This window comes from Echiichthys vipera (genome assembly GCF_963691815.1).
Source record: "Echiichthys vipera genome assembly, chromosome: X".
Lineage (NCBI taxonomy): Eukaryota > Metazoa > Chordata > Actinopteri > Perciformes > Trachinidae > Echiichthys > Echiichthys vipera.
In genome coordinates, this window is record NC_139825.1 from 44,257,118 (window position 1) to 44,327,664 (window position 70,547).

At 42.8% G+C, this 70,547-nt stretch overlaps 6 protein-coding genes across 6 annotated transcripts; 4 read left to right on the top strand and 2 right to left on the bottom strand.

The window, feature by feature from the left end:
- Nucleotides 1-2,968: 2,968 nt before the first annotated feature.
- On the top strand, nt 2,969-12,034 carry c1qa (complement component 1, q subcomponent, A chain). The gene is made up of 7 exons (XM_083939056.1): nt 2,969-3,475; nt 4,275-4,448; nt 7,002-7,169; nt 9,044-9,123; nt 9,442-9,558; nt 9,696-9,776; nt 11,583-12,034. The coding sequence occupies exons 2-7, from the start codon at nt 4,286-4,288 to the stop codon at nt 11,733-11,735; spliced, it is 762 nt and encodes a 253-aa protein (XP_083795182.1). The 5' UTR covers nt 2,969-3,475; nt 4,275-4,285; the 3' UTR covers nt 11,736-12,034.
- A 4,453-nt stretch (nt 12,035-16,487) lies between these two features.
- c1qc (complement component 1, q subcomponent, C chain) lies at nt 16,488-23,567 on the top strand. Its single transcript, XM_083939057.1, has 7 exons — nt 16,488-16,610; nt 18,901-19,016; nt 19,095-19,157; nt 19,592-19,745; nt 20,157-20,297; nt 21,504-21,630; nt 22,861-23,567. Exons 2-7 carry the CDS (start codon nt 18,911-18,913, stop codon nt 22,993-22,995), a joined length of 726 nt encoding a protein of 241 aa, XP_083795183.1. The 5' UTR covers nt 16,488-16,610; nt 18,901-18,910; the 3' UTR covers nt 22,996-23,567.
- A 4,740-nt stretch (nt 23,568-28,307) lies between these two features.
- Nucleotides 28,308-35,254, top strand: c1qb (complement component 1, q subcomponent, B chain). Its single transcript, XM_083939058.1, has 5 exons — nt 28,308-28,397; nt 29,635-29,794; nt 30,634-30,865; nt 32,476-32,593; nt 33,906-35,254. Exons 1-5 carry the CDS (start codon nt 28,395-28,397, stop codon nt 34,113-34,115), a joined length of 723 nt encoding a protein of 240 aa, XP_083795184.1. The 5' UTR covers nt 28,308-28,394; the 3' UTR covers nt 34,116-35,254.
- A 2,072-nt stretch (nt 35,255-37,326) lies between these two features.
- LOC310965892 (protein SPMIP1) lies at nt 37,327-42,377 on the bottom strand (the record flags this gene model as incomplete). Its single annotated transcript, XM_083939641.1, has 4 exons — nt 37,327-37,445; nt 40,886-40,988; nt 41,151-41,322; nt 42,202-42,377. The coding sequence occupies 4 exons, from the start codon at nt 42,375-42,377 to the stop codon at nt 37,327-37,329; spliced, it is 570 nt and encodes a 189-aa protein (XP_083795767.1).
- A 13,749-nt stretch (nt 42,378-56,126) lies between these two features.
- Nucleotides 56,127-61,323, bottom strand: tma7 (translation machinery associated 7 homolog). Its single transcript, XM_083939059.1, has 4 exons — nt 61,197-61,323; nt 60,842-60,897; nt 58,397-58,484; nt 56,127-56,594 (listed from the first exon to the last, which is right to left on the bottom strand). Exons 1-4 carry the CDS (start codon nt 61,210-61,212, stop codon nt 56,560-56,562), a joined length of 195 nt encoding a protein of 64 aa, XP_083795185.1. The 5' UTR covers nt 61,213-61,323; the 3' UTR covers nt 56,127-56,559.
- Nucleotides 61,324-61,401: 78 nt separating this feature from the next.
- Nucleotides 61,402-68,738, top strand: ccdc51 (coiled-coil domain containing 51; the record flags this gene model as incomplete). Its single annotated transcript, XM_083939053.1, has 7 exons — nt 61,402-61,468; nt 63,494-63,580; nt 63,692-63,902; nt 64,026-64,163; nt 65,426-65,590; nt 66,328-66,534; nt 68,160-68,738. The coding sequence occupies exons 2-7, from the start codon at nt 63,576-63,578 to the stop codon at nt 68,736-68,738; spliced, it is 1,305 nt and encodes a 434-aa protein (XP_083795179.1). The 5' UTR covers nt 61,402-61,468; nt 63,494-63,575.
- Between the last annotated feature and the right edge of the window lie 1,809 nt (nt 68,739-70,547).

Below are 70,547 nucleotides of genomic sequence, written 5' to 3' on the forward strand. Positions count from 1 at the left end.
TTCTCAATTATGCAAGAGAGGAGCTGCGGGCTCTGCACACAAAGGGATGAGCGGGGATACGACACCCCCTCCCGACAGAGCTGAGGAGGAGACCCAGGGGCTGCAAGGAAGAAGCTAAAGGCCGAGCGAGCGGAGAATCGGAGGCGCTACAAGCCATCGATTTCCTCCGTAATCATGGGGAATGTGAACTCGCTGCTGAACAAGATAGGGTGAGAAGTTCAGCATCCGTGAGGAACTCGGAGTAGAGCCGCTGCTCCTTTGCGTTGAAAGGAGCCAGTTGAGGTGGTTCAGGATCATCTAGTAAGGATGAACCCTGGGCGCCTCCCTAGGGAGGTGTTCCAGGCACGTCCAGCTGGGAGGAGGCCTCGGGGAAGACCCAGGACCAGGTGGAGAGATTAGATCTCCACACTGGCCTGGGAACGCCTCAGGATCCCCCAGTTAGAGCTGGTTAATGTGGCCCAGGAAAGGGAAGTTTGGGGTCCCCTGCTAAAGCTGCTGCCCCCGCGACCCGACCCCGGATAAGAGGCTGAAGATGAGTGATTATTGTTGTATGGCTTTTTGTATCTCAGTCATTATCAACTTGTTTTTATTGACTGAATGATTGACTGTTTATTTTAATAATAATAATAATAATAATAATAATACAAGAACAATGATCGTACCAATGCAGACAGAAAACAACCCACAAAAATAATTCAAGCAAAGAATACACAAAACATGATCATTCATTAATTTAATTTAGAATAGAATAGACTTTATTGATCCCACAGCGGGGAAATTCACGTGAGCAGTAGCTTACAACACAGACACAGACAACACAGACCCTTAGTTTACATAAGGTAAACAAAGATAATTAAAAATAAAATAGAAGATAAAAATAAAAAATAAGAATAGAACATAAATAAATGAGTTGGATGAAGTGCAACTTATTGAATTATTACTGGTATTAACATATTTTCACCTTTTAAAGATGTTATTATTATATTTTGTGTGTTTCTGTTTATATCAGTGTTATAAACACACATAAGCACTTTGATCTGCATTTCATGTAATGAAAGCTGCTATAAAACAATGTTTAATACTATTATAAAGTATCAGAAAATGGATTTACTATAATAATAATAATAATAATAATAATATTAATAATATCAAGATCAACACTCAGTGATCAGCAGAGTTGAGTCTGTGTGCAGTTAATATTTACAGATTGTACATTTTATCACTTTTTGCTGTTGTTGTTGCATCACATGACCACATAAGGGCGCCACAAGCTCTCTTATTTATCAGAGACAGTTTCACCTGTTGCTACTTTATCTGCAGTTAAGGATTTAAATTCATCACAGTGAAATGTTCCAGTGTGTCTGCTTCAGTTTCAAATTCAGCCCTTAAAGGCCGCATATTTAATTCTGCCATGAGGATAAGGTGTGTTTGGCAGCAGCTCAGTCCATAGGTGACTTGGCTGGCAGCCGTCGGGTCGCTGGTTGAAGTCCCTGTGTGGACCATGTATGGAGCGTGGACTGGTGGCTGGAGAGGTGCCAGTTCATCTCCTGGTGCTGTTGAGCAAGGCACCTAACCCCCAACTGCTCGGGGCGCTGGTCACTGGCAGCCCCCTCGCTCTAACATCTCTCCTTAATTGCATGTATATAGGTCCTGTGTGTGCATGTGTGTATTTCGGGCCTGTGTGTCTGTTCATGTGTGTGTATTTTGTGCATGTGTGTGTAACATGATTAATAATAAGAGTGAAATAATTCAATTTCCCCGTTGCGGGATAAATAAAGTAATTCTTCTTCTTCTTCTTCTTCTTCTTCATCAGTAATGTTTGACGACCGTAGGCTTCAACTATGATTATAACATAAATCTAAGTAATATTCAGACTTCTTAAATCAAACTCTTTTTTTCACATTAGAGACAACAGCTGACTGAGTATCTGTTCTGTGAGTATAACTTTATCTTATATTTATCTTTAATATTCTATGTATGCGTCTGTAAGTTACTCTGTATTTTGACTGCTTTTTGCACGTGTGGTTAAATTCTGAACTGAAAGAATAGAATAGGAAAATATAGAAGAATAAATTATAACAATTGCGTAGACATTTCATTGTTTACTTTCATTTTGGAATGAGTCCTTACCCCAAGTGAAGGAGTTCAAGTACCTTGGGATCATGTTCACGAGTGAGGGGACGATGGAGCGTGAGTTTGGCCGGAGGATCGGAGCAGCGGGGGCGGTGTTGCAGTCGCTCTACCGCACCGTTGTGACGAAAAGAGAGCTGAGGAAGGCAAAGCTCTGGATCTACCGGTCAATCTTCGTTCCTACCCTCACCTGTGGTCATGAAAGCTGGGTCAGGACCCAAAGAACCAGGTCGCAGGTACAAGCGGCCGAAATGTGTTTTCTCAGGAGGGGGTCTGGAGTCTCCCTTAGAGGAGGGGGAGAAGTTCAGCATCCGTGAGGAACTCGGAGTAGAGCCGCTGCTCCTTTGCGTTGAAAGGAGCCAGTTGAGGTGGTTCAGGATCATCTAGTAAGGATGAACCCTGGGCGCCTCCCTAGGGAGGTGTTCCAGGCACGTCCAGCTGGGAGGAGGCCTCGGGGAAGACCCAGGACCAGGTGGAGACATTAGATCTCCACACTGGCCTGGGAACGCCTCAGGATCCCCCAGTTAGAGCTGGTTAATGTGGCCCGGGAAAGGGAAGTTTGGGGTCCCCTGCTGTTACCATGGAAACAACTTAAGATGCTTTAATTAACAATTAAAATATCTGAAATTTCTTTCTTTGTGAAACTTAAACCAGCAACTTTGGACATTCGAAGATCACGAGTTTCATTTCCTCTTGGATTGTGTGTGTGTGTGTGTGTGTGTGTGTGTGTGTGTGTGTGTGTGTGTGAGAGAGAGAGAGAGAGAGAGAGGAGAGGGAGAGAGAGAGAGACAGACAGACAGAGAAAGAGAGAGCGAGACAGAGAGAGAGGGAGAGAGAGAGTAGAGAGAGAGAGTAGAGAGAGAGGGAGAGAGAGAGAGACAGAGAGAGAGACAGACAGACAGACAGAGAGAGAGAGAGAGAGAGACAGACAGACAGACAGAGAGAGAGAGAGAGACAGACAGAGAGAGAGAGAGACAGACAGACAGACAGACAGAGAGAGAGAGAGAGAGAGAGAGAGACAGACAGACAGACAGAGAGAGAGAGAGAGACAGACAGAGAGAGAGAGAGACAGACAGACAGACAGACAGAGAGAGAGAGAGAGAGAGAGAGAGACAGACAGACAGAGAGAGAGACAGACAGACAGACAGACAGAGAGAGAGAGACAGAGAAACAGACAGAGAGACAGACAGAGAGAGAGAGAGAGAGAGAGAGAGAGAGAGAGAGACAGAGAGAGAGAGAGAGAGGGGGGGTCTAATAACAAGTCTTGATCATTTCACCAAATGAGGAAATCTTGTCTTTCCATCGCAGCTCCAAATCTCCGCTGGTGAGACAGAAAACTTGACTGGTGAGTAAAATGATATTTCCCAACATTATATATTTTATATATATATATATATATATATATATATATATATATATATATATATATATATATATATATATATATATATATATATATATATATTTATGTATATTTATGTCTATATTTATGTTCAATGAACAGATGTCCCAACAGTAGTCATCATCAAATCAGCATCGCATATCTAGAAATTAGATTAACAGATAAATTGGGGGCGGCAGCAGCTCAGTCCATAGGTGACTTGGCTGGGAACTGGAGGGTTGCCGGTTCGAGTTCCTGTGTGGAGCGTGGACTGGTGGCTGGAGAGGTGCCAGTTCATCTCTTGGGCACTGTCGAGGTGCTGTTGAGCAAGGCACCGAACTCCCAACAGCTCGGGGCGCTGGTCATTGGCAGCCCCCTCGCTCTAACATCTCTCCTTTAGTTGCATGTATATAGCTCCTGTGTGTGTGTGTGTGTGTGTGTGTGTGTGTGTGTGTGGCTGAAATCAGTGAATATAAAATCTAATGTAAAACTATAAAGATTTGATTCTCGTTGATATTAAAAGGCCTTAATGTGTTTATATTTAAATATATTGAGTTTACAAATACTGGAATCTATGTAGAAAATACATTTTTTATATTTTTAATATTGTGTTTTTGCTTAAAACCGAAATTCCCAGAACAAGAATAGATGTAATAATTTAACTTCTTGTAAGTTTTTCCTCATAATCTCTCTCTTGTGTTTTATCTTCCATCCTCACCACCATCGACTTCTTCTTCTAAACATTTATTCACGTTAAATCCAGTGCTTTTAACCATGGGAAGTTATTATGGGCTGGCGGTTCTGGTGGGCATGGCGATGCTCCTGGTGACCGGCGAATGTGACGTGAGCTGTACAGGGACGGACGGGCGGGCGGGCGAGTTGGGAGCTCCAGGCCGAGATGGATATCCGGGATTGAAGGGAGAGAAAGGAGAGCCAGGTAAAAGACATATTTATGGTTTGTTTGTTTGTTTGTTTGTTTGACCGTTTAGAACAACAGGGACAACGTGATGATTCATGATTCTCTCTTTGTAGTTAAAGCTGTAATCAATATTTTAATGAAAACATTTTAAGTGCATTGAATAACTGTAACGGGGCGTTCACATGAAAAGCTTTTTGCGCTGGGCTCGCTGCAAGGTTGGGCGCAGAGACCCATTAAAGCAGGGGTGTCAAACTCAGGCCCGTGGGCCAAATCTGGCCCGTGGTGTAATTATATTTGGCCCGCAAGATCATATCCAGGTTCTGTGAGAGCTGGTCCTCGAGTATAAAGCACATACACGTCTACTTTTCTGTTCACAAACATGAGCATCCATGCTACCAGTCTCTGCAGACACACTGAATCCACCCCTCCCCAAAAACGACCCAAAGAAAGATGGAGGACAGGATCTTTCAGCAGCGGTGGGAGGCAGATTATCTGTCTTTTTTTTCTTTTTTAGTAAAGAAAGACCACAAAAAAGTGAAGAAACGACTAAAAACAGATGAAAACTCCACAAAAAGATGACAAAACGACTAAAAACAGATGAAAACTCCCCAAAAACATGAAGAAACAACTAAAAACAGACACAAAACACCACAAAAAAGTGAAGAAACGACTAAAAACAGACACAAAACACCACAAAAACGTGACAAAATCACAAAAAACAGATGAAAACACCACAAAAAAGTGAAGAAACTACTAAAAACAGACGCAAAACACCACAAAAACATGACAAAAAGACTAAAAACAGATGAAAACTCCACAAAAGTGTGACAAAATGACTAAAAACAGACGCAAAACACCACAAAAACGTGACAAAAAGACTAAAAACAGATGAAAACTCCACAAAAACGACCCAAAGAAAGATGGAGGACAGGATCTTTCAGCAGATGATCTGTGTCTGAAGGTAAAGAGCTGTTTGTCACCGAGGCTGTGACCAAAGAATCAAACAGAAGAAACACCACGACAAGAACAAGGAGCTGCACTGGAAAGGTTCAACATTACACATCTGGAGAGAAGGAACACATGCACATTTGCAGTCTTTTTTTTTTTTTGTTGTATATATTGAGTTTGGGTCCGCAACTTTGTCCCAGTTTTTAAATATGGCCCAATGAGAATTTGAGTTTGACACCGTTGCATTAAAGGCTAAATTAACGTTTAAAACCACCGTCCTCTTCAACTGCCTATTCACCAACCTGGTGTCACTGCTCCTTAACCTCCAAGCATTACGTTTTCTTCCCAGATTATGATACAACTTTAATATACTCGGACACAAAAAGACTACGTTTTTCCTCCATCTTTCTGGCTTGATGCCGTTCTCTGCTTGCTTATGAAACGTAAACGTCACACTCAAAGCTTCTATTTCATTGGTTGCGCTTTTGAAAGGTCAGCGTAAGCTCCAGCCTGGAGGAGGCCTCGGGGAAGACCCAGGACCAGGTGGAGAGATTATATCTCCACACTGGCCTGGGAACGCCTCAGGATCCCCCAGTTAGAGCTGGTTAATGTGGCCCGGGAAAGGGAAGTTTGGGGTCCCCTGCTAAAGCTGCTGCCCCCACGACCCGACCCCGAATAAGCAGTTGAACATGAGATGAGATGAGATGAGATGAGATGAGATGAGATGAGTGCTGCTACCTTGGGTACTGCAGCTTCTTCCATAGGAAATGAATGGAACGGCCGGCACAAAATATTTTTTACCGCCCATCATGTGTAGGGGCCTTAAAGTGAAATTCTGGTGTAAAATCATCCCAGGGTCTTTTTAGGCAATTGGGTCATCAAATAAGCCATCGGAACATTTTTTTTTTTCGTGTATGAACTGTTAACGTGGATTTTCCGGAGAGTCGCTAACAGCCTGCCTTGGCTAACATGGATAAGCTTGGGGCGACGAATTGGACGCATTAAAACGTCTTTTTTAACCACTAATGCTGCTCAAAATAACACCAAACCTCTGCAGCAGCATGAGAAGAGTCCCTACACAGAAAACAAAGCACCAACAATGTGGTTTGAACCCAGAGTTTATTAAAAGAGTGTTTTGAAAGACTTACCAACTGGCCCCTGTACCAGCTGCTCCATTCAAGTCGATTACCAAATGCAATCCAAAAGGAAGGAGCCGATTGATGATTTGATCCAGCAAAACACGTAAACGTTGTGGTTTGTGGCCGACACGGTAATCCCTCTGCCTAAGCGTCTCGATAGCGTCTCAATGTCCAGATTCAAAACAATAAACCACTGGTTTATCAGAGCACGGTCATCGTACCGCAATGGCAGCCTATGAAATGTTTCTGGGTTGTAAGCTTTCATTTTTGTTTCGACTTCCTCCTCTCTTCCATAACTACTACGGCCAATAGAGGTCGCCGCAGTAAACGTAAATATGGGTCGTATAAAACTGGTGTGTACAATGAATTACGACCTGAATCTGCAGCTCCCCTCGACTTGTTTTAAATATGTCAGTGTATCCACAACTTGTTTCTGCTGCCCCCAAGTTGTTGCAGGTTCAGTCATCCGTCTGTTTGTCTCCAGCTGCGACGGTCAAGGGTCCGGTGGATGCAAGCGTCCTGCTGAGAATGAAGGGGCAGCCTGGGGATCGAGGCGAACAAGGAACCATGGGTCCTAAAGGTTACAGCGGACATCTGGGAGCACCGGGTCAGCCTGGTCCCCCCGGCCCCGAGGGAAAGAGCACTGGCCGCGGTAACAGTATACAGTATATCAGGGTTAACTCATATACACTAAAGCAGTGGTTCCCAACCTGGGGGTCCCGACCCCCCAAGGGGGGCGTCAAAGATCCAGGGGGGGTCGCGAAGCCCTCTTGATTTTAAGGGGTTTAATAATTTTAATGTCATTAAAATGTTAAATAAATGAGTGGGCTAAGCATTTAATTCATATATGTGACAAAATAAACTAAATCCAAGAGCCACATTAAACATTTATTCGTGTATTTCAAATTTTAGATAAATGAACAAGTTACAGGCCGATATCACGAGGAACAGAGCACGTGTGACTTGAACGCATCACGTGCAGCAGTCGTTGCTGGGCGGAGCTAAGGGAGAGATGGCGAAGCATCAGGAAGAGGAGACTGAGGAAAATATCAAAAAGAAAAAGAGCGGCGACCAAGAAAGTTATATTGAGTTTGGCTTCATAGAAGCAATGGATCAAATTAGAGCAGAATGTATATTTTTAATTTTATAATATTTCATTTTATTTATTCTATTTCAATATGTTATTATATACAATATACATATATTATTATATATTACAATATATGTTACCTGCTTAAATGAATTTGCAAAAAAAGAGCTTGTTCTTTTAAAAGTTAAGTTTATAAAGTGAGTAAGTTTGTAAAGTTTATAAAGTATTTCATGTAAAAGAAGTTATGATGTTCCTTATTTTATGTATATTTTCATGAAACACGAGTTAAAATAACTCGTGTTTAAATAAATGAAACACGAGTTAGCTGACATCATCTTCCACTTCACATTGTTGCACTTAATAGGTAGTATCTTCATGTGTGACTGCACTTATTGTACGTCTTTGGATAACCGCTAAATGAATGACGTTTATTGTAATCTGGCAATTGAGGTATGTTTTACTGACCTCTACTGAAGTCATTCGACTACTGTTGCGGCCAGTTTTCAACCTAAGTTTTAAACCGGTCACCTTACAGGGGATCGCTTGCTGGACTCGCACGTCGGTGTTCAATTATACTCAGAGTCTTGCTTCTTCGTTTAAGATGATTTATTTTCCTTATATTCATAGAACATTTCATTTGACTTGGTGAGTGTGAGCGTGAGTGTGAGCGTGAGCGTGAGGTCTAAAGCAGTGTCGATTCCCCCTGTTCCACCCCGTCAATGCCCCATTTCCTGGCTCTTAACCTGGCCTGGCGACCCCACCCACTCTCTGTCAGCTGCCTCTAATTACGCCATGCTTTGGATTAATACAACGTAAATCTAATATTTAAATAAATAAGAATAAAACATAAACATCCCTTAAATCAAATAGGAATTCATTAATGTAATAAGAGATTTTAAACTAACATAAAATATGGCTACATCCACACTACTCCTGATTCTAAGATGGCGTTTTTAAACAAAAACAATCCTTAATCATCGATGTATAAGTTGAAAATACAGAAAACACCTCAGAGGAAAAACAGCAACGGTGAAAATTAAGACTTCAAGTGGAGTTCAAGACTTAATTTCTGCTCGTCCAGACTCAAACGCATCCCCGGAGCGTCAAACTAAACCGCGATTAATTGCGTTTCCAAACGTCTCCATTGTAGGGGCTTGGAAATACCGGTGTAGTGAGGACACGGGGCGTAAACGAAGCAAAAGATGTGTGTTTTTAAATTAAAGAATACAGTAGAAGTGTGGATGAAACCTCAGGAGAACTGACAACAGCCAAAGTACTTAACCTCTCTGATGTACTTCATTAAATATATGTCTACCCCCGCTGTGTTTGTGTTTGTGTGTGTGTGTGTGTGTGTGTGTGTGTGTGTGTGTGTGTGTGTGTGTGTGTGTGTGTGTGTGTGTGTGTGTGTGTGTGTGTGTGTGTGTGGTTTCCTCCAGGAGAACAGCACGCCGCTCAGCAGGCTGGTTCAGCGTTCTCAGCCATCAGGACTGATAGCAGTTATCCTCGCGTTGGACAGGTTCAGCTGTTTTATCTTTTAAAAGCTGCAAAATATCAACAATTAAAAGACATTTTTGATTTGTTTGTTTCTTTATTAGTTTCATTCATACTTCCTGTTTGTTTGTTTGTTCCTTTCTCTTTGTTTCTTTGTTCCATCCTTTCGTTCGTTCTTTGATGACTGTTGTACTAAAAGACATTTTTGTCTGGTGTGTGTGTGTGTGTGTGTGTGTGTGTGTGTGTCTGTGTGTGTGTGTGTGTGTGTGTGTGTGTGTGTGTGTGTGTGTGTGTGTGTGTGTGTGTGTGTGTGTGTGTGTGTGTGTGTGTGTGTGTGTGTCAGAAAGTAAGCTTCCAGAGTACTGTGGTCAACACACGTGAGGACTTTGACAAAGCCACGGGTCAGTTCACCTGCAGAGTACCTGGTGTTTATTACTTCACCTTCAACTCTGTTGCCAAGGTAACACGCTGCCCTCTTTTCTACTGTTGCATGTCTTCAAATGAGCATAAATGTTGACTGTTAAGTAAACTTTGTCACGCGTGTTTAAGACATCAGCTCCATTATCAAACAGGAACGTTGTTCTGTGTGTTTCTCAGGTCAGCATGTGTCTGTATATCGCCAGTGAAGCTCTGACAGACAAGCTGGGATTCTGTGATTACAACAAGAACACTGATCAGGTCAGTTTCTGTGCTACGCAGCCCGAGAGAGGGAAAATTAAGTCATTTATTCAAACGGCAAACTTGTCTTTGATGTTGTCATCACAAGAACAACGACAGAAATGTAACAAGTGTCCCAAATTTTTAGACTCAAGTGAAAACTCCTCTATGTAGTTCCCCATAGTTCTAAGATTTTGGTATTTCTACTTTTACCTAAAGTTACTACAAGGAACATTCATTTGTGCGGATATTGGCGAGCCAAAAATGCTTCCATGCTCACCACTAGCTAGTGTCATAAAGATCTGCAACTGCCCGAGTCCCTTTAGAAATCCTCTCATTTTACTGCAGCAAGGTACGACAGTCTGCTAAGCTCGGTCCTGGTTCTGGTTCTGGTTCTTCCGTGCCTCCCTTCTCTCCAGGGGGCGCAGCAATAGAGCCCAGGCCTCCAGCCGTGTGCTGTCCACCATGGCTAGCCATAGCACCTACTGTGCATCCTTCAGTTATCATTTTTTTTAGTTTGACAAGTTAAAGATGCAGAAGAAAGATGGAAAGAATACAAAAAAGAAGAAAAAAAGCGTGATTAAGACAGTAAAGGTAGAACTTCATAAAGTTTAAAGAACAGAGTGTTAGGGCGCACTCACACCGTCCGTCTGTACCGTGCCCCGGGCTTTAGGGTACTTGTACCGCCCTCCAGGCCATTTGTACTCACACTACCTGGGCCTCGGAGAATGCTTCTTGCTGTCCATACGTCATCTCGCCGTAACACGCCATACGCATTGATGACGTCATCGCGAGGCGTCGCTTTGTTTCCAGATCTTTCCATAGACCTCAGAGTTTTTGTGCGTCTTGTCGACTGTTTTTGAATCTTTTCATCGACCAAATCTGCAGTAAACACTCCACCTCCGCATCACACCAACGTGAACCTTTCACCGCCATTGTTTAAAATGTCCGTGCATGGTCCGTCTTTTTTTTTTTCTATGTCTGAACAGGCGCACATAAATGACGTCAGAACCGTCGCAGGCCTTGTGCTCGTACACGTGCGCACGCTCGTGCTCGTACATGTGCAAACGCGCTCTACAAAAGCCCACCTCTCTCAAACGGGCTGTGGACGGCCAGCTGGCCGCAGTTATGCGCGGAGCGGGTGCACTCACACTGGTCAAACGCACTAGGCTTTAGCTGAAAAACCTGTTTTGGCCCGGTGAGGAAGGACAGTGTGAGTGCACCCAAATAATCTTGCTCCATTAGGAGGAACAACATTTCACTGCAGCACAGCTCATCCTGCTCCTAATGTGTCCTCAAAGACCCACACTGCACAGAGTTTCATGTAGCTTTGTCACAGTTCCAACATCCACTGGAGCAGTTATGAGACACACTGGGCGCACTCACACTGACCGCAGCTTGGCGCAGCTAGAACTAGGCTTCACCCGCAAAACCTGTTTTGGCCCGGTGCGGAAGGACAGTGTGAGTGCGCCCTTAAAGGAGGAAATCTGCCACCTTTCAAAGGAACACAGAGACTATTGCACCGCCCGCCACTATCTGTAATTGATTGGGAAATGGCCGAGGTGACCACCAGTCGCTTCCCACCCAAGTCGATATACAAGTCATCCTGGAATACGTGGAACATCATGGATGACCATTGCCTTCTCTAAAAGAAACTATAAAGAAATCTTCCCACTGATGGTCTTATTTTCAGGTCATGTAGAGGCATCAGTATTAAATTGATAAGCAAAATCTCCTTGTACAGTAGTAACTGAGTAAATGATCTTTTCCACCACTGCTGAGTTCTGTCATGAAGCCTTTAGCGTGATTGGCTGCGTTGTGTTTCAGGTGCTGTCCGGCGGCGTGGTCTTGCAGCTGACAGTCGGACAGAGGGTTTGGCTCGAGTCCTTTAGGGATCGGCAGACGCCAGCAGATATAGCAGACAACGGCGAGAAAAAGATCATCTTCAACGGCTTCCTGCTTTCCTCAAATCCAGAATGAAGTTCAGTCAAACGCTCAGTGATTCGATGAGTCTGATAACTGAGACTGCACCCTAAAAAATAAAGTTCACATTAGTTTTCACAAGCTCTTTTCAGAGGGAAGTTTATCACAGTAGAGACTCTTTCTTTTCCTTTATATCGACTCATGTAAACCTTCTTTGGATGTTGACTCTGTCGGTACATGCTACTAAAACAAAAATAAAGTGCGTTATGCAGTGTGGTTATGTGTGGAAAGTTTATCATAACTGAAATTGTTTAAAAGCCTTGACTTTAACCACCTTTTAAAACTGCAGCTGCTTCACAATGTTAAATAAAACGGTCGTATACTGTATGTTGTTTTGGGAGTCTTTGGCAAACAACCTGTTGTGTTGTTTAGGTACGAGGATGTGTTGGTCAGGTCAGCAGACCAACAGAGCTACGCTAGCAATCATGTCATGACTTTTCCCCAACCACTTTATGAAAGGACATCTTTGTCCCCATTTCTCACCACTTTGTCTTTTTCTAAGTGTAATTTGTTAGTAATGTTCTGAAAAATAGTGTTTGACAATGATGACAATTGACAATCTATTGAAGAGCAGTGATGTGAGTCACGTTACTCATGCTCCATTGTCACAGGACGAGCAGCAGTGTGACAGATGGAGGGAGAAGATGTCAATTTAGCTTAACCCTCCTGTTGCCCTCAGATTTGACTAACACCATTTATTCTTGGGGTTAATTTGACCGTAGCATTTTAAACATATGGAAAATGATCATCATCAATGTGTGACTCAAGTTAAGTCGGGTACTTTATGTTTTTATTTAACAAAATGAAAAATATCACTGATGTTAAACTGCATGGAGGGATTTCTGTGTGTGTGTTTTAAAGTAAGTCTGTTATTTTAAGTATTTTGTGTTATTTGTAACATCTGGAATGAAAGTAACGTCCGTTATCAAGGACAGCAGCGTGAATTTGACCTCATATAATATTTGAATTGTAAAATAAACAATAATAATAATGATTAAATCACCCAGATGATCAAACTGACCCAAAGGAACACCGATGCCACAAGTACAAACATATATAATCATGACAATTTTAGGTTTTTATGAGTTGTCCCCATAAAATTAGGAAAAGTCATGAATATAAAGCAAAAAAACAAAGAAATACGTCGTTATTTAGAGATGTTAAACATTAAATGGGGTCAAATTGACCCTGAGGAGAACAGGAGGGTTAAACATGCTAAAGAAAAATCAAAAGGATAGAAGGACGTGCTGCTTCTGAAAAACATTATGAGTAACTCGACCAAAGTATGGCTTATAATGTTAGATTACTGTTTCAACAATGTTTTAGTGAGACACAACAGCAATATGTTCATTCATTCATTCATCTTTAACCGCTTGTCCCTATTGGGGTCGCGGGAGGGTGGAGCCGATCCCAGCTGACATCGGGCGTGAGGCGGGGTCCACCCTGGACAGGACGCCAGTCTATCACAGGGCACATAGAGACAAACAGAGACAGACAACCATTCACACCTACGGGTGATTTAGAGTCATCAATGAACCGAACACCTGCACGTCTTTGGGTCATGGGAGGAAACCGGGTAGTGATATGTTGAATTATTTTATCATGAGTTAGACGTACGTTAGTTGTTGTCACCAAGTGGTTGCTTGGGGCAGTCATTTGTTTTATTTTTTTATGTGAAAAATGTGTCCAAAGCACTTTTCATAACAAAGTCACAGCGATTATGTTCTTCCATTTGCTTACATGGATGCATGAGCTATGGCGCCCTGTGAGTGCATGGATGATGTTTGAGGTACAGCCCCGTTCATTCCTGCTCAGTGGCACATGAAGCCAAAAAAAACGTTAAATTTCCACACCTAAAAATACCCGAATGATCAACTCTACTTCAGCGTTGCGTGGCCTACAGAGCGGGCACATTAGAGCCTTTGGAAAAGGTCAAAACTCCAGCTACATGTGAAGTGTAAAATTACTTTATTGTTAGACCGATCTTAGACCAACGCGCTTGTGGCTTTTATCAGGGTCTTAGAATAATGAGGTGTTGCTGGATTTTGACCTTTGATGTGAAGTTGCGGCAGAAATCCTGCAGCATCTCAAATCCCTACAGCACGAGAGACTTCCACTGGCCGTGCCGAATACTTCTAACTTGAATGGGGATTGAATGATTTAATCATACGGCTCTTCTACTCTTATAAATGTTCTCCGGCCAAATGCATCAAATTCTAATACTGATGTGAGTCATATGGCACTGTGCCGCTCACATACTGTAAATAAAACTCATGTGACCCCCTCTAAAGGTTAAGGGACGTGAAACTCTTTCCTTTTTACACACTTCTTCTTTTCTGTAAACTTTTGGCACATCCTCAGTTGACCTCCTCTTGGTCACCACCAGCAAAGGGGTGACGATCTACATCTTTGTTATTGTCATCATATCCAAGAAAAAGATCAAAACCAACAATTGATCATTTAAGTCCTTCTCTACTCTGTCTGCGGCTCTCAGCTCCACGTCCACTGCTGAGGATGTTAATCTTTGTAAAAGGGTCACAAATATAAAAAACTAAAACTTGTTTGTCACTGTAGTATTTAATCAAATGTCATTTAGAAAGGAAGATATGGTGCATAGGGTAACACGGTGGTGTGGTCAGCACTGTCGCCTCACAGCCAGAGGGTTCCTGGTTCGAATACTGTCTGGGGCCCTTCTCTGTGGAGTTTGCATGTTGTCCCCGTGTCTGCGTGGGTTTTCTCTGGGTTCTCCGGTTTCCTCCCACAGTCCAAAGACGTGCAGGTGTTCGGTTCATTGATGACTCTAAAATCACCCGTAGGTGTGAATGGTTGTCTGTCTCTGTTTGTCTCTATGTGTCCTGTGATAGACTGGCGTCCTGTCCAGGGTGGACCCCGCCTCACACCCGATGTTAGCTAGGATCGGCTCCAGCCCCCCGCGACCCCGACCCCTGGATAAGCGGTTGAAGATGAATGAATGAATGGTGATGAATGAACAAGTCACCCAGTGCAACAGTGCGTCTCATTAATGGGTTTTTAACAGGTATTAACAACCATGGAGCTCTGTGGCACAGAGAAAGAAGAGATATCAGACTCTGGATACACATGAGCATTTCCTAAATTAGTGTCCCGTACCTGTGGCAGGCAGATCAACACGGAGTTTAACCTTAAACTAAAGATCTCCGTTTTCAACCTATGGTTAACATCGTGAAGTGGTTGCAGTTTGGTTTGGTTTAGGCAACATAACTACTTGGGTAGTTTCAGGAAATGGTCACGGTTTGGGTTGAGTTCACTTATGTTAAAATAAATCAACGTTGACTTTTGGTGGGGCAGGCGGTGGCCGAGTGGTTAGAGGAGTCGCCCCATGTAAAGAGACTGAAGGTCCTCGAGGCAGCAGCCGTGGCTTCTTCCCTTTGCTGCATGTCTCCCCCCCTCTCTCTCACCCTATTTCCTGTCTGTCCTATCTAATAAAGGCTTGAAAAACTGCCCAAAAAAAATCTCTTAAAAAAAACAAAAAACATTGACTTTTGCTTTAACACAATCAGCTTCCGCCTGAATGAAAGTCCTGTGTTTGTTTGACACATCCATCCACCCTGACCGTCTCCTTACACTGACTTTCTCGCTCTTATGTCACCTGACTGCCTCCTTTGCCCCCGTAATAATTACTAATGCAACTAGAAGTTGCCGCCAGTAAGAACAATAAATATGGGTTGTTATCATAGACACGTGTACATAATGACGGACGGCTTGAGGGCTACTCAAAAGTGAAGCCAAAGCATCTGGATCTCCCCGGGGTGGCTGGCTGCAGTATAGATCATAGTCCCGGATACATTGGCTTCACTTTTGTGAAGTTGGAGGAATTGGAACCGCATCGTCCGTCATTCATGGTTGTAATGGTTGGTTATCACAAGATGGTAAATGTACTTATAAAGATCCTTTCTAGTCTTCTGACTACTCAAGGCGCTTTCACAGTGTTTGTCACATTCACCCATTTAACAGACATTCACACTGATGGCAGTGGACATCTACAGACCATCTAATGTAACCATTCACACCAAATTCACACACCCAGTGTCTTGCCCAAGAACACTTCAACATGTGGACCGGGGGAGGTGGGGATCGAACCGCCAATCTCTCGAATGGAGGACGAATGGCTCAGTGGAAAAGTGGGCCACAGTCGCCTTCTTTAATTCTTTAATTAGACTAAATAAGTAAACATACCCTACATGGCCAAATGTATATGGACCCCTGTCCAAGTGTACATGTTTCCTTTAGCCATAAAAAAATGGCTTTGCACACAACTTTGTTCATATAGAGAATTTTATCCCCCAGTTTGGTGTGGAAGAAGTGGCCTGGCCTTGCACAAAGCCCTGACCTCGACCCCACCCAACACCTTTGGGAGGAACTGGACTTCATCACCCAACATCACTGATGCTCTTGAATGCTCTGTGGCTGAATGGAAGCAAATCCCTGCAGCCGCAATCTTTTCTAAAACCTTCAAACCTGCAGAGCGGAGGAGATTAGGTGGAGGGAACTAATGGTAAAAACATCCTCCACTGTTCAAGTTTAGATTATTACCAATGGTATCCGTCAGAATCCAACATGTCCAGATGTCCACATACTTTTGACTACGTAGAAAACTAATGTACAACGCAGAAAAGGTTAAACACAAATGTTTAATTCTCTCTCTCTCTCTCTCTCTCTCTCTCTCTCTCTCTCTCTCTCTCTCTCTCTCTCTCTTCACTCAAAATTGCAGAACTACAGTAGCGTCTGAAGCTGCTGAATCTTTGGTTTCGTGTCGGCTGCTGCAGGACTCGGAGCTTCACTTCAGTTTGCTTTCAGGTTTCACTTTTCAGGTTCGTCCGTCTCTTCTCTCAGGTTAGTTCCACGTCTGTGTGTTGACATTATTACATTAAAGTCAATGTGATTGTGTATTTTTTTTATATTATGTATTATATTATATTATATTTTTATATTTTATATAATATTTGATCATAATCAGACCTTTATTTTGTTGAACTGAAGCTGTTTCCTGTCAGCATAGTTGCTCAGAAGCACTGTGGTAGATTTTAATGCTGTTTTACTAGAGATCGAACCAGCAAACACTTACATCTCTCCTCTTCTTCTCCACTTCCTCCTTCCTTTCCTCTTTCTCTCTCATCTTCTCCCCTCTCTTCTTTCCTTTACCTTCTCTCTGTTTCCTTCTTTTCTTATCCCATCTCATTTAACTTGTACAATCTTTCCGTTTCATGTCTCCATCTTCTTCCACTCCTCTCTTCTCCTCTCTTTTGATCTCTTCTTTCCTCCACTCCTCCCTTCTTGTTCTCTCTTCCCATTTCTTCTCCTCTTTTCTCATCTTTTCACCCCTTCCCTTTCTCTCTTCTCGTATCGTATCTCATCGTATCTCATCGTATCTCATCGTATTGTCGTATCGTATCTCATCGTATCTCATCGTATCTCATCGTATTGTCGTATCGTATCTCATCGTATCGTACCCTCATATCGTATCGTATCGTATCACATTGTATCTTTGTATCATATCTCAACGTATCACATCGTACCATATCTCATCCTATCGCATCATCGTATCGTTTTTTCATCATATCATTGTCATCACATCGTATCTCATCGTACCGTTTCAGCGTATCGCATCATCGTATCTCATCGTATTTCATCTCATCGTATCGTATCTCATCTTATCGTATCTCCTTGTATCATATCTCATCGTATCATATCCTCATATCATGTCTCATCGTATCTCCTTGTATCATATCTCATCCTATCGCATCAGCGTATTGCATCAGCGTATCGCATCAGCGTATCGTATCGTACCATATCTTATTGTATCACATCGTATCTCATCGTATCGTATCTCATCGTATCGTATCTCATCGTATTGTATCTCATCATATCATATCTCATAGCATCATATCTCATCGTATCGTATCTCATCGTATCATATCTCATCGTACCGTATCTCATCGTATCGTATCTCATCGTATCGTATCTCATCGTATCGTATCTCATCGTATCGTATCTCATCGTATCGTTTCTCATCGTATCGTATCTCATCGTATCGTATCTCATCGTATCGTATCTCATCGTATCGTATCTCATCGTATCATATCTCATCGTACCGTATCTCATCGTATCGTATCTCATCGTATCGTATCTCATCATATCATATCTCATAGCATCATATCTCATCGTATCGTATCTCATCGTATCGTATCTCATCGTATCGTATCTCATCGTATCGTATCTCATCGTATCGTATCTCATCGTATCATATCTCATTGTACCGTATCTCATCGTATCGTATCTCATCATATCGTATCTCATCATATCGTATCGTATCTCATCGTATCGTATCTCATCATATCGTATCGTATCTCATCATATCGTATCTCATCGTATCATATCTCATCGTATCGTATCTCATCGTATCGTATCTCATCATATCGTATGTCATCGTATCATATCTCATCATATCGTATGTCATCGTATCATATCTCATCATATCGTATCGTATCTCATCGTATCATATCTCATCGTATCGTATCTCATCGTATCATATCTCATCGTATCGTATCATATCTCATCGTATCATATCTCATCGTATCGTATCATATCTCATCGTATCATATCTCATCGTATCGTATCATATCTCATCGTATCATATCTCATCGTATCGTATCTCATCGTACCGTATCTCATCGTATCGTATCTCATCGTATCGTATCTCATCATATCGTATCTCATCGTATCGTATCATCGTATCATATCTCATCGTATCGTATCTCATCGTATCATCGTATCATATCTCATCGTATCGTATCTCATCGTATCATCGTATCGTATCTCATCGTATCATATCTCATCGTATCATATCTCATCGTATCGTATCTCATCGTATCATCGTATCATATCTCATCGTATCGTATCTCATCGTATCATCGTATCGTATCTCATCGTATCATATCTCATCGTATCATATCTCATCGTATCGTATCTCATCGTATCATATCATCCTATCGTATCACACGTATCTTATCATACCGTATCAGCGTATGGCATCAGCGTATCGATGAGCGTATCGCATCTCATTGAATCATATCATCCTATCGTATCTCATCGTACTCTCCTTTTCTCCTCCTCTCCCTGTCAGGTTGGACATCATGCTCCAATGTCATTTTCTGGTAATCGGTGCCCTACTCTCACTGGCCACACACCTACTGGCTGCCATGGAGTCCTGCCCAGCAACAGGGATACCCGGGATGCCAGGTAAGTGCATGAGTGCTTGTGTATATTAAGTATTTTAATTTATTTATCTTGTTTGTTTATCTGTATTTCCATCCTCAGGTATTCCTGGGCTGCCTGGCAGAGACGGCCGTGACGGAGTAAGAGGACAGAAAGGAGAGCCAGGTAACCGACACACACCTCAAACAGTCGTTTCATTTTAGTCTTGTTTCATCTTGTCTCATGCTTATTTTTTATTTTATCACTTTTCTTTCCTTTTTGATTTTCTGACGTTTGAGCTGCTGTACGTGAATTTCCCAAGTGGGGGTACAATAAAGTTTACCACATCAAGTCTTATCGTTGAATATCTCCTCGTATCGTATCTAATTGTATCTTTTCTCATCGTATCTCATGTTATCTTGTCTTATAAGATAAGATAAGCTCCATCCTTATCTTATATAAGGATGGAGCAACCATACTGATCCATCTAAAGTTTCCTCTTTGGACACAGCACAACTTTCCCAAAATGTTGATCTATTCCTTTAAACGGTCTGAGACAGCAGGAGGTCAGTGTGGCTTCTTATTATGTACAATGACCGGCATGTTGTTGCTGTTCACAGGAGCAGAGTCGCGCAGCAGCCTCGGCCCTCAGAAGGGAGAGAAGGGGGATCCGGGCCAGATGGGGTTTCCTGGTAAACGCGGACTGAGCGGGGACCCCGGGGAACCAGGGACCCCAGGGAAAAGTGGACCTCCAGGAGAACCAGGAGAACAAGGGTAATGATATAGATGTTATACTGAGGACTGCAGAGATGTTCATGTGGAATTATTTTGTTATGCTCGTTAAAATGTTTGGTATCCATTGACACTGACCACAGCCGACATAATTAACAGCTGTCCTTAAAGTCTGCAGTGTTTAAATCATCCAAATCAGGACTAATGACTGGACAAATGGGGCAACTGCTCCACGGCTTCACACCCTCAAGGGGCAGAATAATAAGTTAATGATAATTAACAACAAGTTAATTATATGAACAATATTAAATGGAAGAGACAACTCCTAACCTGATCTTGCAGACTTGTCTTGCACAGTAGCCCTATTTCAAAATCTAATTTAATACCTTTAATATTCCACTTGATATAGCGCGGTGCACATATTTTAATATCTTGACACTTCTGTGGCTGCAGGGTAGCGGGAGTCCAGCAGCAGGCGGCCTTCAGTGTGGCCAGAGGAACTGATGAATACCCGGATAAAGTCAGCGTCATTCGGTTCACAAAAGTCATCACCAACATCAACAATGACTACAACACCGAGACGGGACACTTCAGGTGCTGTTTTCTTACCATATCTCACAGAATTTCTATAGAATCAATTTTTTTTTCAGGTCAGACTAAATTTTTTTCGGATGAGGTCATTGTAATGTAAACAAAAAGAGTCTTCACTCATGCTGGCTGCACTGTGAGGCTGTACTGAGGCACAGTGGTGCTTTGAGCTAAGTGCTGATGCCAGCTTGGCAACATGCTCACGATGACAATTCTGATATTTAGCACATATGGCTGGAGTCTCCCTTAGAGAGAGGGGGAGAAGTTCAGCATCCGTGAGGAACTCGGAGTAGAGCCGCTGCTCCATTGTGTTGAAAGGAGCCAGTTGAGGTGGTTCAGGATCATCTAGTAAGGATGAACCCTGGGCGCCTCCCTAGGGAGGTGTTCCAGGCACGTCCAGCTGGGAGGAGGCCTCGGGGAAGACCCAGGACCAGGTGGAGAGATTAGATCTCCACCCTGGCCTGGGAACGCCTCAGGATCCCCCAGTTAGAGCTGGTTAATGTGGCCCGGGAAAGGGAAGTTTGGGGTCCCCTGATAAAGCTGCTGCCCCCGCGACCCGACCCCGGATAAGAGGCTGAATATGAGATGAGATGAGATGAGTTTAGTTTACTGTGTTAGCATGCTAACATTGGGTTAGTTATTAAGTCAAGTAAAGTAGAAAGGTATTACGTTAGAGTAGTTGTGTGCACATCCATAAAACCTCAGTGGGATAAGTGCTAGATAGAAAAATCTAATACAGCGCCCTTGCGTTGTTTCAACCAACAGGTCTTCCTCAGGCAAATATCCCCAAAATTAGGCAATTAAAATTCATCTTGAGGGAACAATGATCGTCTGAACCAAATTAATTCAATAGTTGTCATAAAAAAACACAAATGCGAACTTGACAGCAGCGCTACAGGAAACATCAAGGGGTCACCAAAGTCAGGATTCATCCTCTGGGGATCATGAATGCATGTGCAGAATTTCATGAAATCTATCCAGTAACTGTTAGAGAGATATTGAGATGTATTATATATAGATATTATATATAAATATAGATATACTGAGATATTTCTGTCTGGACCAACCAACAGAACGCCAACCAAAGAGTGACGTCACTCGGCTACATGTCTTAAAACTAAATGATTCCCTGGTTTGTCCCCAGGTTTTAAACCAATTAGAAGCTCCTATCTACTTAAACAGATAGGATTATCTGATGTTTGTGTGTTGCAGGTGTCGGGTCTCAGGAACGTACTACTTAGTGTACCACGCTTCGTTAGAGGACCGACTGTGTGTGCTGATGAAGAAGGATAACACACTGCTGGCGTCGTTCTGCGATAATCGCCGTCACAGGAGACAGGTACGAACATGTTCAGACATCATCATTTATCACGTTAAGACAAGAAAGGTTTCTTGTTATAACTTAATCATTTTGTATGTCGTAATAATGTGAAAAACTCTTGTTATGAGAATAATCTTTTCACATTATAACGTGATACTGATCCTCCTTTTTTTCTGGCAGTGGCAGCAACAGCTTCCATATTTTATGTAACAACCCGTTTCAGAGAAATTGTTGTTATATTTTTGTAGCATTTTTATTCAGTCATCATACACAAAACAAAAAGTGTAAAACGTATCTACACACATACAAAACCGTCTTGAGAGCGAATACAAAGCAGTTAAAAGTTTATCATATACATTGTTATCCATTCGAGCTACTCTTCAGAAATAAAAGTAATAAAATAAAAGTCAAACCAAATGAAAGTCATCTCATCTTCAGCCGCTTATCAGGGGTCGGGTCATGGGGGCAGCAGCTTTAGCAGGGGACCCCAAACTTCCCTTTCCCGGGCCACATTAACCAGCTCTAACTGGGGGATCCTGAGGCGTTCCCAGGCCAGTGTGGAGATATAATCTCTCCACCTGGTCCTGGGTCTTCCCCGAGGCCTCCTCCCAGCTGGACGTGCCTGGAACACCTCCCTAGGGAGGCGCCCAGGGTTCATCCTTACCAGATGATCCTGAACCACCTCAACTGGCTCCTTTCAACGCAAAGGAGCAGCGGCTCTACTCCGAGTTCCTCACGGATGCTGAACTTCTCCCCCTCTCTCTAAGGGAGACTCCAGACCCCCTCCTGAGAAAACACATTTCGGCCGCTTGTACCCGCGACCTCGTTCTTTGGGTCCTGACCCAGCTTTCATGACCACAGGTGAGGGTAGGAACCAAGATTGACCGGTAGATCCAGAGCTTTGCCTTCCGGCTCAGCTCTCTTTTCGTCACAACGGTGCGGTAGAGCGACTGCAACACCGCCCCCGCTGCTCTGATTCTGCGGCCAAACTCACGCTCCATCGTCCCCTCACTCGTGAACATGATCCCGAGGTACTTGAACTCCTTCACTTGGGGTAAAGACTCATTCCAAAATGAGAGTAAACAATGAAATTGTTTCAGACAAATTGAAACAATGTAACTGACGCATATCACATATGCAGCGAGGGACAGGTAGATGGATAATATTTACAAGTTATAAATTATGTGTATTGAGTTATTATGGATGTGAAATTAGTGGCAGTATTTTTTAAATTCTGACTGATCCCAGGTGACTTCAGGCGGCCTGGCGGTCTACCTGTCGAGGGATGAGGAGGTTTGGCTGGAGACTAAAGACTACAGAGGGATGAGAGGAAAACCAGCCGGTTACAGCATCTTCTCCGGCTTCCTGCTGCAACCTCACTGATCTACGGGATTTTTATAAAACAGCCTCACTTTCACAAGGCTGAAGCTATACAGACAATATAATATCTTATCTTCTTCACTCTGACTCTTTACCCTTTTTCAACAAAGTACATATTTCACATTTTTCTTTTTCTTTATCTACTCAAGTAACTGTGATTAAAATCTATTTTAAGCATATAAACATTTCAACAATAACACATTGGGAATCTTATTACCAGTATAGAGATGAGGAATTATTACAGTGGCATTATAAACATTATAAACTCTGTACTTTCTACACACACTGGTACACAAGCATTATATGAGAAAACTATTGAGAAAACTGCTCACAACAGCGCTGCTGGTTCATGTTGTGTTGCATGAAGTCATTTCTTGCAAGAAATCATTTTTGCTTTACATTAAAAAGGGAGTACGAACTCTGATGTGACCCTTAAAAGCCATACAACACCTCTTAATTATTATAATCTGTTTATTTAGGCAGACTTATACAATGTGATGCAATGATTTTATTTTCTCTGTCTGTCAGTTACCAGATAACTTGAACTGGAAAAACTTAATAAACACCTGGAAAAACCACCAGAATACTTTGTGTTTGCATGTCATTTATCGTTTTCTTGCTATATTTTTATAATGTATTCTCAATGGGGCACCTGGTGGCTCAGTGGTTAGAGCGGGTGCCCTGTGTACCGAGGCTAGAAGTCCTCGACACAGCGGCCGTGGTTTGATTCCCACCTGTGACCCTATCCTGCATGTTGCCACCCTCTCTCTCACTCCTGTTTCCTTTCAACCTTCAAGCTGTCGTATCCATTAAAGGCATGAAAAAGCAAAGCTTTAAAGAATATAAATATTCTCGAGCTGATCATGAACATAAATCATCTCTATGCATCATTTAAAGACAGTTGTGTCACAATGTGATGCCTCCACCAGACGCTCTCAGACTTCCCCACCTGTCCCAGTCGCATCCTCATCAGGAAAATTAGGGCGCACTCACACTGTCCGTCCGTCCTGTGCCCCGGGCTTTAGGGTACTTGTCCCCCCCTCCCTCTCCCACTGCGGTCCAGGCCCGTTTGTACTCACACTACCTGGGCCTCAGCGCGAATGCTTCTTGCTGTCTATACGTCATCACGCCGTAACACGTCACATACATTGATGACATCATCGTGATGCGTGGCTTTGTTTCCAAATCTTTCCATAGACCTCAGAGTTTTTGTGCGTCTTGTCGACTGTTTTTGAATCTTTTCATCGACCAAATCTGCAGTAAACACTCCACCTCCGCATCACACCAACGGGGACCTTTCACCGCCATTGTTTTAAATGTCCGCGCATGGTCCCTCCTTCTTTTTTCTATGTCCGAACAGGCGCACATAAAATGACGTCAGAATCGCCGTAGGCCTCGTGCTCGTACATGTGCAAACGTGCTTTACAAAAGCCACCTCTCCAAAACGGGCCGTGGACAGCAAGCATACCGCACCTAGGCGCGGTACGGTCGCACTCACACTGGTCAAACGAACTAGACTTTACCCGTAAAACCTGTTTGGGCACGGTACGGATGGATAGTGTGAGTGCACCCTAACCGCCCTTTTTCCACTCGTTCCCTGCCAGGTTGACAATAATGTTTGTCCCCTCTCTGTAACTGTACCTGAACTGTACCTGAACTGTTCCTGAACAGTTCCTGTTTTTCCTCTTCTTGTCCTTTTGGACTTGTTTGATGGTTTAGACCTTCCTCTCGCTGTAAGCCTGTTCATCCTACCTGTTTAACCCTCCTGTTGCCCTCAAATTTTACTAACACCATTTATTCTAGGGGTCAATTTGATCGTAGCAGTTTAAACATCTGGAAAATGATCATAATCAATGTGTGACTCAAGTGAAGTCGGGTACTTTATGTTTTTATTTAACAAAATGAAAAATATCACTGATGTTAAACTGCATGGAGGGATTTCTGTGTGTGTGTTTTAAAGTAAGTCTGTTATTTTAAGTGCTATTTTGTGTTATTTGTAACATCTGGAATGAAAGTAACGTCCGTTATCAAGGACAGCAGCGTGAATTTGACCTCATATAATATTTGAATTGTAAAATAGACGATAATAATAAAGATTAAATCATCCAGATTATCAAACTGACCCAAAGGAACACCGATGCCACAAGTACAAATATATATAATCATGCCAATTTTAGGTTTTTATGAGTCGTCCCCATAAAATGAGGAAAAGTCATAAATATAAAGCAAAAAAACAAAGAAAGACGTCATTATTTAGAGATGTTAAACATTAAATGGGGTCAAATTGACCCTTAGGAGAACAGGAGGGTTTACAAAATATCATCATCTCATCGGGTTCGTATGCGTAAACCTAAGTAACATGAATAGTGTTTGTCTGAATTCACAATGTTGATCATGTGCTTAAACCTGCTACTGTGGAGCATCAAAAAGTGTCAGTATGTGACGAGACTGGAATGAGAAAGGGTTCAGAAATGATGATATTCAACATGTCTGTGGTTTGCAGGAATGTACAATTCATTCATCTTTAACCGCTTATTCCGGGGTCGGGGTCGCGGGGGGCTGGAGCCGATCCCAGCTGACATCGGGCGTGAGGCGGGGAGAACATGCAAACTCCACACAGAAGGGCCACAACCGGGATGTGAACCTGGGACCTTTTCGCTGTGAGGCGACAGTGCTAATCACTACACCACCGTGTAACCGAAATGTACAATGCAATTGTTTTATTCTAGCGCCTTGGTTACCCAATAACAAGAAGGTGAATTAAAGATTTATACATTTATATACATAAACACACAAACTTAATGAATCAGAAAACAAAAAAAATGGACAAAATGCAATAAATGGAAAGAGGATCTGAAAAAGACAGAAAATGACAAACAGGCACATTTCACAGGATATTAAAAATATATATCAGCTCTTTAGTTTTAGATACTGTTGAGGATATTAAATGTTTTGTGGAACAGATACTGAGCGATTCAGCCGCCCACTGCCAGGAAACCAGCAACAACAAAGAGGAAATTCAGAGAAAACAGAACAAAATGTTAATTTGGAAGAAAGTTTTTTTTATTTTATTTTAATCGGATACATTCAACAATGCTTCATCATCAGTTCTTCTTTAGGTGGAATATTTCCTGACTTCTTGTTAAAGGGTTTCACTTCCTCCGATGGGTTTGCTTTGTTAGATAAATGCAATAAAAACGCAGCAAATATACAGCAAAGGAAAAAGCGTCAACAAGAACATAAAATACAAATCTGTCTTCTAAAATAATGACGTTCTCGTACAACAAAATGGTATTGCAAAACGTATTTTAAAAAGAATATTGTTGGGGGAGGGTGTTTGGGTTTTTTTGTCTCTGTTCTTCTTTCACTTAAACGCAAACACACTGCACGGCTGTAATGCTTTTTCTTGTGTACTTATTTAAATTTAATTTAAAAATTTGTGGGAAAAGACGATTTAAATAAGTATGTTTGTTTTTATAAATTTAGTTTTTGTACGTAAGTGAAGTTCAGTACTTTTACATTCATTCATCTTCAACCGCTTGTCCCTATCGGGGTCACGGGGGGCTGGAGCCGATCCCCGCTGACATCGGGTGTGAGGCGGGGTCCACCCTGGACAGGACGCCAGTCTATCACAGGACACATAGAGACAAACAGAGACAGACAACCATTCACACCTACGGGTGATTTAGAGTCATCAATGAACCGAACACCTGCACGTCTTTGGACTGTGGGAGGAAACCGGAGAACTCGGAGAAAACCCACGCAGACACGGGGACAACATGCAAACTCCACACAGAAGGGCCCCAGCTGGGATTCGAACGAGGAACCCTCTTGCTGTGAGGTGACAGTGCTAACCACCACACCACCGTGTCGCCCTAGTACTTTTACATACGTAGGTTATATAAATGTTGAGTGTTGGTTTCACACAGGACTCACACTGTCGTCTCCTGGGTGAAGGTTTGACCGACCATCCATCTCCTCCGTACACAGACTTCACAGAGTTTGAGTTTTTTGACTTTCTTCAAAAGACTGATTTCCCCTCTTAACTTCTCAGGTTTGTTTTATCTGCAGGGTAAAACGAGAGCAAAGATTACGGGAAACTCAAAACAAATTAAACTAATCTGTGTAGCAGACACCTCTCAGGCCCTCATATTTATTTGTGAACCTAAGAACGGATTAAAATTAAAATATGTTTTACTATTATATACTTTCTTCATTATTTTTAGATGCATCAATATCAAAATCATATTTTCCTGCTGTAGTTGGTGAAGGTAGAGCAAGTAACTAACTATTTGGCACAGTGGTAGAGTGGGTCGCCCTCCATTCTAGACATTTGGCAGTTTGATCCCCAGCTCCCCCAGTCCACATGTCAAAGTGTCCTTGGGCAAGACACTGAACCCCAAATTGCTCCTCGTGCTGCGAATGGGTGTGTAAATGTGGTGTGAATGGTTATATTAGATGGTCTGTAGATGTCCACTGCCATCAGTGTGAATGTGACAAACACTGTGAAAGCGCCTTGAGTAGTCAGACGACGAGAAAGGCGCTATATAAGTACAAGTACATTTACCATTTTTAAATGTTCATTCATCTTCAACCGCTTATCCCGGGGTCGGGGTCGCAGGGGGGCTGGTGCCGATCACAGCTGACATCGGGTGTGATGCGGGGTCCACCCTGGACAGGACGCCAGTCTATCACAGGACACATAGAGACAAACAGAGACAGACAACCATTCACACCTACGGGTGATTTAGAGTAATCAATGAACCGAACACCTGCACGTCTTTGGACTGTGGGAGGAAACCGGAGAACCCGGAGAAAACCCACGCAGACACGGGGACAACATGCAAACTCCACACAGAAAGGCCCCAGCCAGGATGCAAACCTTTAACCTTCTTGCTGTGAGGCAACAGTGCTAACCACCACACCACCGTTGTTGCATATTTGAATTTTTACTTGTCTTTTATTACCTGCTTACGCATCGTATTGTTATATTTTACATTTTTACTGATGCGTCCTATTGAACTTTCCCCTTTGCTGCTGTAAAACTGCAAATTTTATTTTTACTTCTTGTTTTTATGAAACATATCTTGTGTGTAAAATCTTAACCTACAAAGTAAATACAAACTCAGTATCTAAAATTTAAGTAACAGGAAATAAAAAACACTGAGGTGCAAGTACCTCAAAGTACAGAAGGTGAGTTTATGTGCTTTATTTTGTTCCACCACGGTCGGTATTGCATCCCAAAAATTATTATTATGAACAGCAACGGAGCAGCGATGACACTCTCTTGAACCGTTTCACTTCCTGATTTCTCTTTTTGCTGCTGAGCTGTGAAGCAGGACGGCTCAGCTCTCTGTCAACATATCACGCCATCACACAACGAGGGACTGCTTTACCTGCAAATGGTGAGACTTTTGTGTCCTATATGTGTATTTATAGATAGAAAGAGAGGAAATCAGTTACTCAGACAGAAGCATTGTTGATACAGAAGTAGACGGTTTCATAGCATTTCTTAATCAGCCTGTGAAGGTTCTCATTCGTCCAGGTCGTCGTTATCCTCAAAGCAATTTCAGTCAAAAGCAACTGGACTTTTCACGTTTCACTTCTCATCCAAGAGGCTTCATCAGTTCATGTACGCATCTGACCAGGCTGGGACTGGACCAGGACCAGGACCAGGACCAGGCTGGGACTGGACCAGGACCAGGACCAGGACCAGGACCAGGCTGGGACAGGTCCAACTATCTGGTGTGGAGATCCAGGTTTTTAACCTCTCACAACCTCAAAGAACAACTGTTCACAAAAGGCCTCCTGTGACTCCAACGACTGTCGTTCAGACTCAATGGAGCGCTAACGAAGTCGAAACCAACTTCCACCAACGACTGTCACTCTAACGACGGCCGTTGGCACTTGGAGCACAAAGGGTTCCAGTGACATCATCGGCCTTGTGAGAGGTTAAATACCTGGATCTCCAGACCAGTTAGTTGGTCCAGTCTCAGCCTGGTCCTGGTCCTGGTCCTGGTCCAGTCCCAGTCTGGTCAGATGCGTACATGAACTGATGAAGCCTCTTGGATGAGAGGTGAAACGTCTTCCTAGACAAACAACCAACTCCAGTTGCTTTTGACTGAAATTGCTTTGAGGAGTATGTCTTAATGTTTATTGATGTTGTAGCTATTTAAGCTTTTAAACTTAGAGTATTATTCTCCTTTCTTGGACAGAGCTGTTGTCTGCATGAACTTAAAATGCTCAGATTTAAATGAGCAAATGTGCAACCTTTAGCTATTTGCCTTAAATTTAAAATTATATCCAAATATTAAGAACAAGAACAATTTGTATGCTGTTGTTAGACGACTCTTCAGGCATGTTCTCTTTCTATGTGCTCTTAGTGTAATTTGTACAATGATGATAAACTTTTCATTTTCTGTGGGTTTTACTGATTTAAACTGATTTAAATGTCTAATAAATGTCAATATGTGAAGGTATTCATGACCATAGAGTAGTTTTGGGGTTAAGACTTTGTGTTTAAAGCTTGTTTACAGTTGGGTTTATATGTGCTGCTTAGGGTTAAAGTTTATGGTCAGTCCCCATAAGTGAAGAAAACAACTCTGCGTGTGTGTGTGTGTGTCTGTGTGTGTGTTCATTCAGGCTGCGCGGTGGCTGAGCTGCAGTGTTGCAGCATTTCTGCTCCTGGTTCACATCGCTCCTGTCACACAGTCCTGCGGGGGAATCCCAGGGATCCCTGGGATACCAGGCAGCCATGGGCCCAGTGGCATGGATGGTCCCAAGGGAGAGAAGGGAGACCCTGGTGAGCTCACACTGGACATGAAGACTTCAGACTGAACATGAAGACTTCACATATATTATACATATTCTGTTTACATCTTTTTCTTCAGGTTGTTTACATGTAAATCTGACTAACATTTTAGTTAATTTGGTAAATCAATTGAACTTGTGTGTATGTGGAAGTGAAGGGCGCTCCACATATCGCCCAAAATCTCGTTTTAGCCCTGTAGATTTGCAAGAACAGCTTTCCTCTGCAGTTTTGTTGCAGCAACCCCCACAAAGGAAAATGTCAATTTGCACTGTAGTTGTAGCTTTTAGTTAATTTTTTTTGCAGAAATCACACTACAAGCTACTCATGGACCACACTACTTTAATCATGGTATTAAATAAATTAATAAATAAAATTAATTAAACATTAAAAATTGCTCTAACCGCACCGTTGTGGCGAAAAGAGAGCGCCTCCCTAGAGAGGTGGTTCAGGATCATCTAGTAAGGATGAACCCTGGGCGCCTCCCTAGGGAGGTGTTCCAGGCACGTCCAGCTGGGAGGAGGCCTCGGGGAAGACCCAGGACCAGGTGGAGAGATTAGATCTCCACACTGGCCTGGGAACGCCTCAGGATCCCCCAGTTAGAGCTGGTTAATGTGGCCCGGGAAAGGGAAGTTTGGGGTCCCCTGCTAAAGCTGCTGCCCCCACGACCCGACCCCGGATAAGAGGCTGAAGATGAGATGAGATAAACATTTAAAATTCTACCTAATTTCCTCTTACTACAATAACCTTGTTGGAGTTCTGTCGAGTTAAACTAAACACATTTCATCTTCACACTGACTCTTGACATGTGATGTGTTTCTCTGTATGAGCAGGTGAGACGGGTCAGCCTGTCAGGGGCCAGAAGGGGTATCCAGGTCAGCCGGGCCCCCCAGGACGACCTGGACTGAAGGGGGACATAGGTCTCCAGGGGCCTCCCGGTAATCTAGGCGTGAAGGGGGAGAAGGGAAGACCCTCCAGTCCTTCAGACCAGCAGAAATCTTTCTTCTCCTACAAACGGATGATACCACATGTACCAGAGGTCGACACAAACATCGACTTCAACAGGTCAGTGCTGCGAAGGTCACAGACAGAAGGCGTGGGATTTAATTTCTAGAGCGTTAATTTGCAGCCACATTTAAACGGTGCCTTCCACATGTATGTTTATTATTAAAACATGCATAAATATTTGAATATGCCAATTATTCGTATACACCATAAAAATGTATGTCTTTTATAGGTTTTAGGCCACTCTACCAGTGACGTGCAGTGAGGGTTGGGGTTGGGGAGGCACTGACTCACAAGTCAGATTTACAAACTGCCGATAGGATAGGATGAGAGAAAAGGAGCAAATAGGATGCTGAAAACCATTTTAAAACACCAGTGCCACTGTATATTGCAGTATATCTTACCTTTACTTGTAAATTAGGTCTATTCGCCTTTCATTCTGGTTTTCTAATTTAGAAATCAAATCCTCCATTTTCAGGGGGAGAAATGACAGCTTGTCGCTAAGCTCTACAGCATCGCACAGCACACTTCTGTGTTTACTTTTTGCACACAGGTTAGAGTTCACCGTTACCTGGCTGGATGCAGGCTATCAGGCTGCTCACTATCGCTGCCTTCCTTGAGGCAGAGGTACTGCCTGCCTCAAGCCAAGCATTTTCCCTGTGGATTTATGTCACATCAATAAGATGTAAATATTACACACATACATAAAATACATTACTGAACACCATGGAAAAGAAGACGTATGCTTTTATTTCATGAAAGTGTCCTCAACCATCATATTGGAAGCATACACAGAAATGGGAACAAGCACGCGCCCTCTGCACGCGCTCAATCCAGTTTGTGAGTGATTGCGCAATCTGGAGGGAGGCTCGGCTGTCCTTGCCTCACCTCTCGCATCCGAAGCGACTCCGCTTATTTAGATAGGAAATACAGAATTTTCTGCCATTTTTACTATAAAAACGGTCAAAATACATTAAGAACCACACCAAAATCATAGTCCAGAGGACAAATATTAATACTGATATGGATGCAGGCTATCAGGCTGCTCACTATCGCCGCCCTCCTTGAGGCAGAGGTACTGCCCGCCTCAAGGCAAACACTTCCTCTGTGGATTTATGTCTTATATCAATAAGATGTAAATATTACACACATACATAAAATACATTACTGAACACATACATTACATAAAAGTGTCCTCAACCATCATATTAGAAACATACACAGGAATGGGAACAAGCACGCGCCGTTTGCACTAGCTCAATCCAGTTTGTGAGTTAACTGCTCTTGGGTACGAGCAAATTAAACCGCGTCGTACTTGAGAGCTGTTCCTTGTATTGTTGTGTCCATATTTCACTGCCTGCCCTAGATCTTTAGATGGTGGTACTTCCACCTCCTCCTGTGACAACGGATTGCTCTTAACAGTTAAATATTGACCCTTTAAAAAACATATTTTCACATATAAACATATTTAGTCATGCGAGCAATAAATAAAAAGGTAAAAAGAAATATGCTCTAAATATTTATGAAGAAATAAGAAACATTTCTTCAAACAAGTTGAGTTTTAAAGATAATAAATGTTCAAAACTAAGCTAATCTGTCCCATCAGACCTGCATGCATGGAAGTAATAGAAAGGTAAGCAATAAAAAGAGATGTGTTTGTTTCTCCGCAGAGAAATTTTGCCAGACCTGGATGAACAGTTTCAAGGAGAATCGCTGATAAACGGGACTTTCACGTGCATCATCAGAGGAATCTACTTCTTCAGTTATCATGTTTCCGCAAAGAGCAGAGTGAGTGCATTCTCACAAAACTGATCTGTGTTTCTTCATCCATCTCCTTCCTCTTTAAGTCTTGTCTTTTTAATTCGCTTCAGGTTGTCTTCAGGAGTCTGACTAAGTAATTGTGTCAGTGTCCAAAAAGTACTTTTTTTTGAGTATATTTCTATTTTCTGCTTCTTTACACTTCTTCTTCTCCACCACATCAGAGAGAAATATTGTACTTAAAACTTCATTACCGATATTTAACATTACTTTCTTTGCAGATTCAGATAATTAATGCATAAATGTAAATCAACTAATACATTATGATTATAGAAATATAGATAGATGAAAATACCTCGTTTTGCTTCATGAATGCAGCTAAAGATTACACTACAATAAAAAGCAGAAGAAATTAGAAATTGGTTGTAAATAAGGTGCTGACGATGAAAAACTTCTAAACCATGGGTGTCAAACTGATCCAGTAAAGGGCCGTGTGGCTGCAGGTTTTCATTCCAACCAAGCAAGAACACACCTGACTCGACTTACTCAATCACCTGAACTGTCTTCACACAGTTGATTTGTTGGACCAGGTGTGTTTTTGATTGGTTGGAATGAAAACCTGCAGCCACACGGCCCTTTACTGGATCAGTCTGACACCCATGTTCTAGATACAGTCAAAAGAGTCAAGGTAATTGCTAATAGAATAGTAATACAGTAAAATATTTGTCCAGTTAAAAAGCAAATTATTATTAAATTTTTATTATTAAATTATCACAATTATACGCACATTTATTTATTTAGTTTGTTTGACCAGTGTGAGTGCAACCGTAGCGTGTCTAGGCGTGGTACGCTTGCCGTCCACGGCCCGTTTGGGAGAGGTGGGCTTTTGTAAAGCACGTTTGCACATGTACGAGCACGAGCGTGCACATGTGTACGAGCGCGAGTTCTACGGCGGTTCTGACGTCATGTTATGTGCGCCTGTTGGGACATAGAAAAAAGAAGGAGGGACCATGCGCGGACATTTAAAACAATGGCGGTGAAAGGTTCACGTTGGTGTGATGCAAAGGTGGAGTGTTTACTGCAGATTTGGTCGATGAAAAGATTCAAAATGATGACGTCCATCAATGCGTGTGACGTGTTACGGCGTGATGACGTATAGGCAGCAAGAAGCATTCTCCGAGGCCCAGGTAGTGTGAGTACAAACGGGCCTGGGCCGCGGGGGAGAGGGAGGGGGGGACAAGTACCCTAAAGCACAGGGCACGGTACGGACGGACAGTGTGAGTGCGCCCTATGATATCTGAATCCTTCTTCCCTCACTGTGTATTTGCACGATCACATCCAGGTGTGTCTGAAGCTGGTGAAGGGCAACGACAATCAGATGACGCTGTGTGACACATCTGAGGGTTTCCTGGTCACCTCCGGCTCTGCGGTCCTGAAGTTGGCGGCCGGAGACACGGTGTCTCTGCAGGCGACCCAGTTTAACAACATTGTGACGAGCCATACCAGCACCAATAGCATCTTCACCGGCTTCCTGGTCTTCCCAACCGCTTAGACCCCCTCGGGCACAAAATCATCGTTCCTAACAGACTTCAGACTTTTTGGGGCCAAACTAAAAATATTACAAATATTTGGTACAAAACATGTACATGCCATCTTTGCCACCTTTCCCATTGTCAGTGTTGTGTTTTTTTCATTACAATAAATCCATCACAATTAACAATTCACCAACTAAATTCAATTGTTTCATTTGTTTTTTCTGTAATCCAAAACAAAATGTCACCCCACCATCAAAAATCAAATGAAAACACAATTTCATCATGTCTGCTTCTTCTGCTACAAGTTACCTCTCTGCATTGTTGCCTTGGACACTTTTTGTCCATGAGTATTTTTATCTTCTTGTTGTTTTAAGCAGAATATTCAGTCGTTTCTGTATTTTTGTTTTGCTGAAAGGTGCATTTGAAAGTGAGCCAATTGATAGCTAGTCAGCTGTAAGATGATGGTTAGCACTGTTTGTGCATTTTCTGTTCCTACCAGTTGTGGCCTATGTGTATTATTAATAATACCCTAATATCTGTTCGCCATTTGTGTATTTGTTGCAAATTTACAGTAAAAGAATACTTCATAAAATATCCATGAAGAGTTGTGTTTACTGATTTCATACTGTTGGCTAACTAGCTTTGACTAAGGGAAGGTGGACCCCATGGGACCTTGTTTGGGAAAAAATATGTACGGTGTGTCACGCCGCGGTGAGGTCTGTTCTGTCTTTAGGTTTTCTGTCTTATGAATTTCCTGTTTTATTTTGAAAAGTAACTCTCCTCTCGTTCCAGGTCACTTGCTCTTCCTCTTGTGTCACCAGTTTGACGTTCCCCCCTGATCCTTGATTGTTTCCACCTGTGGTTCCCTCCTTCTTGTTCATATAGTCCGTGTCTTCCCCTGTCTCGTTGCCAGAGTGTTTCGTTCGTCATGTTGAATACGTCCAGCTCCGATCCACAGCCTTGTCCCAGCCTTCGAGTCTGAGTATCGTCACTCTCTCATGTTTTCTGCTTTTCTGTTTTTCCTCTGAAGAAGAGTGATTTTGATTTTGATTGCATTTTTGTCAGCCTTGATTTTAGGAGAAGCTTATTTTATAGGCCCTTTGTTTTCAACCTTTTGCGAGCTGAAGTTTCAGAATAAAAGCCAGCATATCCTGTTCACCCTGCATCTGAGTCCTCATTCCTGCCCAGGCCCGACACGGTCGTGTACTTGCATAATATACATCACCTTTGTTTGCTCAGCTTCCTCGCTAGCTAGCTAAGTTAGCCTTGTTCCACAACACCTATAAAAATTTCAATAGAAAGCACCAGTAAAAATGTAAGATATAACAATACAATGCTTAAGCAGGTAATAAAAGACAAGTAAAAAGTGAAATATGCAACAACGGTGGTGTAGTGGTTAGCACCCCTGGATAAGCGGTTGAAGATGAATGAATGAATGTCGTGTATTATCCAGCGACTCTTTTTTATTAACCAGGAAGTGAAAGAATGAGTAAGTCCTATGGTCGTGTGAGTCACGTTACATCTCTGCAATGAATCGTCAGCTAAACATCAGTGGGATTTTCGGAGCCTTATGCTTCAACAGTTTAATGACAAATGACTTATGACTTGCAAAATTATCTTTTAAATTTACAAACATCATATGTGAAATTCAGAGAACAATTTAAACAGGATAAAAAATAATTTGTCTCTCCCTGTACACGACTGTACATCTCATGGTCTCATGGTGGTCCAGTGATTTCGCCTCTTTATAGAGCACGTGTTAGTATGTTGTTATGCAGCATGTCCTGCCAACACTGTCTTATCATTCTCGGATTAGGGGGAAAAATGCTCAGGTTGTTTTTATTTCTTTGAACCAGGGATGTCAAAGTCAAACACATCAGAGGGCCAAAAAAACTAATTTGCTACAAGCCGAGGGCCGGACTGGTTCAATGTTTATTAAAACATATTAAAATGATTGCATAAAACATATTGAACCAAGACCTAACACAGTGTACCGTATTTTATTACATAATTAAATTAATAATCCAATATTTTTGTACGGCTCCAGCAGTAATTTCAGGTGAAAACATTTTTCAACAGACAAAAACAAACTTCCTTCAAAGAGAAAACACTTGTCTTGTACATTAAATGAATAAAGCAAGATTTTCTTATGACTTTAGTTATTTAGAGGAAAACATTTTCAACAGGCAAACAGCAAAAAATAAAATAAAACATGTTCCTTAATATCAAGATAAAGACGCACAGCGTTGTGAACATGTGCTCTGTCTCCCACCGAGCTTGAAACACCCTGTTCTCGTTGTCCAACCTCCCTTTAGCCGTTATTGGGGAGGGGGGGGGCTGAAAGTGAACATCTACCCTGAATGCTGATGAATAATGAAGCCGAGGCGGCCCCACTTGCGGCACTGCAGTGAGACGCGGGCTGCCGTTGCATTGTGGGTAATGTAGTTTTGGTGCGTGAAAAACACCAGCAGGCGGCTGTGGCGTTTGGGCCGGTTCTAATACCAATCAAATATCATCCCGAGGGGCAAGGTGATTCATTTGCGGGCCGTATCTGGCCCACGGGCCTTGACTTTGACACCCTTGATTTAAACCAATCACAATGGTCTTTGGCGGTGCTAGCCAGACAGTGGCGATAGAAAGGGGAGTAGATGGCGCTGGATATCCGGCTTTATCTCGGCGCTGTTGATCCAGTAAACCACAGTAATACGTCGCTTGGTGGAGGCATAATGAAGTTACTGTGACTGATTGAAAATAAAATATTTAATGTTGTGGTGTGTAACATTTCCTCCAGTGACTCACTGTTTAAAAACACTGAGCTATCAGGTGTACATCTTTCTGACTGATACCAGGCCAGGAGCTCATTAATTATCCATCATACGGTGTCAGGTTGGAAGACACTTAACCTTACAGCCGCATGGATGTAAACGGACATCAAGTGGAGGATCATCGTCACCTGAACGAGACCCTCTAATCCTGTCGTTGCTCTCTCAGATTTGTAATATCTGACACATAAAAAATTTGACACTCAACCACTCAATAATAGAGCTAACACATAGAAATGACAAAGCTTGATCAAACAAACAAAAAACGGTATAATTTAAATTATTTTGTTAAAGCAATAATACCAAGACTGTATACTGTGCCCCCAAAAGTTGTCATGATCACACAATGGTTGAAAACACCCCCAAATCCAATTGGTTAGCACTTGTTAGCCGCTAAAATGAATCTTCAGCCCAGCGTGTCGGTGGCTGACGGGCTGTTGAACACACCATTCCTGGCGTAGAAGGTGTTCTTTACCACGGACGACTTGGCGCGGCACGGCGTTCTGTAATCCAGGGTGTAGTCACCTGTGGATTGAGGCAGACGCTGTTAACAGTTACCCGCTAAACATCAACATGTTTATTTGATTGTCACTGTGAGTTAGCAAGCTAGCGTTAGCACTTATGTAAGCTTTAACAGTATGTTTACACATTAACTATTTACACATTTATGTTTACAATTATTATTTTTATATTTACAGGTTTAAACATTTACCTTAGAACCTAAAAGACAGTTATGTTAATCTCCTGAATCTGCCTCCATGGTTCACCTCACAGTTACTTAGGGCGCACTCACACTGTCCTTCCGCACCGCGACCCGGGCTTTAGGGTACTTGTCCCCCCTCCCTCTCCCCCCGCGCCCCAGCCCCGTTTGTACTCACACTACCTGGGCCTCGGCCAATGCTTCTTGCTGTCCATACATCATCACGCCGTAACACGTCACACGCATTGATCGCGTGTGTGTGGCTTTGTTTACAAATCTTTCCACAGACCTCTGAGTTTTTGTGCGTCTTGTCGACTGTTTTTGAATCTTTTCATCGACCAAATCTGCAGTAAACACTCCACCTCCGCATCACACCAACGTGAACCTTTCACCGCCATTGTTGTTGTTGTTAAATATCCGCGCATGGTCCGTCCTTCTATTTTCTATGTCCGAACAGGCGCACATAACGCTATTGCCGTACACGTGCGCACGCTCGTGCTCATACACGTGCAAACGGCTCCGCTAAAGTCCACCTCTTTCAAGCGGGCCGTGGGAACGGGTGCACTCACACTGCTTAAAGGTACTAGGCTTTAGCTGAAAAAACGGTTTTGGCCCGGGACAGAACGACAGTGTGAGTAGGCCCTTAAGGTAAAGCCTTTCTAGCCTCTGATGGGTTAGTTCAGTGACATGTGATACAGGAAGTGGAAGGTGGGGTTGTTGTTGACGTGTGGACGGGGAAAAAGAGTAAAGTGTTGCTTAATAAAGTTATCCGTCTCCATCCTGCTGTTTCTTCTCCTAAAGAATGATCCAACCACCACATATCCAACCCTCACGTTACACTTATATTCAGCCTCATGGAGCAGCTACAGCAGCGGGGCTTTAGACTCTTATCTTCTTTTATAACAGAATTTAATAAGATGCATTAAAAGTCTGTCCACACCAGTAAGCGTAGCTATAATGAGAACTTTAACAAAAATGATGTGAGCATCCACACTGATGAACGATAATGTTAGGTTCTCAGGCAGTAACGAGCAGCAGTTTGTGTTTTAAATACTGTAGTATGTTGTTTTTGTTTGTTTGTTTGTTTGTTCATCTCATCTCATCTCCATCCGCTTATCTGGGGTTGGGTCGCGGGGGCAGCAGCTTTAGCAGGGGACCCAAAACTTCCCTTTCCCGGGCCACATTAACCAGCTCTAACTGGGGGATCCTGAGGCGTTCCCAGGCCAGTGTGGAGATCTAATCTCTCCACCTGGTCCTGGGTCTTCCCCGAGGCCTCCTCCCAGCTGGACGTGCCTGGAACACCTCCCTAGGGAGGCGCCCAGGTTTCATCCTTACTAGATGATCCTGAACCACCTCAACTGGCTCCTTTCAACGCAAAGGAGCAGCGGCTCTACTCCGAGTTCCTCACGGATGCTGAACTTCTCCCCCTCTCTCTAAGGGAGACTCCAGACCCCCTCCTGAGGAAACACATTTTGGCCGCTTGTACCCGCGACCTCGTTCTTTCAGTCATGACCCAGCTTTCATGACCACAGGTGAGGGTAGGAACCAAGATTGACCGGTAGATCAAGAGCTTTGCCTTCCTCAGCTCTCTTTTCGTCACAACGGTGCGGTAGAGCGACTGCAGCACCGCCCCCGCTGCTCCGATTCTCCGGCCAAACTCACGCTCCATCGTCCCCTCACTCGAGGTACTTGAACTCCTTCACTTGTTTGTTTGTTTTTTAGCAAAAACACGTCTGTGTGGGAAGGCTACTTTGCATTTGACTGGATAAACTAGACATTTATACCAAGTTGTTGTACATATAGTTTTGCTGTTGTTAAAGCGTGGACCACTATAACTTCAATGCATCAAATCTACTCTCTGTTGTTTGATTCGCTTCTTCACAAATTCCAGGCATCACTTGGTTATGCTGCGTTCACTTGTAATTTTTGTACCAGGCTAGTTTTTATTTTATTGGAGGTTAAAGTTCATGAATAATTAGGGGCGTTTGGTGCATAATTAATACACAAATGGTCATTTTGAGGGGGAAGTAGTCCTGGAGGGCCACTGCCCTGCATGTTTTAGGTTTCTCTCTGCTCCAACACACCTGAGTCTAATGATTTTGAATCTGTCTCTCAAAGAGTGAGTTAAAACAACGGTGATTGATAATATGACACATTAATGAAAGCACATGTTGCCTTTGTGCCAAGTATACTAATCCGTGCAACTGTGGGGATTTCCCTCGCTAAATGCAAATGTGCTGCCATGTTAGTGACGCTGCTGACAGTCGTTGTCTGACGTTGGAGCTCGTCACTGCCGGTTATGCTGAGTTCACTTGTAATTTTTGTACCAGGCTAGTTTTTATTTTATTGGAGGTTAAAGTTCATGAATAATTAGGGGCGTTTGGTGCATAATTGATACACAAATGGTCATTTTGAGGGTGACGTATTCCTTTAAAGCAGAGACGGGCAATTCTGGTCCTGGAGGGCCACTGCCCTGCATGTTTTAGGTTTCTCTCTGCTCCAACACACCTGAGTCTAACAATGTTGAATCTGTCTCTCAAAGAGTGAGTTAAAACAACGGTGATTGATCATATGACACATTAATGAAAGCACTTGTTGCCTTAGTGCCAAGTATACTAATCTGTGCATCTGTGGGGGATATTCCCGCTCTAAATGCAAGTGTGCCGCCATGTTCAATTCAATTCAATTCAGTTTTATTTACAGTGCCAAATCATAACAAAAGTGATCTCAGGACACTTTACAGAGTAGGTAAAGACCACACTCTATGACTTATTTATGATTTACATAGACCCAACAATTCCCCCGTAGAGTACGGTTAGTGTACCAGGCTAGTTTTTATTTTATTGGAGGTTAAAGTTTATGAATAATTAGGGGCTTGGCCTCTAGAGTGACAGTTAGCCTCTGGCTCTTACTTCTCCTCCAAGGCTAGTTGTCAGGATTAGCATCATTAGCATGCTAACTCCGTTATCTCAACCTGGACTGTGGTCATTCGTGTGGTGGTGTTACTATAAGTGACAAGATGGTTTGCCCCTCGATCAACTCTAACAACATATGGTTTAGGAACACACTGTCTTAGCCCTGTTATGCTAATTAAATAGCCGCACTTGCACAATGACTTACAATCTAATGTTGGCCCATGGCACATACACTAGATGCTAATATGTAGCACCGGGAGGATTCAATCATAGATCATAAATGCTGGCTGCCTGCACTACAGATGGAGGTCTAACAGACAACAATGGCGGTGACGGTGCCTCTAACTTACCCAGCCTCCACCCGTACTCCCAGGACGACAGCACAGGAAAGTCAAACTTCTCCTCAGGTCTAATGTGGCCGCGTCTCTGCAGGTACAGACTACGCCCTTTGCCCTGCAGAGGACAATGTTTAAATATTTGGCAGATATGTGGGAAAATTAAACCACCAAATTATGAAATAAATGATGAAATGTGTCCGTGTGTGATGGTGTAACTGGTGTGATGTCATCTTTGTAGAAGCGTTTGTATAATTCGATAGATGGTTGTGATTCGTACATGGTGGGAGGAGTCCTGATAGAGAGCATGTCTGGTCTCAGGAGAAACTGGCCTCATCAGAGGGGCCACATTGACCCGTCCCTCCTCTTCTGAAGAGAGAACAGGAGGAGGAGGAGGAGGAGGAAGGTCGCTCTGCTTCTCGGTTGTCCTGGAAATGGGAGGCAGGACAGCCCTGGAAGTTGGAGGATCAACACAAGATGTGGTTCATCAATAGTCAAAACACAATACTTTTACTTTTAGTCGACTTGAGTCCATTTTGTAGTCGTTTAGCTTCTATATTTAGTCATTTTGTGTCTTTGAAGTCATTTTACTTCTTTTTTTTAGTCATTTTGCTTCTGTTTTTAGTCATTTTGCTTCTGTTTTTAGTCATTTTGCTTCTGTTTTTAGTCATTTTGCATCTGTTATTAGTCATTTTGCTTCTGTTTTTAGTCCTTTTGCTTCAGTTTTTAGTCCTTTTGCTTCAGTTTTTAGTCATTTTGCATCTGTTTTCAGTCCTTTTGCTTCTGTTTTTAGTCATTTTGCTTCAGTTTTTAGACATTTTGCTTCAGTTTTTAGACATTTTGCTTCTGTTTTTAGTCCTTTTGCATCTGTTTTTAGTCCTTTTGCCTCAGTTTTTAGTCATTTTGCATCTGTTTTTAGTCCTTTTGCTTCAGTTTTTAGTCATTTTGCATCTGTTTTTAATCATTTTGCTTTAGTTTTTAGTCCTTTTGCTTCTTCTACTACTAATTTTGTACCTCTTGTAGTCTTCTTGCATTGTGTGATGTGACTATTCGTAGTCATTTGGGCGTTTTTGTAGTCAAGATGTGTACGCTTTGTTCATTTTTGTGTCTCTTTGTAGTCATTTTGGCTGGTTTGTAGTTGTTTTGTGTATGTTTGTGAACATTTCGTGTCTCTTTGTGATTGTTTTGTTTCCTTGAGTTTGCGTGATGCATTTTTATCATTTTACAAAAGTCAGATTTCACAAAAGACCTGAGACAAACTTTAATATTCAGGCTGAGCTGCAGTTTAACATGAAACCCCTTTTGACTGCAGGTTTTATGAAGCAGCTCACCGAGGGTCTGCAGACAGATGGGGCAGCTGTGTCGGCTCTGCACTGCTGTTGTGGGGGTTGCAGCAGGACGGGTACAGGTCTGCGTAGCGGCTCTTCCAGGTCAGTCGAGTCAACATCTCCTTCTGGATCTGCTCTCGGTAGCAGTTCTGGCTCTGGGTCGTCAGCAGACAATGCATCTCCTGCCATCAAAGCCTCATTTTCACTCAGTGTACCAAAAGCTTAAAGGTACGCTTCAAAATCTTCATTTTAAACTAATTCTGGATGATTTCTGCAGGAGTTCCCATATGAAGAATTTTTAAATTTGCTCTGATTTGCACCATTTTGCTTCTTCTGCATGGCAATCAGCGCTGAGGCTTATGGGTATTGTAGTATTTAGAGCCATCTGCCGTGCCAAAGCTGGAACAAAACTTAAATTTCTCAGAAAGATTAAATAATTAAAACTGCCAGTTTAAATACAAACTACAGGCCTGTTAAATTATCATGTTTTTGTGTTGTTTTTTTAATTAAATGCAAATTCAGAGGAGGAGAAAATTGCTAATTCTACTATTTCCCCCCTCCTTCCACTTTGCAACTTAATCTGCACCAGTTCAAACTCCACCTGGTGTCAGTTTGGACCTGCAGACGTAAAAATGCTCATGTGCTTTATCAGAATTAGAATCAGAAAACCTTTAATGTCCCGCAGACGGGGAAATTCTTTTGTCACAGCAGCAACAGAATATTACAAAATAAGGTATAAAATAGCAAAAATAAGCAATAAAGTTAAATTTAAAAAGGGAAGAAATGGAAATAGACATATATACATATTCACATGATGTAGTGCAGTTGTTCTTGTTTTGTAATAATGTAATATGGAGTGAATAAATATGAGTAAATAAGACCAAAGTGACCTTGGTACAGACATATTGCACAGTGCAGGGTACAGGATTAGGTCAATAGTCTATTGCAGGGGTGTCAAACTGATCCAGTAAAGGGTCCCTGTTGCTGCAGGTTTTCCTTCCAACCAAGCAAGAACACACCTGACTCGACTTACTCAATCACCTGAACTGTCTTCACACAGTTGATTTGTTGGACCAGGGGTGTTTTTGATTGTTTGGAATGAAAACCTGCAGCCACACGGCCCTTTACTGGATCAGTTTGACACCCATGGTCTATTGGGAGCAGTGCTGATTGTACAGTCTGACAGCAGCAGGAAGGAAGGACCTGCGGTACCTCTCCTTCGCACACTTAGGGTGCATCAGTCTGTTGCTGAAGGACCTGCGGTACCTCTCCTTCGCACACTTAGGGTGCATCAGTCTGTTGCTGAAGGAGCTGCGGTACCTCTCCTTCGCACACTTAGGGTGCATCAGTCTGTTGCTGAAGGAGCTGCGATACCTCTCCTTCGCACACTTAGGGTGCATCAGTGTGTTGTTGAAGGAGCTGCGGTACCTCTCCTTCGCACACTTAGGGTGCATCAGTCTGTCGCTGAAAGAGCTGCGGTACCTCTCCTTCGCACACTTAGGGTGCATCAGTCTGTTGCTGAAGGAGCTGCGGTACCTCTCCTTCGCACACTTAGGGTGCATCAGTCTGTTGCTGAAGGACCTGCGGTACCTCTCCTTCGCACACTTAGGGTGCATCAGTCTGTTGCTGAAGGAGCTGCGGTACCTCTCCTTCGCACACTTAGGGTGCATCAGTCTGTTGCTGAAGGAGCTGCGGTACCTCTCCTTCACACACTTAGGGTGCATCAGTGTGTTGCTGAAGGACCTGCGGTACCTCTCCTTCGCACACTTAGGGTGCATCAGTCTGTTGCTGAAGGAGCTGCGGTACCTCTCCTCCGCACACTTAGGGTGCATCAGTCTGTTGCTGAAGGAGCTGCGGTACCTCTCCTCCGCACACTTAGGGTGAATCAGTCTGTTGCTGAAGGAGCTGCGGTACCTCTCCTTCGCACACTTAGGGTGCATCAGTCTGTTGCTGAAGGAGCTGCGGTACCTCTCCTTCACACACTTAGGGTGCATCAGTCTGTTACTGAAGGAGCTGCGGTACCTCTCCTTCACACACTTAGGGTGCATCAGTCTGTTGCTGAAGGAGCTGCGATACCTCTCCTCCGCACACTTGGGTGCATCAGTCTGTTGCTGAAGGAGCTGCGGTACCTCTCCTTCACACACTTAGGGTGCATCAGTCTGTTGCTGAAGGAGCTGCGGTACCTCTCCTTCGCACACTTAGGGTGCATCAGTCTGTTGCTGAAGGACCTGCGGTACCTCTCCTCCGCACACTTGGGTGCATCAGTCTGTTGCTGAAGGAGCTGCGGTACCTCTCCTTCGCACACTTAGGGTGCATCAGTCTGTTGCTGAAGGAGCTGCGGTACCTCTCCTTCGCACACTTAGGGTGCATCAGTCTGTTGCTGAAGGAGCTGCGATACCTCTCCTTCGCACACTTAGGGTGCATCAGTCTGTTGCTGAAGGAGCTGCGGTACCTCTCCTTCGCACACTTAGGGTGCATCAGTCTGTTGCTGAAGGATCTGCGGTACCTCTCCTTCGCACACTTAGGGTGCATCAGTCTGTTGCTGAAGGACCTGCGGTACCTCTCCTTCGCACACTTAGGGTGCATCAGTCTGTTGCTGAAGGAGCTGCGATACCTCTCCTCCGCACACTCAGGGTGCATCAGTCTGTTGCTGAAGGAGCTGCGGTACCTCTCCTTCGCACACTTAGGGTGCATCAGTCTGTTGCTGAAGGACCTGCGGTACCTCTCCTTCGCACACTTAGGGTGCATCAGTCTGTTGCTGAAGGACCTGCGGTACCTCTCCTTCGCACACTTAGGGTGTATCAGTCTGTTGCTGAAGGAGCTGCGGTACCTCTCCTTTGCACACTTAGGGTGCATCAGTCTGTTGCTGAAGGACCTGCAGTACCTCTCCTTCGCACACTTAGGGTGCATCAGTCTGTTGCTGAAGGAGCTGCGATACCTCTCCTTCGCACACTTAGGGTGCATCAGTCTGTTGCTGAAGGAGCTGCCCAGTGATGTGAGAGTGACCTGCAGGGGGTGGGACTCCTGCACCAGCAGGGATGACAGCTTGTCCATCATCCTGCTCTCTCTTTACCTACAGGCAATTCAAGTCATTGTGCCACTTTTCACCATCTTTACCTTTTGATTGACTTTGAAAAGGGTTGATCCTGTTTATGTAGTTTTTTACTAACAATAATCTAACAATACATGAATCTCTTTCTAACTTTAATTGCCTTAAATGAACTAAAACAGATAAAACTATGAAATGTTCATGCAGAGGTTCACACACTTGGTGATTTTCCATCTTCATCGCATCCGATCATTTGTCTTGGATCATCTTAAAACTCAGAAACACTTCTTTGATTCTTAATTTAATTTAGACCGGTGCAATTTTAGCTGTCTGTTGTTTATAAAGTTTTAAAAACAAAAGACCGTGTTGTTGACAGTATCTGGTGTGTCATCCGAACAGCACGTTAAATACAAACTACAAACAAAACATCCAAACATACGAACATACCACGCTACAAGCTGTATGCTAATTACTCATGGTTCAGATTCTGCGTTGCTTAAATCCCATTATAAAAGGATATATTTAGATTATGGTTAAATATTGTCATTTACCTTTTGTTGTGCCTGATGCTGCGCAGGATCACCTTCTCACTGTGCAAATGAGATGTGGATCCGATAACACTGTAACTGTAACACAAGGAAACATGAGACACCAGAACACACACATCCTGTTCTCCCACCACCAGAAAAACCTTTTACACTTAATCTCGTCCTTTGTCGGAGCTTAAAGTCTTGAAGAATTAAAAATCAATGTGTGAAGTATCATAATCATGTGTTAGCGTGTGTATTAGTAATGATTAATGAGAGTGTGTTAATAAGACGCACAGTGGTGTAGTGGTTAGCACTGTCTCCTCACAGCGAGAAGGTCCCAGGTTCGCATCCCGGCCTGGGCCCTTCTGTGTGGAGTTTGCATGTTGTCCCCGTGTCTGCGTGGGTTTTCTCCGGGTTCTCCGATTTCCTCCCACAGTCCAAAGACGTGCACGCGCTAGGTTAATTGATGACTCTACAATTTGGTTGCCTGTCTCTGTTCGATTCTATGTGTCCTGTGATAGACTGGCGCCCTGTCCAGGGTGTACCCCGCCTCACGCCCGATATCAGCTGGGATCGGCTCCAGCCCCTCCGTGACCCCGACCCCGGGATAAGCGGTTGAAGATGAATGAATGAATGAATAAATATAATCATTTAAGAATGTGATAGTATGTGCCTCTGCTATTATTTGACCAGGCTCAAGCTTTTCTGCTTTCTCCAAAAGCACACGAACTTTTGTCCGTCACGGTCACAAAGACAATGAAATAGCCAGCTTGCACAAATGCACCTGGCAACTAGTTGGGATAGAGCATCGCCGTTCGCAAACAACAACCATATAAGGAGGCACGGTACGAGGGAGGATGAGTGTGTGTGCTTCTTTTGCAGATAAAGAAGAAGAGTCCTGCGGAAACAGAGGTTACCCCGACGCGCAGGGAGGAAGATGGAGGCTGGAGCAGCGGCTGCTTCTGAAATACACATACATGCACGCTCAAGCGGACACATAACCACGCCTCTGTAACAAGTTTATATGCTGGAGCAGATAGAATAGAGATCAGGAACTTCTTGCCTCTGATCACGGGTAATGTGTTCTTTTTTAGTAATTTTGCTTCAGTTTTTAGTCCTTTTGCTTCAGTTTTTAGTCATTTTGCTTCAATTTTTCGTCCTTTTGCTTCAGTTTTTAGGCATTTTGCTTCAGTTTTTAGTCATTTTGCTTCAGTTTTTAGTCATTTTGCTTCAATTTTTCGTCCTTTTGCTTCAGTTTTTAGGCATTTTGCTTCAGTTTTTAGGCATTTTGCTTCAGTTTTTAGTCCTTTCTTCTGTTTTTAGTCCTTTTGCTTCTGTTTTAAGTCCTTTTGCTTCAGTTTTTAGTCATTTTGCTTCTGTTTTTAGTCATTTTGCTTCTGTTTTTAGTCATTTTGCTTCAGTTTTGAGTCATTTTGCTTCAGTTTTTAGACATTTTGCTTCAGTTTTTAGTCATTTTGCTTCAGTTTTTAGTCATTTTGCTTCTGTTTTTAGTCCTTTTGCTTCAGTTTTTAGGCATTTTGCTTCTGTTTTTAGTCCTTTTGCTTAAGCTTTTAGTCATTTTGCTTCAGTTTTTAGGCATTTTGCTTCTGTTTTTAGTCATTTTGCTTCAGTTTTTAGTCATTTTGCTTCAGTTTTTAGTCCTTTTGCTTCTGTTTTTAGTCATTTTGCATCTGTTTTTAGTCCTTTTGCTTCAGTTTTGAGTCATTTTGCATGTATTTTTAGTCATTTTGCTTCTGTTTTTAGTCATCTTGCTTTAGTTTTTAGTCCTTTTGCTTCAGTTTTGAGTCATTTTGCATGTATTTTTATTCCTTTTGCTTCAGTTTTGAGTCATTTTGCTTCAGTTTTTAGTCCTTTTGCTTCTGTTTTTAGTCATTTTGCTTCAGTTTTTAGTCATTTTGCTTCAGCTTTTAGTCCTTTCTTCTGTTTTTAGTCCTTTTGCTTCTGTTTTTAGTCATTTTGCATGTATTTTTCGTCCTTTTGCTTCAGTTTTTAGTCATTTTGCTTCAGTTTTTAGTCCTTTCTTCTGTTTTTAGTCCTTTTGCTTCTGTTTTAAGTCCTTTTGCTTCAGTTTTTAGTCATTTTGCTTCTGTTTTTAGTCATTTTGCTTCTGTTTTTAGTCATTTTGCTTCAGTTTTGAGTCATTTTGCTTCAGTTTTTAGACATTTTGCTTCAGTTTTTAGTCATTTTGCTTCAGTTTTTAGTCATTTTGCTTCTGTTTTTAGTCCTTTTGCTTCAGTTTTTAGGCATTTTGCTTCTGTTTTTAGTCCTTTTGCTTAAGCTTTTAGTCATTTTGCTTCAGTTTTTAGGCATTTTGCTTCTGTTTTTAGTCATTTTGCTTCAGTTTTTAGTCATTTTGCTTCAGTTTTTAGTCCTTTTGCTTCTGTTTTTAGTCATTTTGCATCTGTTTTTAGTCCTTTTGCTTCAGTTTTGAGTCATTTTGCATGTATTTTTAGTCATTTTGCTTCTGTTTTTAGTCATCTTGCTTTAGTTTTTAGTCCTTTTGCTTCAGTTTTGAGTCATTTTGCATGTATTTTTATTCCTTTTGCTTCAGTTTTGAGTCATTTTGCTTCAGTTTTTAGTCCTTTTGCTTCTGTTTTTAGTCATTTTGCTTCAGTTTTTAGTCATTTTGCTTCAGCTTTTAGTCCTTTCTTCTGTTTTTAGTCCTTTTGCTTCTGTTTTTAGTCATTTTGCATGTATTTTTCGTCCTTTTGCTTCAGTTTTTAGTCATTTTGCTTCAGTTTTTAGGCATTTTGCTTCAGTTTTTAGGCATTTTGCTTCAGTTTTTAGTCATTTTGCTTCAGTTTTTAGTCCTTTCTTCTGTTTTTAGTCCTTTTGCTTCTGTTTTTAGTCCTTTTGCTTCAGTTTTTAGTCATTTTGCTTCTGTTTTTAGTCCTTTTGCTTCAGTTTTGAGTCATTTTGCTTCAGTTTTTAGACATTTTGCTTCAGTTTTTAGTCATTTTGCTTCAGTTTTTAGTCATTTTGCTTCTGTTTTTAGTCCTTTTGCTTCAGTTTTTAGGCATTTTGCTTCTGTTTTTAGTCATTTTGCTTCAGTTTTTAGGCATTTTGCTTCAGTTTTTAGTCATTTTGCTTCAGTTTTTAGTCATTTTGCTTCAGTTTTTAGGCATTTTGCTTCTGTTTTTAGTCATTTTGCTTCAGTTTTTAGTCATTTTGCTTCAGTTTTTAGTCCTTTTGCTTCTGTTTTTAGTCATTTTGCATCTGTTTTTAGTCCTTTTGCTTCAGTTTTGAGTCATTTTGCTTCAGTTTTTAGTCCTTTTGCTTCTGTTTTTAGTCATTTTGCATGTATTTTTATTCCTTTTGCTTCAGTTTTTAGTCATTTTGCTTCTGTTTTTAGTCCTTTTGCTTCAGTTTTTAGTCATTTTGCTTCAGTTTTTAGGCATTTTGCTTCTGTTTTTAGTCATTTTGCTTCTGTTTTTAGTCCTTTTGCTTCAGTTTTTAGTCCTTTTGCTTAAGCTTTTAGTCATTTTGCTTCAGTTTTTAGTCATTTTGCTTCTGTTTTTAGTCCTTTTGCTTCAGTTTTTAGTCATTTTGCTTCAGTTTTTAGTCATTTTGCTTCAGTTTTTAGTCATTTTGCTTCAGTTTTTAGTCATTTTGCTTCAGTTTTTAGGCATTTTGCTTCTGTTTTCAGTCCTTTTGCTTCTGTTTTTAGTCATTTTGCTTCAGTTTTTAGTCATTTTGCTTCTGTTTTTAGTCATTTTGCTTCTGTTTTTAGTCCTTTTGCTTGAGTTTTTAGTCCTTTTGCTTCAGATTTTAGTCCTTTTGCTTCAGATTTTAGTCCTTTTGCTTCTGTTTTTAGGCATTTTGCTTCTATTTTTAGTCATTTTGCTTCAGTTTTTAGTCCTTTTGCTTCTGTTTTTAGTCATTTTGCTTAAGCTTTTAGTCATTTTGCTTCTGTTTTTAGTCATTTTGCTTAAGCTTTTAGCCATTTTGCTTCAGTTTTTAGTCCTTTCTTCTGTTTTTAGTCCTTTTGCTTCTGTTTTTAGTCCTTTTGCTTCAGTTTTTAGTCATTTTGCTTCTGTTTTTAGTCCTTTTGCTTCAGTTTTTAGGTTTTTTGCTTCAGTTTTTAGTCATTTTGCTTCAGTTTTTAGGCATTTTGCTTCAGTTTTTAGTCATTCTGCTTCTGTTTTTAGTCATTTTGCTTCAGTTTTTAGTCATTTTGCTTCTGTCTTTAGGCATTTTGCTTCTATTTTTAGTCATTTTTCTTCAGTTTTGAGTCATTTTGCTGCTGTTTTTAGTCATTTTGCTGTAGTTTTTAGTCCTTTTGCTTCAGTTTTGAGTCATTTTGCATGTATTTTAAGTCCTTTTGCTTCAGTTTTGAGTCATTTTGCATGTGTTTTAAGTCCTTTTGCTTCTTCTTTGGTCATTTTGCACCTGTTTCTACTAATAATGTACCTCGTGTGGTCTTCTTGCATTGTGTGATTTGACTATTCATAGTCATTTGGGCGTTTTTGTAGTCAGGAAGTGTACGCTTTGTTCATTTTATGTCTCTTTGTAGTGATTTTGGGTGGTTTGTAGTTGTTTTGTGTATGTTTGTGAACATTTTGTGTCTCTTTGTAGTCATTTTGGGTGGTTTGTAGTTGTTTTTTGTATGTTTGTGAACATTTAGCTGCTTCTGAAATACACATATATTCACGCACAAGCGGACACATAACCACGCCTTTGTAACAAGTTTATATGCTGGAGCCGATAGAATAGAGATCGGGAACTTCTTGCCTCGGATCACGGGTACTGTGTTCTTTTTTTGTCATTTTGCTTCTGTTTTTAGGCATTTTGCTTCTGTTTTTAGTCATTTTGCTTCTGTTTTTAGGCATTTTGCTTCTGTTTTTAGTCCTTTTGCTTCAGTTTTTAGGCATTTTGCTTCTGTTTTTAGTCATTTTGCTTCAGTTTTTAGTCCTTTTTCTTCAGTTTTGAGTCATTTTGCATGTGTTTTTAGTCCTTTTGCTTCTTCTTTGGTCATTTTGCACCTGTTTCTACTAATAATGTACCTCGTGTGGTCTTCTTGCATTGTGTGATTTGACTATTCGTAGTCATTTTGGCGTTTTTGTAGTCAGGAACTGTATGCTTTGTTCATTTTATGTCTCTTTGTAGTGATTTTGGGTGGTTTGTAGTTGTTTTGTGTATGTTTGTGAACATTTAGTGTCTCTTTGTAGTGATTTTGGGTGGTTTGTAGTTGTTTTTTGTATGTTTGTGAACATTAAGCTGCTTCTGAAATACACATATGCACGCACAAGCGGACACATAACCACGCCTTTGTAACAAGCATAAATGCTGGAGCAGATAGAATAGAGATCAGTAACTTCTTGCCTCTGATCACGGGTACTGTGTTGCACACAGTTACTCTAGATAGAGACTAGAACATTTCTCCAGACGTCTGTATCATCCGATGTCCTCCTGCTAATAAATGCCTGCTGGCGCACTAAACTGCCAGTGACTCTGCTGACTCCAGAAAGCCTCCTTTAGAATTTGAATTACGCAATATATACTCTGTGAGGTCCTTCTGATTTGACTAACGTATTGTGTGTAAAACTCCTACAGTCTTTAATCTTTGCTCAACAGTGACTCCTGTGGTCATCTCATGAGGGGTCTGGGTTCAGTTCGCTTCAGAGGGGCCCGGGGTCAGAGTGAAGTGTTAATCATTCGAAACTCCCAAGTGTTATTCAGGAGTGTTACGTCCCAGCCTAGGGGAACTGGATGCAACATGACCTGTTGAGCCCCCTCGCTCCTCTCATCCCCAAGAAAAATGGCCAAAAGCAGGGTTTTCACTCTATACAGTCTCTGCTGATGGTGGTGGTGCCTGCTGCCGTGGTCCTGCATGACGCTTCCTGCAACTATTATTAATTAGTCTATTAATTAACTATTAGTCATATATACCATCACTGGTCTTACAAACTATGGAATTTGTAGCCGTAGAGGCACCATCCGTGGTATGTCTCGCTGCCTTGTAGCTGCTGTTGCCGCTGCTCATCATTGATCATGTTTGACACCATAATTATTATCATTTTCATTTTCTATCACCTTAGCTGTGCTTGTTTCTACTGTTCTGCTGTATTAATAAGTCATATTCACATTACTATAGATATTATTATAGTTACTGGAAGTGTGTCTGTCTCTGTCTTTGTGTCTGTCTTTGTCTCTCTCTCCCGTCTTTTTTCTCTCTCTCTCTCCTTCTCTTCTGTTATTCAGGAGTGTTACGTCCCAGCCTAGGGGAACTGGATGCAACATGACCTGTTGAGCCCCCTCGCTCCTCCCATCCCCAAGAAAAATGGCCAAAAGCAGGGTTTTCACTCTTTACAGTAGCCTTTATTTGCTCGGACATGAGAAACGGCCCAAAACAACAAACGAAACTCAGTTCTCTAAACTGACCTACTCAAAACAAAGAAAACCAAAATACAGGGATCTAACCTAACTAAGGTGCAAAAACAGGAGAAAAGGGGTTAAAGTAAAGGGCTTCTCATTCCTACAGGCTACTACTTTAATATAAGGGTTAACAAAAGGCTGCAGAGACACACACATCAGGCCTTGGTTGGGGATGAGGGAGGGAGAGCGAGCGAAGGCCGGAACTAGGCAGCATAAATAGTCCCCATCCACCAATCAGCAGCACTCCTCTTCGGCCATGTGGTCCTGCAGCACACACCTGCACACACACACTCTTCCACACACACACTGATTGCATAGAGGGAGACAGAGAGACACAGGCACCACACACAGCATAACACACACAGCCTAACACTAATAAACATAGGGCTATAACAGGAGGCAGACACTGTCCCCATATTTAAGAGTAAACTTAAAACTTTCCTCTTTGATAAAGCTTACAGCTCGGGCTTACGAGCTCTTAGCTATGTTGTTATTTTAAGCTGATTTTGTTCTGCTTAATGACGCTGCTATAGGCCTAGTCTGCCGGGGGTTAGTACTTTTCCTGATCCTCTGAGCTTCTCTCCTCTCTGTCTGTATCATTCATGTCTCATCAATGCATGTTACTAATTCACTTCTTCCCTGGAGTTGTTTCTGCTTTGTCGTCTCGCAGGTCTCTGTTGATGGTGGTGGTGCCTGCTGCCGTGGTCCTGCATGACGCTTCCTGCTGCTATTATAACTGTTACTCATATTTACCATCACTGGTCTTATAAACTATGTAATTTGTAGCCATACAGGCACCATCCGGGGTATGTCTCGCTGTGTCGTAGCTGCTGTTGCCGCTGCTCATCATTGATCATGTTTGACACCATAATTATTATGATTTTCATATTCTATCACCTTAGCTGTGCCTGTTTCTGCCTTTAATATTATTTTTAAATATTTAACTTTTTCATACTTTTGCACATATTCACCTGTTTTAATATTCTTTGCAAACGTTAAGCTTTTTTCTGTGTAGCTTCAGCATTAAAACATTTCCACGTATTATTATTAATACAAGTTTATTTATTTACTACTTCAAACGGGGGAATCGAACCAGCGCTCGCTGCCATTAAGTTATAAATAATCTGACACCAACAGATAATTGCTAATTTGTTTTATTTCAAAAGTGCAGATTTGAGTTATCAAAATATGAATATAAACATTATGGGGGGCTTTAGGGGGGACAGGTCTTGTACTGTCATTGCAGACTTTGCACATTGTCACTGCTGTGGTTTGTTGTCACTCCTCTGGGGCCCCCTACTGGCAAGAGGTGCCTCTGCATGAATGTCTGTAAAGTAAGAATGCATCGATGTATCGGCCGATGCCTTGACTTAAACATTAGAAGATTGCAGTAGGCAGATGTTTATCTGGTGTGTTGTATCAATTTTGCGCTGGCTAAATGCTTTATTTAAAGGTTTAAAAGGCTTTTTACGCAGTTATTTGAAAAAATATGTAATTTTCATGTGAAAGGCGGTGAAGTTTTGTGCTCCTCCTAAAGATAGTGTAATAAAACGCTGAATTACTTTATTTTTATAATTAATATTTAGTTGTTTCCTCTCACACAAAAGGGGAAAAATTACAAAAACTAAATATTTATTATTTTAAACATTGGTTTCGGGACAGAATCTCACTTATCTAAATATTCATTCATTCATTCATCTTCAACTGCTTATCCCGGGGTCGGGGTCACGGGGGGGGGCTGGAGCCGATCCCAGCTGACATCAGGCGTGAGGCGGGGTCCACCCTGGACAGGACGCCAGTCTATCACAGGACACATAGAGACGAACAGAGACAGACAACCATTCACACCTACGGGTGATTTAGAGTCATCAATGAACCGAACACCTGCACGTCTTTGGACTGTGGGAGGAAACCGGAGAACCCGGAGAAAACCCACGCAGACACGGGGAGAACATGCAAACTCCACACAGAAGGGCCCCAGCTGGGATTCAAACCAGGGACCTTCTCGCTGTGAGGCGACAGTGCTAACCACTACACACTGAACTGATTACCTGTTATAAAAAAAAAATAGTTGTTTGCTAATTTCTCATCACGTATTCAGCATACAGGTAAACCATCAATGTTGGCAGTGAAGGCAAATTGATCTCTCCACGAAACTCTCTATTCTCCTACGATAAGTTTTTTTTTTTGGGGGGGGGGGGGGGGGGTTATCCATGGTTAGCATACTGACACCACAGGTCATAAACTCAAGGTTAGGGAAAGGTGCTGAGCGAGAGCCGTAGCATGTGATCCATATTTTAGTTTCACATAATATTTTTTTTAAATCACCTTAAAGAAGAATTACTTTATTTATCCCACAACGGGGAAATTAAATTTTTTCACTCTTATTATTATTCATGTTACACACACACACACACACACACACACACAGGACCTATACATGCAATTAATGAGAGATGTTAGAGTGAGGGGGCTGACAGTGACCAGCTCCCCAAGCAGTTGGGGGTTCAGTGCCTTGCTCAACAGCACGTCGGCAGTGCCCAGGAGATGAACTGGCACCTCTCCAGCATCCAATCCACGCTCCATACATGGTCCACACAGGGACAGGGACAGCCAAGTCACATATGGACTGAGCTACTGACGCCCCAAACGCCAAGAGAACAGGTTTTCCCTTTGAAAGATTGTCCACTGTGCAAAAAACGCATTATTTATTTCCATGTTATTTTTTGGCAAAACTTCAGGAAAATGGACTTAAGAGCCGCGGGTTGCAGACCCCTGGGCTGTACTGACTCGGTGTGACACTGCTGTAAAAATGCTGCATTAGTTTTTCTCCACACAATTCTCAAACTTGAATAAACAATAAGACTTCAGGGGGCAGCTTTCAGAAACCTGTGGCGTCTTTACAGAAACTGCATCTATATTTTATACAGTTTAGGACCCTGACATTGTTGAACGGGGAGTTATTGTAGCTCTCCGTATTTGGTTAAATTCAGAGCTGTGTGCGCCTCGATTTGATGTTTGAAACCAAGACAATTCAATTCAATTTTATTCATAGTGCCAAATCATAACAAAAGTTATCTCAGAACACTTTACAGAGTAGGTAAAGACCACACTCTATGACTAATTTATGATTTACACAGACCCAACAATTCCCCCGTTTAATGAATCAAACTTAATAAAATTAAGTTTGATTCAATCAAAACAAATTAAACTAAATTAAATCAAATTAAAGTAAACTAAATTAGACCAAATTAAATTAAACCTTGTTTAAATTAAGTTAGATTAAATCAAAACAAATCAAATCCCATCAAATTAAACTTAACTAATTTAGACTGAATTAAACTAAGTTAGATTAAATCAAAACAAATGAAAACTAATGAAAACAAATCAAATCAAATCAAACTAAAATAAATGGTGTTTGTTTTTCCAACGTGTCTGTGACGTCCACAACAGGTAAAAAGCAGCAACAGTGGTTATTTCAGCCATGTTTGAAAGCGGCGTTCTCCCTACGTGGTCTCATGGGAGGGCGTATAAATAGCACGCCACTTTTCATGACTTTCATGACTTTTCGCGTGCATGTCTACGCATATTAAGCTTTTCGCGTGTCATTTCACGCCCGTTATTTCAGCCATCCTTCACATGAAATATTGATTTAAAAACAACCCTCTGACAGAAAGCTCCACCACTTCATATTTCTCCGCCACCTTGCGGAGCACGTACACGAACACGTAGGTTTTCCCTCAATGACATTTGGGCGTCAAATGACAACGCCATCTCTGCACAATACAAGTCAATTGAGACTACATGGCGTGAAATGACCGTGTGCGGTTGGCATCTGCACAGAGCGTCTCCGGCACGAGTAAAACAATGCGTCTGCGAAAACTCTGGGGTTTAAAAAAAGGGGAAAACGCCGATGTCTTCTGCTACTTTAACGATGAAGAATTAAAACGAAAGGCAGTAAAAACAAAAACTTTATTAGTATCTCCCTCTTTACAATACAACAAACAGGAAACAGAACTTGGGATGTTCAGTGTTCCTGGACACTACACACAGTACGCTTTGAAGACATGAGGATTTTTCATCAGCGCGTGAGACTGAGAAATATCACAGTGTGAAACCTCCAATAGAACATTGCCATTACGTTGTTACGACGCGTGCACCTAGCCTGATTTTACAGATGTCCCCGGTCTTTGAAATTCTCCGAATTATTCAAATCATCTTCTGTTTACTCTCACTGGTGGAGGGAATCGGCACCAAGGCAGCTTTTTACTTTATTTGATGGGGTTCAGCTGTAACGGAAAACAAACTGGCGTCTTCTCAGCGAGCAAACAGACATCTCAGACACAGGAAGCGAGGCCGGGGAGCAGACGGACATCGCTGTAACGTTTACTTCTTGCCCGATTTCTTGATGCCACCGCTGGCTGCAGGGGGAGAAACAAACGAACATTTGCTTTTTAGCTCTTAGACGACTTATTTATCCCAGTTCTCTGCACTTTTTGTTTTTAGTTTGAACATTTCAAAGAGTTATTTATGTTTGGGACGAAAGTTAGACCTTAAAATGAAAGTACCGTATTTTCCGCTGTATAAGGCGCACCTTCAATGAATGTCTTTTTTCATATATAAGGCGCACCACATTATAAGGCGCATAGAATAGACGCTACAGTCGAGGCTGGGGTTACGTTAAGGACCGCCTCTAAATTCATTGATGTTAAGTTCGCGTGCTAGCGCGAGAAGCATCCAGCTGCAGACCCGGAGCACGAGCCCCTCACTTGACACAAGCCCCTCACTTGGAAAAAAAACTTTTGCATCACTTCCGTCAAGCAAGGGGCTTGTGACAAGTGAGGGGCTTGTGTCAAGTGAGGGGCTTGTGTCAAGTGAGGGGCTTGTGACAAGTGAGGGGCTTGTGACAAGTGAGGGGCTTGTGACAAGTGAGGGGCTTGTGACAAGTGAGGGGCTTGTGACAAGTGAGGGGCTTGTGACAAGTGAGGGGCTTGTGACAAGTGAGGGGCTTGTGCTCCGGGTCTGCAGCTGGACAGTATCGTGCTAGCGCTGTTGCCTTCAGTAGAATAGTGATTGTACGGACTCTTCTACTTGCTGCTCTCTGTTCAACAACCCACTGTTGGAGTTTGTCCTCCAGCTGCAGCCGTCTCGCTCTGTTCCCTCTAAACTCTGTTTAGTCTTCTTCACTTGGCGCAGGTCGTCTTGTTGCTTCCTCCACTTCGGCACCATTGATTGGTTCATGTTAAACTCTCTGGCTGCTGCTCTATTCCCGTGTTCTGCTACGTGACTAATGGCCTTGAGTGTAAACTCTGCGTCGTAAGCGTGTCTCTTAACAGGAGCCATTTTGGGCTCTTTACACAAACACACACATGGAAATGAAACGGCACGCTTCACGCAGTCGTATATCTCAACATGCACTGCGTGTTACTTCTTCTACGGGGGAAAATAGAGTCGGCGGCTGCTCACCGTAGTTGGAGACCTGTTGTGGCTCAATATTGGTCCATATATAAGGAGCACCGGATTATAAGGAGCACTGTCGGCTTTTGAGACATTTGAAGGTTTTTACGTGCAACTTATAGTGCGGAAAATACGGTACGTGTTTTTTTATTACATATGAAAATGACATCTGAGAGGCTTAACTGGACGGATTGGTTTAAAAAGAAGAAATACAATAAAAATGAGTGTAGAAATACTCTGTACTGTAAAATCATGCACTCAAAACTTTAACTTAAGTAAACGCAAAAGGCAATAAAATACACTTTGAGTACTGAAAGTAAAAGTACTCATGATGCATATATGCATGTATTTATAATATAAATTATGCATTAATATGTACATTAATACTGAAGCTGGTAAAGGAGTCACTTATATTTAATGTATATACTACTGTGTATCTAAACCTATACCAATAATAATCTTAATGTGAAAATAAATGGATAATTAACACTGTCAAATAAATATAGCAGAACAAGGAGGAGAATATTTCCTTCAGATGTTGTGAGGTACACGTACAAGTCTACAGAAACTTATAGAAATACTCAAGTGAAGTGAAGTACAAGTATCTCAAAATGACTTTCCACCACTGCACAGTACTCCCACTAACCCCTGGCATCATGCAGAACTCCAGCACAGCTCTTTTTAATGTACATACGTCTTGTGAATATTGTATTAGACTTGAAAATAAAGGGTCACATATAGACCATGGCTTCTACTCTGGTCTTACCTAGAGGTCCTTTTCCTGAAGCCTTGGCTTTCAACGCCTCCAGGGCTTTCGCGTCTTCCTTTTGTTTCTGCTTGAAGGCAACATCATCCTGCAGACGGACAGACAGTTCACTCAGTTTAATCCTTTCACTAAAACTATTTCCTTGATAGCACTTCTGTCCTAGTCCCCTCTTCAGTTTGTGCAGCATCATCTTCTCATCTTCAACCGCTTATCCCGGGTCGGGTCGGCTGCAGCTAACATATATTTATACTCCTATTTAATTAGAAATCAACATCAAAGTTTCCCAGAGCCAAAAAAACAAGGTTGCTTCAGGGGTTTAAAAACAAAACAAAAACATGACAGATACTCAGCTACTCAAATATCATCTTAGGGCGCACTCACACTGTGCCTCCGTCCTGTGCCCCGTGCTTTAGGGTCCTTGTCCCCCCCTCCAGGCCCGTTTGTACTCACACTACCTGGGCCTCGGAGAATGCTTCTTGCTGCCTATACGTCATCACGCTGTAACACGCCACACGCATTGACGTCATCGCTATGTGTCGCTTTGTTTACAAAAGCATGCGGTCTTTTGACCATATAATGGAAAGCAGCACAGAAAACATGGTAACGTTTTCGGCTTTGTGGTTTTTTTGGACTCATTGTGAGGCGACAGGACCCCGTTTAGTCGACGTTGCAAGGCGACAACTTGAGTTGAAACGAAGGGCACGAATATGAAGGTTACTGCTGAACAGACGCACAGAAAATGACGTCAGAAACGCTGTAGGCCTCGTGCTCATACACGTGCGCACGCTCGTGCTCATATATGTGCAAACGTGCTTTACAAAAGCCCACCTCTCCCAAACCTAGGCGCGGTACGGTTGCACTCACACTGGTCAAACAAACTACACTTTAGCCATGAAACGTCCTGGGGCACAGTACGGATGGACAGTGTGAGTGCGACCTAAGGCTCTGGAGTGATATTTTTTTGGGGTGGGTTTTGCTGCATGTTATCCATATATTCTGTTACCTATATGCTGTCTGTAACAGCGTGCACTAGTATAAAACAACACGCATGTTGAGCAGAAAAGAGACGTACAGTTTTATAAGTTAAATGATGCACAAAATATTGACTATATAATGTGCAAATGTTCGCTGTATATTACATTATGTATATTTACACAACGTAATGTGTAAAGAGGGGATTTTAAAATCCCATGTAAACAAAGTAGTCAGTCTTTTCTTATGGAGCAGCACAAACTTGGATTACCATCTCCACAAAACTAAGGAGCATCACATCTTTGAAATCCTTTTCCAAATCTATAAAACAACGGCTATTCAAAAATCAGACATGATGCCATAATCTGGATGAATGTACTTTGCCTTGCATTACTTAAAGTTTGTGCATTTATGCTCCTCGTCTGTGCATGGTGCTTTTGTCTGTGTTTAAATGCTCATGTATTTTAATTTGCTATATAAGGATGAACCCTGGGCGCCTCCCTAGGGAGGTGTTCCAGGCACGTCCACGAGTGAGGGGACGATGGAGCGTGAGTTTGGCCAGAGAATCGGAGCAGCGGGGGCGGTGTTGCAGTCGCTCTACCGCACCGTTGTGACGAAAAGAGAGCTGAGGAAGGCAAAGCTCTCGATCTACCGGTCAATCTTGGTTCCTACCCTCACCTATGGTCATGAAAGCTGGGTCATGACCGAAAGAACGAGGTCGCGGGTACAAGCGGCCAAAATGTGTTTTGTCAGGAGGGGGGCTGGAGTCTCCCTTAGAGAGAGGGGGAGAAGTTCAGCATCCGTGAGGAACTCAGAGTAGAGCTGCTGCTCCTTTGCGTTGAAAGGAGCCAGTTGAGGTGGTTAAGGATCATCTGGTAAGGATGAACCCTGGGCGCCTCCCTAGGGAGGTGTTCCAGTCACGTCCAGCTGGGAGGAGGCCTCGGGGAAGACCCAGGACCACGTGGAGAGATTAGATCTCCACACTGGCCTGGGGAACGCCTCAGGATCCCCCAGTTAGAGCTGGCTAATGTGGCCCGGGAAAGGGAAGTTTGGGGTCCCCTGCTAAAGCTGCTGCCCCCACGAACCGACCAGGGATAAGCAGTTGAAGATGAGATTTTACAAATTATTATTTTTACGTCTGTGTGCTGCTTTAACAATTGGTTCCCATGTGCGTGTGTTATGATTTAACGTATGGTTGTGTTGTTTTTATTTGTTATGCTTATATGTTCTTGTGTCTATGTGTTTGTGCTGCATTTTCCTGTATGCTTTTTTCAATGCTTTCTTAAATGTCATCAACCTACCAGGGACTGCAGAGGAAAATTACACTGCATGGCCTAAATCTGGCACATTTACAAGTGTGACTTTTGTTATCTAATGTGTTTTTCCCCTTTTTAAATACAGAAATGTTGATTATAAAATATATAAATGTATGTAGAGAAATAAAATAAGCATACAGTCCGAGAGGAAACTTACATCATCCATGTCCTTGTTCTGTTTCTTGGGCGCCTTCAGTGGCTTCTTCTTGCCTCCTGTGAACAAAACATGAATAATTAGACATATTGTTAATAAAATAATTAACACTAGACGCAGGATTTATAAGCCGAATGTCGCAGGATATCGCCATGACTCATATATGATCTATAAATGCTGTTTTTATAAGTATATAATCCCCAACAACAAGATACAACACGAATGTGGCGGATTTTTAATGAAGTTTGGTGCAAGATGAAACCGTTGTAGCGCCGTTAGCTTAATGGCTAATCCCACGCTACGTCAGGTTTTCAAAATTATCTTTTTATAAAAACAATAAGATTAAAAAACGTCTCACCTTCTCTGCCAGACATGTTTCAAAAGTCGTCACCGTGGTCTGAGGAAACAGAAAAACACGTTTTTATGGTTGCGAGCGGAGCGGGGTTGTCTGGGTGTCTTTTCAATGCGCGCTGTGAGGACCCCTGCGGACTGTGAACCCGGAAGAGTATGCCCGCGCTGTGCCTGAACAAAAACTCACCCGGCTGTTTCATTTGACATCTGCAGAAGTAGTCAGTCAAGATAAACCGCGCCCGTGTGACATGTGTGCTTTGGCAACAGTGGATGAAACAGGTGTGTTTATTTATATACATTTTAAATCATTGTAAAGATCATATTGCTTTTTATGTGACTTAACGGTAACTGTTAGCAACGTGGAGCTAACAGCTAGCAGGAAATGAAACATCACTGTCAGTTCACCTTGGAGGAAAAATGTTATATATCGTTAAGTTTTTACTAGTTTTAGACCTTGTACACTGAATTTTCTTTTAATGCCTCTGGTTATTTTTATTTGATGTATTAGACATGTTGTATATTAGTAGTTTTATTATTAGAAATATTGGGAAATCATTCATTATGTATAGCAGAGTGCATTTTTGTTTTCCCCTCCCATGTTGTTTTTATTATTATTATCATCACAATGTAGAAATACTATATATATACTTTAAAATGTAATTTTTTATTGTATATATAAAACTACACATTATGCAGAATGGTTAATTTCAGAGTAGTGTATAAAATATTATTAAACTATAATTACTATTGCATACATACAGAGCAGGTAGCAGTGTGTGGTGCAGGGCCGTACGGAGGTCTTTTAAGGGGCAGGAGCTCTGACCTAACCCCTGTACAGTGTTACCTTTACAGCTCCTTTTTTCCGAACCGTAGCTGGGAGCGAGCTAATCTCGTGCTAAACTTGGCTCACAGATAAAGATAAGCAGATACACAACTTCTTTAACTTCCAAAAGACTAAACTGGGTTAAAACCTCCGATAAAACAGGCCGGTGCACCGAAGCGCCAACCACTCACCCAGGGTTTATTAAGGGCGCACTCACACTGTTCATCTGTCCCGTGCCCCGTGCTTTAGGGTACTTGTCACCCCCTCCAGGCCCGTTTGTACTCACACTACCTGGGCCTCGGCAAATGCTTCTTGCTGCCTATACGTCATCACGCCGTAACACGTCACAGGCATTGATGACGTCATGGCGATGCGTGGCTTTGTTTACAAATCTTTCCATAGACCTCGGAGTTTTTGTGCGTCTTGTCGACTGTTTTTGAATATTTTCATCGACCAAATCTGCAGTTAACACTCCACCTCCGCATCAAACCAATGTGAGCCTTTCACCGCCATTGTTTTAAATGTCCGCGCATGGTCCCTCCTTCTTTTTTCTATGACCCAACAGGCGCACAGAAAATGACCTCAGAACCGCCGTAGGCCTCGAGCTCGTACACGTGCGAACACTTGTGCTCGTACATGTGCAAACATGCTTTACAAAAGCCCACCTCTCCCAAACGGGCCGTGGTCGGCAAGGTCCGTACCGCGTCTAGGAGGATGGACAGTGTGAGTGCGCCCTTAAAGACTTACCTACTGGCCCCTGTACCAGCTCCTCTTATAGTGAAGTCCATTCAAGTGGATTACCAAAGTCAATCCCAAAGGAAGGAGCCCATTGGTGCTTTGTTTTGTGTGTAGGGACTCTTCTCATGCTGCTGCAGAGGTTTGCTGTTATTTTCAGCAGCATTAGTGGTTAAAAAAGACGTTTTAATGCCTTCACCGTACTGCCCCGAGCTAATCAGTGTTAGCCACGTCCGGCTGTTAGCAACCCTCAATTTCTCCGTTCATAGTTGATACATGAAAAACAATTGTCTCGATGGCTTATTTGATGAGTCTATTTGCGGGAAAAGATGATTTTACGCAGGAATTTCACTTAAATGCTTATTTTTAATGTATATGATGCATATGAACATGTTCTCATATTTGTAGCAGCAACTTAATTATTCTTATATCTTATCACAGATGTATCAGAGTCCTCTTGCCAGTTTATCAGGTGCATTTTAATAAAAATGCTGAAACTTAATTTGCACTTGATTGCAATGGATTATGTGTCAGTGCAGCGAGTTGCACCTTAATCTTTCAATAATCTAAATTGTGAAGAACTTATATTTAAATCAGCTGGATTGGACCCACTTCAGTAGTTAGATCCTTTTAAACAGAACATCTGTAGCTGATGGTTTAACTGAGATGCGTTGAACTGGTGCATCATTTGCACTTTATAGTTTCTCAATCCTGTCATTTAAAGGCTTTAACTGTTTTGCTCACAGGTGCATGGTTCAGTGTCGGCTCTGTGGCTACAGTGAAGCTCTGACAGTTTTCAAGCTGCACTTCTAACTGCTGCCCTTCTCAATGAGGTACTTCTGCACGACGTAGTCAATATGATAAACCTGAGCTTTTTTTTCAACTCGTCCTACGTAAAATTACAGCACTGAAGCTGAAGATTAACACTGTCTTTACTGTGTCAGGTACAGAGGAGCGCAGATCTGTCTGAGGGCTCATGGCTCGTGCTGTCTGTCCCGCTTCTCCTTGCCCGTATCTCTGCCCGGCAGAATCACTCTGGTCCGAACCTACAGTGCTCACCAGCAGCCGGGCTCTACTCCACCCACTGACCCTACCCCACCTGAGGAGAAGGGCGGAGCCGAGGTGGTGAAGGAGCGTACCCTGGCTGCCTTACAGGTACAATGAATCCCTCTTCCGACTGTTTAGAACAACTTTCCAGATCACTGACTTATCAGACCTGTATTAACAATTTTGTAATTTAAATGAAAAACCTCTGTTTTCCTTCTCTCCCTCTTCCAGCATGCAGGTGATTTGGGGCGTCAGTGGGGTCAGAGGTCGGCTCAGGTGGCCACCACCTCAGTCAACCACTGGTGGGAGAGGTACGAGGAGTTCGTCGGGCTCAACGAGGTCCGCGTGGCCCAGACGAAGGTCACTGAGGTCAGCAGACAGTAAGAAGCCAGGGTGTTGTTTGTGCACGTTAATAGTTGGTGAAACCTCTCAATGACCTGCAAACTCTGAGGTCTCCATGGCCAGTTTTGTGCATGAACACCTTCATATTTTGGGCAAACATGAACTGAACGTACTGCATTACTGCCTGATGAACGTTACTGTGAATTTGTTCATTCTGGTGACTGTGAACGGCACGCTCTATCAGTTTAACTTCCTTCAATAGGACGCCAGATTTGTATAGAGCCTTCCAGGGGAAAGGCAGACTAAAACACACCGTTAACAGGCCTTAATATGTAGCGGCAAAAACACCCACTCTGGCAACACCAGCGTAGGTATGTGCAAGCAAATAAAAAATCCAAAGACAGTCAAGACAGATCCTCGACCCAAATCCCATGAACTGTGTACAGTAGCGGCTCCGTTGTCATCTGTGGTTCTACATGGGACTATGAACTGAACTAGTTCATTTTAAAATTTTTGAACTGAACTTTTGAACTTGTTCATGTAGATGTTTCCAAACACTGAACACGGCTCAATGGGGCTCTGCTTTATAGATGAACTCAAACAAGTCGTGGAGGACGAATAACTGAGGAACATCGTACGTCTCTGGCGTGTGTGCGGGGCTCGACAGTGCGCTTGTTTCACTCAAAGTCGCGACTACAAATAGATGTGTGGAAACTTTCAAATGTTTTTAAGCGCATGTGTGTGAATAACCTCACTTTGACACAGGAGCTCCCATGAACTTTGCTACATTTTTGTTTGAATTTGTCATCTTGTTGCCTTTTCTTGTAACGCTCTGTCAAATCAAAAATCTCTCCCAACACCACAAAAAACAATATTGTTAAAATGATTAAAAATATTGTGCCGCTGGACATGGGCATTGCCAGCAGTAGCTTAACTTCTACCAAGTGATTTGTGTGCGTGAGTGAATAAGGTGAGAGTCTGCTCTTACTTCTCCAACTCTACAGCTAGTTTATTTCTTGTAAACATGCACACCTTTGTGTATTTTCCCTTTTTGTGTTAGTAAATTTTTGCAGTGTCACAAGATGCATTAGCTTATTAAATAGCGAGCGGACGACAGTTTAGATTGCGATAAATAGTTAAAATTATGAATAATATACACTTGTGAAAAAATACAGTTTGAAGCAGAAATAATTAAAAACCTATTGCTTGTAAATGTCTCCTCGTTCTCTCTTAGTGCGCATCTCAATTTGTCAGAAAGTTAGCTTTAAGCCCTGTTGTGCTTCTTCCAGGCTGAGGCAGCGTTCATGGTGGCCAGAGGGATGGTGCGTGAGGCTCATGCCAGCCTGGAGGCCCTGCAGGTCAGGCTGAAGGAGGTCAGAGACCGGCTGGACAGAGTCTCCAGGGAAGAGGCTCACTACCTGGAGCTGGCCACGCTGGAGCACAAACTGCTGCAGGTTAGCTAAACTGAAAATGTAAATAAAGGGAATATACTAAGGGCGCACTCACACTGTCCTTCCGCACCACGCCCCGGGCTTTAGGGTACTTGCCCCCCCCCCCCCCCCCTCCCTCTCCCCCCGCGCCCCAGCCCCGTTTGTACTCACACTGCCTGGGCCTCGCGCAAATGCTTCTTGCTGTCCATACGACATCACGCCGTAACACGTCACTCACATTGATCGCGTGTGTGTGGCTTTGTTTACAAATCTTTCCACAGACCTCAGAGTTTTTGTGCGTCTTGTCGACTGTTTTAGAATATTTTCATCGACCAAATCTGCAGTAAACACTCCACCTCCACATCACACCAACGTGAACCTTTCACCGCCATTGTTGTTGTTGTTAAATGTCCGCGCATGGTCCGTCCTTCTATTTTCTATGTCCAAACAGGCGCACATAACGCTACTGCCGTAAGGCTCGTGCTCGTGCTCGTACATGTGCAAACGGCTCAACAAAAGCCCACCTCTCTCAGGCGGGCCGCGGATGGCCCGCTGTCCGCAGTTATGCGCGGAGCAGGTGCACTCACACTGCTTAAACGTACTAGGCTTTAGCTGAAAAAACGGTTTTGGCCCGGTACAGAAGGACAGTGTGAGTGCGCCCTTACTGATCAAGCACAGAGACTTGTTGAATGATGTACCCATATATGTAATAATAAATAAAATAAATTTAACTCCTCCCTCACACTCTCTCCTGACCGCAGGAGGAGCGTCGACTCCGGACCGCGTATGAGAACGCAGAGGGTTTGGAGCGGGAGAAGTTCGCCCTGTTTTCAGCAGGCGTCAGGGAGAGCCACGAGAAGGAGAGGACGAGAGCTGAACGCACCAAGAACTGGTCGATCATCGGCTCGGTGCTCGGAGCCCTGATCGGGGTCATGGGATCAACGTACATCAACCGTGTCCGCCTGCAGGTGAGGAGGGGTGATGATTGCAGTTTGAGTCATTTAATTAGCATTTCCCTGCACTTTTTGTCACGTCTTGATACGAAATGCCAAAATCTAAGCCTGGAAAAGTCACAGAATTCATAAAATCCTTGTTAGTTTTATGGTGATTGGTTGTTGTTGTTTTTATCTTGTTTTCATTTGTTTTGAATGTTTTGCAGCAAGAATGTTGCTAAGCAACAGATTACTAGAATAGTTAGATATGAGGGGCAGGCAATATAAGAGGTTTCTTCTCCCTGCTCCCTTCAAACCAATGGAAGAAATGTTGTGATGATATTGTCAAATTGTGAAATTTCCTTGGTTTTGAATAAATATAAAGAAAGAAAGAAAGAAAGAATATTTGCTTCATTGAGTGATGCAGATCTGTTACACAAAAAGAACAGTCTCACTAAATCATAGCACTTAATTTATTAGTTAATTATATTATTTATAAGTAGCCTATGATCATGTATTTGTTTATAGGGGGCTGGTGAATAACACAATCAAACCCACCAAATCTATGTATCAGTAGTTTAAAATAACTCTGTACTAAATATTCAATGTTTACATTTTATTTCCAGTTGTGTGCCCCTTCACTTACTTTAACGGCGTCAGTTTGGCCCACTGGAAAGAAATATTGCCCTCCCCTGCCCTAATCAAAACAGTCTCAATCTACTTTGCATTCGGGACCCTATCTCTGTAGCTTTCCTGGCCAAGGCCCCTGCTGGAACAACTCGTCCAGGAGAGCGCTGCTGTGTGACGCTCTCATTGCTCCCCCCTCCCCTCCTCTCACAGGCACCTGTTGATTGTTGACTCTAACTGGGACCCAATCAAGGAAGTCTCCATGGCAACTTTTTGTGTTATCGCCTCAACACTCTGCGGACTGAGACACAGTCTGGGTAGCTGGTCGAGGCGGCTCTTCAGGCTGATATCACACACGCACCCATAGACACACATGCACATATGCAACACAGCCCCCACGCCTTCGCCGCTTACACACCACCAGTGTGTAAGGCGGATCCCACTGGTGGCGCTGAAAATGGCTGCGCCTGGGGCTGGCTGCCTATCTGCATTAGGACACCTCTTTACCCTTCTTCCCCCTCCCCTGGTGCAACTTGTTCTTGAGTCTTATGTTGTACATTTATGCGCCTATTGCTGAGGTTTTCTTTCCCGTTCCCACGCTGTGCCCCTGAGTGCTGTTACTAAGGTCATCCTGTTGTGTCTGTCTTATTGTATGCATCATGTTGTACATGTATCGACGGGTCGATTGTCTTAGTCTTGCTGTACTTGTTACAGTGACAATAAAAGCATTATGATTATGTTATATGATGAGGTATGTAGGCTACATTGTTGTTTTTCAGACTTGAATCCAGAAATTAGTTCATAATCAGTTGCATTAAGAGTACACGGAGTACAATTGTTTCTGTTTCTTCTCATGCTAGAAAGCCAGTGCCAGGCTGATACATGTGCTGGCAAAGTGTAAAATGTTGTTTGAAGTAATGTTCCCACTTAAGTATTTTTTTGCTGTGTATTTAATTTGTATACGCGCATCGCCAGGACACCAATGTGCATTCATCTTTGTTTGCGTTGACACATCTTCTTCTTCTCATCTGTAGGAGCTGAAGACTCTGCTGCTGGAGGCACAGAAAGGTCCAGAGAGCCTGCAGGAAGCCCTCAGAGTCCAGGCTGGAAACCACCGCTCCCAGCAGGACGAGCTCCGATCGCTTATCGACAGCCTCAGGGTCGCTCTGAGTGACGCCTTCACACAGAGGGACGTGGCACTTCAGGACAAGAGCACTCCGACCCCTGCCTCACCCACGGTGCCTCTTTCATTCCTAAAAGACCTCCAGGTGGGCAGCCAAAAGACACAGTCCCTTCTGGAGTCCTTCCGGCCACAACTGGGACAACTGGAGCAAGGACTCGGTAGAGTTGAGGGAGAGTTATCGGGGGTGAGGAGGCTGCTGGAGACCAAACCACAGGCAGCACCAGAGAGACCAGAGAGACCAGAGAGACCAGAGAGACCAGAGAGAGAGGGCCAGTGGGAGACGGAGGCGGTGGTGAGGCATCTGGAGGAGACCCAGAGGACGCTTGGAGAACGAATCAGGACAAACACTCTTTATAATGCGGTGTTTACCTACACCGCTACCGCCATCACCATCTCTACTGTCTACCTGCTGCTCAGAGGAACTGGTTAGACTTGATTAACTGAATCATTTTAACATGCACTGTTCCACTATCAGCCACTGGGAGTACTAATCTAAATTAATTATGTCAGAATAGAAGATTTAATTGGTTGGAAGTAACTCAGTTTCTGTAATTTTCTGGTTGCAGGTGTTGATTTTTGCTCAGCTTCTGTTGCTGCTGTTTATTTTTAACTCTGTGATCTCAACATAAAACGTGGACTAAAAGAATCTTTTGTCTTAATTCCAGCTGTTTCCAGTAATTTGGTAAGAAAAGCCTTAATTTATTTAAGAATATACAGCAAGTAAATGATAACACAGGATCCTCAGAAGGATGCAGAAGCCACCTTGAGGCCAATATCGTGACTTGGGGCGCACTCACACTTGGCCCGGATGATCCGTGCCGTACCAGCTCTATTGTTCATCCTAACCCTAACCCTTAGCGTGATTGTCCCCCTGCCTCTTTCCCACGGCCCAAGCCCGCCTACACTCACATTACTTCAGAACCTCGGCTCGATTGCTTCTTGCTTAGGGTGCACTCACACTGTCCGTTCATACCGTGCCCCGTGCTTTAGGGTACTTGTCCCCCCCTCCCTCTCCCCCGCGCCCCAGGCCCGTTTGTGCTCACACTGCCTGGGACTCGCGCAAATGCTTCTCAAATGCCTGTCCATACGTCATCACGAAGTAACACGTCACACGCATTGATGACGTCATCGCGATGCGTGGCTTTGTTTCCAAATCTTTCCGTAGACCTCAGAGTTTTTGTGCGTCTTGTCGACTGTTTTTGAATCTTTTCATCGACCAAATCTGCAGTAAACACTCCACCTCCACATCACACCAACGTGAACCTTTCACCGCCATTGTTGTTGTTGTTAAATGTCCGCGCATGGTCCGTCTTTTTTTTTTTCTATGTCCCAACAGGCACACATAAATGACGTTAGAACCGCCGTAGGCCTCGTGCTCGTACACGTGTGCACTCTCGTGCTCGTACATGTGCAAACGCGCTCTACAAACGCCCACCTCTCTCAGACGGGCCGTGGACGGCCAGCTGGCCGCAGCTAGGTGCAGAGCGGTTGCACTCACACTGGTCAAACGCACTAGGCTTGACCTGAAAAACCTGTTTTGGCCCGGTGTGGAAGAACAGTGTGAGTGCGCCCTTATAGACGTCTTCACCCCTCTTTTGAGTTTTTTTGTCCAACTCTTTTTGAATATTTTATCTGACCAAATCTGCGAAAACACTCCACCTCTGCATCAGAACACCACGAACGCTTCAGCGGCATCTTTTTAAATGTCCGTTGTTGGGAACACACATCACTCATCATTACTCATCGTCAACCACTTATCCGGGGTCGGGTCGCGGGGGCAGCAGCTTTAGCAGGGAACCCCAAACTTCCCGTTGGGAACAGTCGTATATAAGTAGTCTCAGGACCGCCATCAATGCTCGTGCTCGTCCACATACATCCATGCTTTACTAAAACCCATCTCTCAACCAGGCTGCGGCCGGCACGCACGATGTGCCATGGTGCGGGACAGTTGTACACACACTGGTCTAACGAGCTAGACTTTAGCCGTCATTCTTGCTTTGGCATGGTACAAATGGCAATTGTGAGTGCGCCCTTAATAATAATTCATGATATAAAGAGAAAAAACTCGTAATTCTCACAGTTGAGAACCTGGAATCAACATTTTTATTGACGGGATCGTTAACTTGTGCCCGCTCGGGGTGTGCCGATTGTTTGGCCTCCACGGAGAGCTGCTTGCACGAATCTGATCGACTTCACACTCGACATTGCACTGTTGCGTCCTCAGCAACACACTGCCAAG

Bases quoted from the DNA above. Each gene is read 5' to 3' on its own strand.
- c1qa (XM_083939056.1), top strand. From the start codon at position 4,286: ATGGGAAGTTATTATGGGCTGGCGGTTCTGGTGGGCATGGCGATGCTC. The intron at 7,170-9,043 runs GTAACAGTATAC...GGTTTCCTCCAG, and splicing joins GGGAAAGAGCACTGGCCGCG to GAGAACAGCACGCCGCTCAG. The intron at 9,559-9,695 runs GTAACACGCTGC...TGTGTTTCTCAG, and splicing joins CCTTCAACTCTGTTGCCAAG to GTCAGCATGTGTCTGTATAT.
- c1qc (XM_083939057.1), top strand. From the start codon at position 18,911: ATGCTCCAATGTCATTTTCTGGTAATCGGTGCCCTACTCTCACTGGCC. The intron at 19,746-20,156 runs GTAATGATATAG...CTGTGGCTGCAG, and splicing joins GGAGAACCAGGAGAACAAGG to GGTAGCGGGAGTCCAGCAGC. The intron at 20,298-21,503 runs GTGCTGTTTTCT...TGTGTGTTGCAG, and splicing joins ACCGAGACGGGACACTTCAG to GTGTCGGGTCTCAGGAACGT.
- c1qb (XM_083939058.1), top strand. The intron at 29,795-30,633 runs GTGAGCTCACAC...CTGTATGAGCAG, and splicing joins GGGAGAGAAGGGAGACCCTG to GTGAGACGGGTCAGCCTGTC. The intron at 30,866-32,475 runs GTCAGTGCTGCG...GTTTCTCCGCAG, and splicing joins ACAAACATCGACTTCAACAG to AGAAATTTTGCCAGACCTGG.
- tma7 (XM_083939059.1), bottom strand. The intron at 58,485-60,841 runs GTAAGTTTCCTC...GTCCGTCTGCAG, and splicing joins AGAACAAGGACATGGATGAT to GATGATGTTGCCTTCAAGCA. The intron at 56,595-58,396 runs GTAAGACCAGAG...CTCCCCCTGCAG, and splicing joins TTCAGGAAAAGGACCTCTAG to CCAGCGGTGGCATCAAGAAA.